Source organism: Hibiscus syriacus, unplaced genomic scaffold (assembly GCF_006381635.1).
Source record: "Hibiscus syriacus cultivar Baekdansim isolate YM2019G1 unplaced genomic scaffold, ASM638163v2 tig00116970_pilon, whole genome shotgun sequence".
NCBI classification, from domain to species: domain Eukaryota; kingdom Viridiplantae; phylum Streptophyta; class Magnoliopsida; order Malvales; family Malvaceae; genus Hibiscus; species Hibiscus syriacus.
Window position 1 is genome coordinate 1622984 of NW_024063494.1, and position 72089 is coordinate 1695072.

The window sequence follows — 72089 nt, forward strand, 5'->3', positions numbered from 1 at the left end:
TAAAAGGATAAATGGATAAAGATCAAGGAATGGATTAAGTGTTTTGCTAGAAATTAAATAATGTGAAGGATAAGAAGTATTTTAAATGTATCAAGTGAGGTAAATACTATTTTTGTATTTAAGATGGAAAGAGTTAGCGTGGGCTAACAAGATTATGGGACGGAATGTATTGAAATTACAAGATTTCAAGATATGGTAGGTAATGATAGCCAAATATGAAGTGAATCTGGATACAGTTGTATATTGTGATTATAGTAAAGTGATAAAGTGAAGGAAGTGAGAATTCAAATGTTTGAGTAAAACTAAGGATTGATAAGAAGAGTTTAAGTATGGGTACATCAATGATCAGTTTATAAATAAAGGAAGTTAGAATGTTAAGCTTGAATAATGGAAGTGACATGGTATATGAGATTGAATGTTTATTTGATTAGTTGAGTAAACTATTGTTGAAATAATTCCGACTGCAAAGAATGTATATGAATGGTTCGATGAAGGTTTATGTTTTAGATTGGAAGAATCGATGTTGACTAACAGAGTTATAAGATAGTAGTGTATTAAAGTTAAAGGATTTGAAGATGAGTTCAGGGTGAGCTAATTATGTATGGTGTGGATTGAGATATGGTTATGTATTTTAATCATTGAAATGAAAGGTAATAAAGGAGACAAGGCATAATACCGTATATGAATGAGAGTATGGGTTCAATAAGTGAATTACACTGGGTTGATTTTAACTGAAATGATGTGTAAGATTAATTTGATCAGGGCTTACGCCCTAGATTGAAAAGTTGTTATTAATTAGCTGTAGTGGCATGGATGTTAGAATTATCAGATTTGAAGGAAACATAAAGTAAGTTAATTAAATGAGATATGAATCTGGATGTGGTTGTGTATTTTGATCGTATAGATATGATATAGGCAAGGAGATAAATATTTATGTGTTTTAAAGAAAATTTTGAAGGAAGAAAATACAAGCAAGATACGATAAGAATGAGGTTTTGTATAAGTGAAGTTGATTGGTAAAGTTGTAAAGATATAATAAAGACTGGTAATCAGAGATAAGTTTAAGTGATATGTGAACATGAAAGAAAGATATGATTGGTGTATAAGAAGATTTTGAGTTATGAAGAAAATGAAAGGATGAAGTTTAAAGAATTAGATGTGATAAAGGTTATGTTGAGATATAGGTTATAAGTTTAACCAGAAGTAAGAAAGGTATGTCAGGTAATATGAGAAATTGTTTAGTTATGCAAAGTGTATGTTTAATCAGTTATGATGAAGATTTAAGGTTATGTTTCTTGGTCAAGTGGATGTAGTCAGAGAAATGAATAAAGATTTATATGTATTAAGGAAGTTTTGGAGTCAGTCAAGTAAGGATGAAATAAAAGTTTGGTGATTCTTGAAAGACAATTGAAGATTGACAGGGAATTTGATTGATTTATGAGTTTGAGTAATAAGAATTAATGTTATTGTCTATCTGATAAGCGACATGATAGGAGATATAAAGTAAAAAAGTTAGTCGAATAATTGAAAAGATAAGAACCAAGTTATTAAAGATGATACAAAAGATTAAGTTCAGAAAGCAGCATGAGAACGTTAGAAGATATGTTCTTCTCAGGATGTGTAGTGAAAATTCGAGGACGAATTTTTTTAAAAGGAGGGGAGATTTGTAACATCCCAAATTATGGGTTAGTGACCAAATTGTAAAGTTTCAGAATTGATGACTAAAGTAGAAGAATTAAATAGTTCAATGATTATTGGATATATATGATGAAGGTTATTTAGTAATTATTAAAGGAAATAAAGGGTAAAATGGTCATTTGATCATTTAAGGAATTAAATAAATGTGATAGTGGGGATATATATTTTACACGTGGGAAATGAGGGAAACAATGTTTCCAGAATTCTCTTCTCCTCCTTTCTTCTTTGTGCGTGAAGCTCCAGCTCAAAGGTGAGTTTCTTAATTAGTTGGTTATTTGTTGAATTAAAAGTTGGGTTATGATTCTTAGGTGATACTTAAGCTTAAGTTATCTTAAAATCAAAAGATAAATGAGTTAGGGAAGATTTAAGATTTGGAGTTCTTGAGTGAATTTCCAGAATGGAGTTGATAAGTTGAATTTGAAGCTAAATTTGACTTCTCATCAGCTTAATTAAGAAGTATTAAGTGTTAGAATTGGATTTGAAACATGTGGAAAATAGGGTATGATTCTTGAAATTCCTGAAGAGGAGAGGATATTAAGGTTAAAGATGAGATAAATGAATATTAATGAGCTTAAGTATGTATATGAAAGTTAGGAATATGAAAGGGGTTGAAATATGAAGGATTTAATCCAAAAAGAATGAATTTTCGGGTTTAAAAGAGGTTCTGGGCAGAGTGCATCGATGCACATTCATTGTGCACCGATGCATCAATGATAAAAACCCAGAAATTGTTTGAAGGTGTATCGATGCATTGGTAGTGCATCGATGTACTCTTTTGAAATAAATACATCGAATGCAATTAGTGCATTGATGCATAAGGCATGCATCGATGCATCCCAGTAATAAACAAACATCGAATGCATTTTATGCACCGATGCATCAGTAGTGCATCGATGCATACCTTCATTAAAAGATGAAATTTCCTTTTCTCTTAGTCTAAAGAGTGAACCATTAGAGTATATTAGTTATAATACTAATATACATCTATGTATGATGATGTAGATATAGAACGTGATCCCGTTCCGGATCAATTGAAGGATTATAATCGAATCAAAGCAAAGTTAAGGTGAGTGCACATTCTCTAGTATATGAGGTTCAAGGGAAAATAAGACTTGTGATAAGTCTATTTCCAATAGTGAAAAACATGAATTCATAGAAGTATGTATTTGTTATGATTTATATGTGTGCATGAGTATATGTGTTATTGATATGAATATGGTAAGAAAAAGGGATTAATGGTAATGATAAGAATAATAATAAGGATAATGAAATGATAGGTATATGTGAATATAGGTATTGATATGTTTTGTATGTATTGTAAGATGATATGTTTATGTGATAACATGATAAGATGACAATGATTTACATGTCATACGAACACATGAGAAATGTTATGAGCCATATGAAAGAGAAAGTATATGTGATACATGAGGGTGAATCATATGTTTATATGAATATGAACTCATATGAGAATCGACATGAACTACATGATTACACGTATATGTGAATGAAACCATGAGCTTATATGAATATATGATATGGTTACATGAATATGTAAAAGGATATAAAAGATAATGCCCATGTTATGTGTCATGAGAGCTAGGGGTATAGTTGGCATGCCAAGAGTCGAGGGTCTATGTGGTCCTTCGGGACATATATGTATTCTTTGGAACATGTGTGAAGTCTGGTGAGACACATACTTGATCCTTGGCATATGTATATGATTCTTATGGAATGATATGTGGTCCTTCGGGACATATATGTATTCTTTGGAGCATGTGTGAATTCTGGTGAGACACATACTTGATCCTTGGCATATGTATATGATTCTTAAGGAATGATATGTGGTCTTTCGGGACATATATGTATTCTTTGGAGCATGTGTGAAGTCTGGTGAGACACATACTTGATCCCTGGCATATGTATATGATTCTTAAGGAATGATATGTGGTCCTTCGGGACATTATTATATGGCACTACGGTGCAATTCTACGCGGCACTCCGGTACAATTCTACGTGGCACTTCGGTGCAATTATATGAGCTGTGGTGACAGCATTAGTGCACAACCTCTATGTACTCACATATCTTTAGTTCTCACATGAGCATCATGGGCTATTAAATAGATAATATTAATAAAGTGATATGATAATATGTTTGTTTCCTTGTGGAATTTCATGTGTGATATTGATTGTACAAATGGTAACTTATAAGAGCATATGATGAAAGGAATCAATGATAGTGATAAAATAAGAAAGAAATGAAGATGATAATATAATTGCTTGGGTGTACGTGTTTTATGATAATATATATTTATGGACATAAGAGATCATAGGAACATGAGATAAGAGATATGAAGATAATGACATATATGTATGCATATATTTGTTACATGTAAAAGTATGAGTGGTATGAAATGATAGTAGTAATTGTGTAGGTATGATTATTAGTTACCGTTTACCTTATATATTTATATGCCTCACTAAGTCATTGACTTAGCGTGTAAGTGATTTACACGTAGGTTTCGAGAAGAGTAAAGAGCAATGTGGAGCAAGACAGGTCAGTTCTCCTTACCAAATGTCAGATCGGAAAATATATGTACTATATGTAGAGTGTAATTAGCATGTAGTCTAAAGATATAAATTGTATGAACTCTGATATAATTTTGTAAACGTTTTGAATAAGTTAAATGTTATAAAAGTTTTTAAATTACTCACTATTTTATACGAATAAATGTTTGAAAAGTCAATGTGACACCTCAAACTCGTATTCGGGTCGGATATGGGTTGAGGGTGTTACAGGTATACTCAAGAAGAAGGAATAGACTTTGATGAAACATATGCTTCCATAGCTAGGATGGAAGCAATTAGAATGTTGTTGGCATTTTCATGTTTCAATGAATTTAAATTATACCAAATAGATGTTAAAAGTGCATTTTTAAATGGTTTTATAAAAGAATAAGTGTATGTGGAACAACCTCCTGGTTTTGAAGATTCAAAATTTTCTAATCATGTTTTTAAATTGACAAAAGCATTATATGGTTTAAAACAAGCTCTTAGAGCTTGGTATGAAAGATTGTCAAAATTTTTAATTGAAAAAGGTTTTTCAAAAGAAGGTTGACACTACATTATTTTTAAAATGAAAAGTAAAGATTTATTACCAATTCAAATTTATGTTGATGATATAATTTTGGTTCTACTAATGATGCTCTTTGCCAAGAATTTTCAAAGCTAATGCAAGGTGAATTTGAGATGAGCACGATGGGGGAGCTTTCATTCTTCTTGGGGCTCCAAATCAAGCAAAGGAAAGATGAAATCTTCATCAATCAAGCAAAGTAAGTTCAAGATATGCTCAAAAATTTTGGATTGGAGAGTGTGAAATCCCAAGCCACTCATATGAGTGTTTCTACAAAGCTTGACAAATATGAATAAGGTAAATGTGTAGATGTTAAACTCTATAGGTCTATGATTGGCTTTTTGCTTTATCTAACCACAAGTAGACCCGACATTATGTTTAGTGTTTACTTATGTGCTAGATTTCAATCATGCCCTAAGGAATCACATCTACAAGCCATTAAGAAATTATTTAGATACCTTACGGACACTCCTAGTATAGGACTTTGACATCCTAGAGACTCTAGCTTTAGCTTGCATGCCTTCTCGGATGCGGATTATGTAGGATGTAAATTAGATAGGAAAAGCACCTCCAATACTTGTCAATTCCTAGGAAATATGATAATTTCTTGGTTTTCAAAGAAACAAAATAGTGTTGCAGTATCTACCACTGAAGCGGAATACATTTCAGCGATAGTTGTTGCGCACAAGTTTTATGGATGAAACAACAACTTTTAGACTATGGAATTGAAGTAGGTATCATTCCTATCAAGTGTGACAATACTAGTGCTATTTGTCTCATTAAAAATCCCATCCAATACTCTAGAACTAAGCACATTGAAATTAGACATCATTTCATTAGAGATCATGTCACTAATAAAGATGTTGTTCTAGAATATGTATATACTTTGCATCAATTAGCGGACATTTTTACAAAACCTTTGGATAAAGAAAGATTTTGGACACTTAGGAGAGAATTAGGTTTAACCAACCTACCTTGATTTAGTGTTTAAAATAATTTCAATACTTTTAATGATTAAGGAAAAATTCTTGTAAAAATTACATTTTTAAATGCCTTCTATGCTAATAGTTAGGGGGAGTTTATAAACTTCAGTGAAAATTAAAAATATGTTCAAATTAGGCGTAAGTGTGATTTGATTGATTGAACATAATTAATTTTCGTAATATGAGTTGCAATACCACTAGAGTTGATTAATTTTGCATGCAAAGTGTTTAAGAACAAATTTTTGACCATTTTGTGCATTTGGTATCGATATTGGTCATCCAGTACAGATACTACTCTTACTAGGTATCGTTACTACTAGCATAGTATTGATATTGTTCATATAGTACCGATACTACTTGAATGGGTATCGATACCCAGTTATCGATACTACACGAAAAAGCCTTGAAGTGTCGATACTCCTCGAGGAGTACCGATACTACCTGTCGGGTTTAGGCTATAAATCCCTAAAATCTTCATAATTTGCCAAAACCACAAAATAAAAACACTCGAATATTTATCCTCTTAAAACCCAAAATCTCCACTTTACACCATTTCAACGATTACAAGTCGGAATTCAACTATTTTTCATCTTCTAATCCTGTCAAGATCGTTAATCTCGTGCAAACAACAACTCATCCCTCTCAATTCCAAATTTTCAAAGTAATTTTTCTAAAACATTATTTTATTGATTTTTTGAATCTAGAACTAGTTTTAGTTAGTTTTAGATCAAATTATTGAATGAGCATTTAGTAGATTATAGTTTTACACTAGAATCTACAAATAATTTCATCAAAAACACAAATTTTATTTTTTTTTTAATTTCGAAATTAAAAAAATGTTTTTAATTTAATTGATGTTTTTTATTTAATTACATTGTTTTCATGAAAACTATACTTATTATCATTTTTCAAACTTCGTTTTCAAAATAGTTTTTGAAATTTGTCCATTAGACATTAGTTTTTAGAGAACCTTGAATTTGAGGACTCATATTGAGTTTTGGGAATAATTGTTGCATACATATGTTGTTTTTAAATTGCATGTATCACATCCTATTCCAATTTAAACCATGTCTTATACTCATAAACATTCTATATCCTCATCTAGTCGATCAAACCAACCATAAAACCCACCTCCAAATCCAAATCCAAACGAACTTGAAATGACTATTCTCAATTCATGCTTTAACGAACCTAACCGTTGGGGTCTCTACAATAGGTACATTAACCATTTTGAGTCATACAATATTGGAGAAGAGCATATCCCTTCTTTACAAGCTATGGTAGAGATGAACTTTAAAAACCTCCCTACCCTCAAAGAGTGGAAATTCGATAAACTTTTTAAAGTTAGACCAGTTGTATTTCAACAACTAGTACGCATTTTCTACTCTAATGTCGTTTGCATACAAAACGAGTCTCACACTGCCACTGAAAGTATTATGTCCTATCTCTTGGGCCAATACAACACCATAGACTCAGATTATATAGCTGAAACCTTTGGATTAGATAATCAAGAGGTAGATAATGAGAGAGATTTAGTGTCTTCTCCATATCAAGTCAATAAAAGCGCTAGTGTTTTAGACTATCAAGAGTGTTTCCTTCATCTAATGATCTCTTGGTGGTTTAGACCATCCGGAGGAAAATATTCCTCATTTAGAGCTATTGACATATAGTGGATCCATTGCATCCAAAACAAAAAGAAGGTAAATCTTCCTCAAATCATCTTTGGGGAACTAGTAGAAACCGTAAACAACATACCTTCCAAACGTGTTGAAACCTTAGTTTATGGTTGTCTACTTAGAAACATGTTCATCAAAGTCGGTCTTAAGGTAGACCTCGATATAGCCATCCCCTTAGACACCAAAATCAATCTCATATCTCTTCGTAAAATGGGATGGACAGGAGAAAAAGAAAATTGGGCTTGCTCAACGAAAAAACTCTCGGTGCTAGTTCATCACGAGCTGCTCTGGCTCCAGCTCCGGCTCCGACTCCGGTTCCGGTTCCAGAGTTTGAAGATCTCTTACGGGATATCGACGATCCCATAAACTAACCTGACGATGAGCCAACTAGGTAAGAGAGTGTGATGCATTCATATTTTCAGTCATTTATGGAGACATTCGACTTGAGGTTTGTATCCTTGGAATCCCAACTCATGGTTCAACATTTAAAGCAAAAAAGGAAAACTTGAGCTCGCTTCGACAAACTCAACGCTAGGGTTGATGCGCTTATATGAGATGTGGCTTCTATTCGAGCATATTTATCTCCTCCGATCCTCATATGGATGATTAACCACTATTGCTAGTTTTCTTTTAGTTGATCTATGTTTTGAACCTAGACATTGTCATAACATTTTGCTATATTCTGGATTTGGTTGTTTATGTTTGAATGTTTTTAATGTTTGATTTTGGATGATTGGTATTTTTGGACTTAATTAATTGATATGTTTAATTTAGTATTGCACTTATGCATATTTCATATTAGAAATCTTATGACCAATCCCTATTGCATATTGAATATGAATATTGAAAATGTTGACTAACAATTATCTTGGCTTGATCTTAGCAGCTATATATAAATACATATATCAATTTGGGGAGAAATCTTGTTTATAATTCTTAGAGTCTTTTTGATTTAACAAAAAGGGGGAGAAATCTTATAGTAAAGGGGAGGAAATTTTTCAAAGTGATTTTTCAAAAAGAAAATCTTAAAATTTCTAAAAGGTTTTGTTATATCAAAAAGGGGGAGATTGTTGAAAATATTTTGATATTTCGATATAACAAATAAATTGTTAATTAATTTTAAGATTTTATATTCGACGTAAATATTATATTCAATTAAATTATTCGAATATTACAAATATTACTCCAAGTTTTCAAATATCAATTTTTACTCCTTACTAAATGAAAATTTGAGATTTACATTTAAAATATATTTGAAACAATTTTTACAAAGTATTTCGAACCATAATTGAGTCAAAATTAATATTTCAACAGGGTAGTTAGATACTGCCTTAACAGTATCGATACCCCCAAACATCAAATGCAAAAGAGGTACGATACCCTACACGGTATCGATACCATTATATATAGTAGTACCGATATCATAGTCAATGGTACCGTTACTACCCCCTTTGGTTTTGACTTTGAATTTTAACAGAATGCAAAATGGGTACCGATATCATGTTAGGTATCGATACTACTTTGCATAGTAGTATCGATACTCACTAGACATAATCGATACTACTGCACGTAGTAGTATCGATACTCTAGGGACAATATCGATACTGTTGGTTTGCAATAGTCGAAATATTTGAATTTTATACAGGTAGTATCGATACCCCTATGAAGGAGTATCGATACCCATACGCTCCCAACAGACTTTTCAAGTGGATTTCACACTACAACGGCTCTATTGACTCCAATATGATTCCCAACGTTCAAAATTCATTCAAGGTGTATTTAAAAAGCTCTTGAAGCCCTTGGTGAGCAAGAGAAGCTAGAAAAACAAAAAAGAAGGCCTTAAACAACAAGTTTGAGCAATTCAAGCCAACATCCATTCAATATTCATTTTGTTTTCAAGAAAACAATTTGTGTTCAATTGTATTCATTTTTTAGTGTTCTTTTTTTTTTGTTCTAGAATTGTGCAAACATCTTACCTTGTGAGGTTTTTCTCCTAAGTTTGCAAGTTTGTAATTTTCTCTTTGAGAAGAGAGTGTCTCAAGAATTTGGGGTATAATTCTTGAGGGAGTTGTAAGGTTACCCTTTGTCCTCAAAAGAAAGAAAAATTAGTGAATTTGTGGAAAATCCTTAGTGTGGATAGCTAAGGTAGTGGACGTAGACTTTGGTTGAGAAAGTCGAACCACTCTAAATGTTTATGCATGTAATTTTAAATGCAAATGATATCTCTCTAACAATTGATATCAAATTTTTCAAATGCATAACATTTTTGGAAGGCTTTATGCACATTTATTTAATTTCAATAATTGGTATTGCATAAAATATTTTGAACTTGGACATATTGAATTTCATGTCCTACTAACATGTTTGCTATTCTTTGTTGAAATTCAATTTTGTTTAAGTGTCTAGCTTTTAAAGTCAAATGATTTTATGACAAAATTTAACACTTACTCTCCAAAGTCATTTTACAACTTTAAATTTGAATTATTTTTGATATAATAAAAAGGGGGAGAAGCATGGGTTGAACAATTCAATTTCTCAATGAAAAAGGGGGAGCTTCACATTTTCCAACAATCGACATCTTTTCATTAAATATTTTATTAAGGGGGAATTTTGCCAAAAACAAATTTTCAAATGTTTTGCTATATCAAAAAGGTGGAGATTGTTGAACTATATTTTGATATAACAAATTAAAGCAAAATGTTTTTGGACTTGAATTGAATTTATTCAAAGTTTTCAAAGTTTTCAAAGTTTTCAAAGTTTTAAAAAATAATTCAAACTCCATTTAACTTGGATTTGAGCACAAAACATTTTTCTGGATAAGAAGTACTGATATTGTTCTTACAGTATCGATATATCATGAACAGTATCGATAGTGTTCATATAGTATCGATACTAAAGGTAAGGGAAATATCGATACTCACTAGGTAGTATTAATACTACCAACATTGCTCAAATTCTAGAATGCAAAAATGGTACCGATACCCAATGGGGTACTGATACTACTATGATGCTACTTTACATAGTAGAATCCATACCATAGGCTTAGTATCTATACCGTTAGACCCAATGGTTAGCAACGACTAGTTTTATTTAAAAATAACAAAGGTAGTATCGATACTCCCTATAGGAGTACCGATACCCTCTGTACTGGGCAGTTTTATTTTGTAGAGAAAACATCCCCAACAGCTCTAAATCACTCCCAACGGCTAGAAATGACCACAAACTCATTCCAACATATATATACAAGTTCAAGACACTTGAAGAAGGGTCAACACACCTATCCAAGCAATCAAACACAAGAGAAGAGTTTTTCATTCCTATTTTACTTTCTCTTGTAAATATTTTGTTCTTGTGAGATTTAATTTATAAACACCCGACCTTTAAGAGGTTTTATTTTTTTTTTACTTTTTTTACCTTTTATAAAAGGGATTGGTTCTAGTTTACCCAAGTGAAAAACTAGGGAGTTTTTAAAGGTTACTCTTGATCCTTAAAAAAGAAAGAACAAATTAGTGGATTAGTTGGAAAATCCTTAGTGAGGAGCTAAGGTAGTGGAGGTAGACTTAGTTGAGAAGTTGAACTAGGGATGGCAACTCAACCCGAATCCGACGGGTTCCGACCCGACCCGATCGGGTCGGATTTTTTTAAAAAAAATCGGGTTTGGGTCGGGTTTTTTTTAAATGCACTGTTCGGGTCGGGTCGGGTCGGGTTTAGGGTAAAAAAAATCCGACCCGACCCGACCCGAAAAATATATATAATTTTATCTTATATATTTAGGGATAATTTCAATAATATCCCTCCATATATAATTTTTTTCAATTAAGTCACTGTTTTCATTGAATTAAATTTCTTTTTTATTATTTCGGGTCGGGTCGGGTTTCTAAGTCATATATTCGGGTCGGGTCGGGTCGGGTGAAACATTAATTTTGTCGGGTCGGGTCGGGTCACGGGTGGAGAACCCTTTCTTCTCGGGTCGGGTGGCCCAAAAACCCGACCCGACCCATTGCCATCCCTAAGTTGAACCACTATAAATCACTATGCAAAACTTTCTATCTTTTATTTCTCATTACTCCCTAAACAATTTTTGCCAATTCACCCCTCTTGCACATTTTTCGGTTGTTCAATTGAGCCTCTTCGATCCTAACAATTAAGTATGGGTTTGAAAAATTCAATTTCTCAATGAAAAAGGGGGAGCTGAATATTTTCCAACAATTGGAATCTTTTTCATTAAATATTTTATTAAGGTGGAGTTTTGCCAAAAATAATTTTTCAAATGTTTTGTTATATCAAAAAGGGGGAGATTGTTAAACTATATTTTGATATAACAAATTAAGGAAAAATGTTTTTGGACTTGAATTGAATTTATTCAAAGTTTTCTAAGTTTTCAAAAATAATTTAAAGTCCATTTAACTTGGAATTAAGCACAAAACATTTTTTAGACAAGAAGTATTGATATTGTTCTTACAATATCGATACGTCATGAACAATATCAATATTGTTCATATGGTATCGATACTAAAGGTAAGGGAAGTATCGATACTCTCTAGGTAGTATCGATACTACCAACATTGCTCAAATTCCATAATACAAAAATGGTACCGATACCCAATGGGGTATCGATATTACTTTACATAGTAGTATCGATACCATAGGCTTAATTTCGATACCGTCAGGCCCAATGTCTAGTAATGGCTATTTTTATTTAAACATAACAAAGGTAATACCAATACTCCATATAAGAGTATCGATACCCTCTGTACTGGACAGTTTTATTTTGCAGAGAAAACATCCTCAACGACTCAAAATCACTCTCGACCACAAACTCATTCCAACATATAAATACAAGTTCAAGACACTTGAAGAAGGGTTAGAAAACCTATCCAAGCAATTAAACACAAGAGAAGAGCTTTTCATTCCTATTTTCCTTTCTCATGTAAATATTTTGATCTTGTGAGCTTTATTTTGTAAACACCCTACCTTTAAGAGGTTTCTTTGTTTACCATCTCTTTCCTTTTGTAAAAAGATGTTTTGTTTTAGTTTAGCCAATTGAAACTAGGGAGTTGTAAAAGTTACTCTTGATCCTTGAAAAAGAAAGAACAAATTAGTGAATTTGTCGGAAAATCCATAGTGAGGAGCTAAGGCAGTGGAGGTAGACTTAGTTGAGAAGTTTAACCACTATAAATCACTGTGCAAAACTTTCTATCTTTTAATTCTCCTTACTCCCTAAACTATTTTTGCCAATTCACCCCTCTTGCTACTTTGTCGGTTGTTAAAATTGAGCCTCTTTTATCCTAACAATTGTTATAAGATCTTGACTCATTAGAAGGTTTAATCACCTTGAGACATTCCTTAAAGAAGCTTTACGGATTCCTAAAGTAACCGAGAAGATAACTTGCACCTTTGGCTCGTTCTACATTGAAGACTCTCAACCGAATAAAAGCCTCCACATTTCAGTGGAGCAAACTACCTTCATTGGAAGAAAGTAATGAAGTTATTCATCCAATCTAATGATCTTGATGAACGGGAGATGATCGACAATGGATACTCTTCTCTAACGAAGAAGACGAAGAAGTGGAGTGACCAAGAACGGAAGAAAGCTCAACAAAATGCCAAGGCCATGCACATGGTGTTTTGTGAATTTGGTCTTGATATCTATGAAAGAGTTTATTCTTGTTCGAATGCCAAGGAGTTTTGGAATAAGCTCGAGCAATCTATGGAGACGAGAAAGAAGAACCAACAAAGGTGGTGTCTCTAATGGCTCATGAAGAGCCCAATGTATCTTCTAACTCAAATGAATTAAATTATTCTTTTGATGAGTTACAAGTTGCTTATAATGAGTTGTTTTTGGAATTTGAGACCATTAATTCCAAATATAAGAAATTAATTTTAAAACTTAAAGTTGAAAATGATTTGGTTTTGAAAGCTAAAGTTGATTTTGAAACAGAAATGAATCTTTGAAAAATGATTTAGAGATTTAAAAGTCAAAATCAATTATTTAGAAAGAGAAATTTTGATTTGAAAGTTAAGCTTGAGAGCTTAACAAAAGAAAAAGAATTAGTTTCTAAAAACAACTCATTATGTTTAAAAATGGAAAAATGCTCACATTATCATTTTCGTGGTCATATGGAACATATTTGTCCCATAAAGAAAAGAAAATCTTTTAAAATTAGACAAGTATGTGTTCCTAAGGAAACAAGGGGCATTAAAACTAACGTTCAAGGATCCAAAGCAATTTGGATACCAAAATCTACTTAAATGCCTCTTGTAGGTGTGTGGGAGCAATGGTGATGAAAATGAAGAAATTGAGATGCTCTAACCACACTTGAAAAGGAATGGGTAACCTCTAAGCTTAATGCTTTTGTTTTTTATTATTTGGTTGCTCATTGAGTTTTTGCATGCATGAGTTTTGAACTTAAATGATTTTGGGTTAATTTTTAGCTCATGTATGTTAAAAGGAAGTTATGATGAACATTTTAAAGTTTTAAATGATTTTTCATAATTTTTAGTTCATCATAATGAATTTTGGTCAAAATTGGTTTTAAATGCAAATGATATCTCTCTAACAATTGATATCAATTTTTCAAATGTTTTGACTTTAAATTTTTTTAAAGTTTTTGACCTAAATTTAAATGTTTATGCATGTAATTTTAAATGCAAATGATATCTCTCTAACAATTGATATCAAATTTTTCAAATGAATAACATTTTTGGAAGGCTTTATGCACATGTATTTAATTTCAATAATTGGTATTGCATAAAGTATTTTGAACTTGGATATATTGAATTTCATGTTCTACTAACATGTTTGTTATTCTTTGTTGAAATTCAATTTTGTTTAAGTGTCAAGCTTTTAAAGTCAAATTTTTGTTTGGAATGAACCTTTTGAGGGAGAGCTTTTAATTTTTCAAATGATTTTATGATAAAATTTTACACTTACTCTCCAAAGTTATTTTACAACTTTAAATTTGAATTATTTTTATATAACAAAAAAGGGAAGAAGTATGTGTTTGAAAAATTCAATTTCTCAATGAAAAATGGGGAGCTGAACATTTTCCCAACAATTGACATATTTTTCATTAAATTTTTTATTAAGGGGGAGTTTTGCCTAAGGGTGTTAATTCGGTTAAAATGGTGGCCGACCGAACTGAATTACCATTAATCGAATTAACCGAACCTTTTTTTCTTTAACCGTTAACCGAATCGAACTTTTTTTTTGAAAATATTAACCGAGCCGAATAAATTTTGGTTAATTCGATTAATTTAAAATTAACTGATTTTTTTTAAAAAAAAATTATAATTTATATAAAAATTGAATATTTTTTAATTCAAAAAAATAGTTTAATTGATACTATAAAATTATAAAATAAAAAATTAATATGTATTTTTTAATTAATTAATATTGATTTAGGTTTAAAAGCTATTGGATATTAAATTATTAATTGGGTTTTAAATGGTTTGGGCTGAGCTCATATGTTATATATAATATATTTAATATTTAAAATTCAATTTCGGTTAATTTAGTTAATTCGGTTAATTAACGGATTTCAAACCAAATTAATCATTAACCGAATTCTAAAAAATTTATTAGCCGTTAACCGACCGAACTAATTCGGTGGTCGACCGAATTAACCGAACTAATTCGGTACGGTCGGTTAATTCGGTTAAAACAGAAAAATGAACACCCCTAGTTTTTCCAAAAATAATTTTTCAAATGTTTTGTTATATCAAAAAGGGAGAGATTGTTAAACTATATTTCGATATAATAAATTAATGCAAAATGTTTTTGGACTTGAATTGAATTTATTCATAGTTTTCAAAAATAATTCAAAAACCATTTAACTTGGAATTGAGCACAAAACGTTTTTCTGGACAAGAAGTATCGATACTGTTCTTACAATATCGATACCTCATGAACAATATCGATATTATTCATATGGTACTGATACTAAAGGTAAGGGAAGTATCGATACTCACTAGGTAGTATCAATACTACCAGCATTGTTTAATTTCGAGAATGCAAAAATGGTATCGATACCCAATGGGGTACCGATACTACTTTACATAGTAATATCGATACCATAGGCTTAATATCGATACCGTCAGGCTCAACGACTAGTTTTATTTAAAAATAACAAAGGTAGTACCGATACTCCCTATAGGAGTACCGATACCCTCTGTACTGGGCAATTTTATTTTGCAGAGAAAACATCCCCAACGGCTCTAAATCACTCCCAACAGCTAGAAACGGCCACAAACTCATTCCAACATATAAATACAAGTTCAAGACACTTAAAGAAGGGTTAGAACTATCCAAGCAATCAAACACAAGAGAAGAGTTTTTCATTCCTATTTTCCTTTCTCCTGTAAATAGTTTGATCTTGTGAGCTTTATTTTGTAAACACCCTACCTTTAAGATGTTTCTTTGTTTACATTCTCTTTCCTTTTGTAAAAGATGTTTTGTTATAGTTTAGCCAATTGAAAAACTAGGGAGTTGTAAAAGTTACTCTTGATCCTTGAAAAAGAAAGAACAAATTAGTGAATTTGTTGAAAAATCCATAGTGAGGAGCTAAGGTAGTGGATAAACTTAGTTGAGAGGTCAAACCACTATAAATCGTTGTACAAAACTTTCTATCTTTTAATTCTCCTTACTCCCTAAACTATTTTTGTCAATTCACCCCTTTTGCCACTTTTTCTGCTTTTCAAATTGAGCCTTTTTTATCCTAACAATATATTTTATCTATTTAGTCATATATTTAATAAATTAAAATAAATTAAGTCCTCGAATCAAATGGTGTCATATGTCACCATTTTATTGGATGATTAAATTAAATTACTTCATCTTAAATTAATATATTTTTTCACTAATTAGAGGGTGATATGTGTCACCCTCTACTTTAAGAAAAATAAATCACGAATGATGTAGGTCAATGGGAATCAATCCCAGGCTGATTAGGAAGGCAAGCAAGTGCTAAACTATTGAGCCAATTCCAAGATTTGGATAGAATAGACAATATGTTGTATATAATGTATATCATTCTGTATAAATAATTAACTTGATTTTATAATAATTTATGTATTTTTTAATAGAATAATTTATGTATCTTAACTTTAAAAAATATATTTCTATTTTTATCTTAATTTATTAAATATATTTTATTATCAAATTAATTAAAAATATATATATTATTCTTATTTTAGTTTAAAAATATATATTTTTATTAGTATCTAACTTAAAAATATATTTTATCTCATCTTAACTTTTAAAAATATACTTTTATTATCATTTTAACTTTTAAAAATGTATTGTATTCTTACTTTAAATTATTAAATATATTTTATTTATATATTTACTTAAAAGATATTTAATCTTATTTTAATTTAAACAATATACTTTATTATTATCTTAACTTAAAAATATATATTTTATTCTTATTTTAACTTAAACATGCATATTTTATTCTTAAATTAAAAAATATATTTTATTTTTATCTTAATTTAAAAATAACTTTAATATATATTTAATAAGTTAAAATAAGAACAAAATATATTTAATAAGTTAATGTAAGAATAAAATATATATTTGGAATAGATTTAAATTAAGACAAAATAAAATAGATTTTTAAAATTTAAGATAGAATAAAATATATTTTTAAGTTATAATAAAAATAAAATATATTTTTAAGTTAAGATAATAATAAAATAAGTATTTTTAAATTAAAATAATAATGAAATAATCAAGTATAGAATAAAATATATTTAATAATTTAAGATAAAAAATAATTTTAAAGTTTGAGAATATAAAATATTATGAAATTAAGTTAATTATTTATACAGTACAATATAAAATATAACATATTGTACATTTAAGCCAAAGGTTGGTTGGCTCAATGGTTCATCAATTGCTTGTCTTCCTTGACAGCTTTGGTTCGATTCTCATTGTCCACAATTATGCATGATTTTTTTCTTTCATCTATAAGGTGACATGTGTCGTCTCTGATTGATAAAAAATAAATATATTTAATTAAATTAAATTCTCTAATAAAATAGTGACATAACACCATTTAATTCAAATGTTAAATTTATTTTAATTTATTAAATATATAAATAATAGAGACAAAATATGTAATTATGTCAAAATATTTAACTACCACATCATCTTATCCTATCCATTAACTCTTAACGGCAAGTAGTTTGATTTATAACAATTAAATAATTAGATAATTCGATTGACAAAATTAAAAAATCGGTTGTAAAAGGAAAAGAGCTACAAGATTGAGTGGTCAATGCTATAATTTATCCAAAATAATATTATGCATGCAAAATTTCAAATAAATAAACTAAATGTTACTAATCATAAAAGATAACAACAAATAATTCATCTAAATCAAAATAAAAAATAAACACAGATTTATTAAAAAAAATCATTGACAGAAAAAAATTATGAACAAAAGAGAGGAGAAAAATATACTACGATCGATAATATTATTACAAGTGATGTGAAACACACACTTAATCCTAGATTATCCTAACGTAATAAAAACATTACACTTATTTTAATAAAAAAAAACTTTAAAGTTTTAAAGTCAACAAAAATCATGATTTAAACCCTTATTTTACTATTAAATCAAAATACTAATATAAAATTGATATTTTAAAATCTTATTTTGAAATTAAAAAATGGGTTATTTGGGTGTATTCCCCCCCCCCCCTTTTATACCAAGTCTCGACCCAGTTCATAGTATATGAACACATAATTTTCATTGATATTAGTTCTCGACCCGGTCCATGAATAAGGATAGATATGGGTCGGATTAGGTTAGTTTTTGGATAAACTTGACTTGACCCAAGAATTATACATCATCCATCTAGCCGACTCGAAAAATATACACATTCCATTCTACCCAATTTTTTGAGTTTAGATCCGAACCCAACCCGAAATAATATATTTATTAATTTTTTTTATTTTTTTTAATAAAAATAAGGATTTAATTAATAATAATAATATATAAAAAGATATTATTGTAATTATCTCTAAATATATAAGGTAAAATTATATTTTTTGGGCCAAGTCAGGTAGAGTATTTTCCATCCTAAACTCAAACCTGACCCAAACATAACCTCTAAAAAAACCCGACCCGAACCCAAAACCAAAACCAATTTTTTAGAACCCAACCTAATCAGATCGGGTCAGAACCCATCGGTTTGGATCTGTGCCCATCCCTATCCATGAAAATTTTGTTCTAAATCAATATTTTACCAGGTCAACAATAGTTAAGAGCAGATATTAGAAATCTGCATTCCAATGTTCACATAAACCAAATTCCACAAATAAAACCATTGAAGTTCCCCATTGACTTATGTGTGTGTGTATATTTATATAAACAAAGGAAAAACATCTGGCTGAGAGGCAGAAGCATATCGACAATGGGAAAACGTTGTTGCGTGGAAGAATCAGACGATGGCCTTAATCTCACCGGATTTCTCATTGTTCTGATCATCGCGATTTTGTTGATGGCCCTCTGCAACCCTCGGCCACGATCAACTGTTTATGCTGTTTACCGATACCGATGAATGCTTCGATCCAGAAAAATGGAGATAAATAGATCATTTGTAAGAATCTATACAAGCTATTCGTTTAATTTTCTGGAGAAATTTTCTGTTTGGATTCAATCTACTGTTTGTGCATGTGTTTAATCTATCTGGTAATTTTCAGCTTTGCTTGAATATCACAAATTCTAGAAAATTTTATTGAAGTATTCGTAGAGAGATGACCCTCTAAAGATACTAGAAAATCATAGAAAACTTACAAATACTAAAGAAACCTGCGTCAACGGCATATCTGTATCGGATACTTATGCTTGAACTCGAGTCCCGTAAGATAGAATTATAACGTTATGAAATGAACACTATATGTACATCACCTGAAAAACGTCTGGCTGCCTACAATCACAGTCACGGTGAGCTTTGGCTAGCCTGGAGATTGCTCGTGGAATTAACAACGGATATCTGAACTGTTGTCAAAAGCTCATGAGTAGTTTCTGGTTCGAGGACCGCCAGAACCTCCTCGTCTTTTTCCACCGCAAGATCTTCAAGAGAGACACAACGGAAAGAATCATTTCGGATGCGGAAGCCATAGAACCATCTCCCAGGCTTCCACCATTGGACAAAAACTTGACGGTCGGCTATCTTACTGTTCCGAAGTGCTTCCACGATATGAACAGCCTGTAAACTCAGGTGCTAAAATCAGAAGTGAGTAAAATGGATACGAGTGTACTAAATTTTCTGAGTTATTCTATATATACACGTTCCCAGCAGCAGAAGCATAATAAGCAAGGCCGAACACATTGATTGCAAAACACATCAAAAAATATGGAGTTAAAATCTATACAGAAGATCACTACCTAAGAAATAGCAGATCGGTTCAGCTGTTCGATTCATACCAACTTACATTCAATCATTTAATCTCGTGTTATCGTCATCGAATAAAAGAAGTTTCTGATCCACTAGTTATTGACGAATTGAATTCTTCAAAGCTCATTAGAACCAGTCTTCAATATACTTAAACCAAAGATTCTGATAAACTATCACTTAATACTTAAACCAAATATTTCACTAGAACACAATGTTCTCGGTTTTAACAGTTAAAGGATACGGCAAAAACACTATCTCAAAGAAACAAAATAAACGGGAAAAGTTACCGGCACTTGAAGGATGTTAAGGCAGTAATTTAGTCCGATTAAGTTAAGCAGAACATTCAGCCTTGGTCTCAAGAGCAGCATTTGAACATCTTTGAATCCAAAATGCATTGTTTTCAGGCATTCAATCGCTTGCAGATAGTCGAGAATCTCAAGTGACTCGGATTGTGAGCAATGTTCCACCACGTTAACAACAGATGCAGCCTGAGCCTTCTTCTCTTCGTGCTGCTTTACATAGAATCCCCGCCAATCCTATCATCAAATTTTCACAAATTTCAAACCAATACTAAGGAATTGAGTTACCTATTAATCAACAGCACTAACATGTTCAGTATGAGGGAAAAAAAACTTTCTTTCCCTCAACAATTTAGGATTGTAAACCGATCCTAAACTTTAAAACATTTTAATCAAATCCTCAACGTATCAATATTTTATCAATAAGGTCCTTCAATCAGCCTAGTCACCACCTTGGACATTATATGCTACCTCGTATCTAACATAGATCATACTTCAAGTATATGATCAAAACTTAAACATGTATCAATTGGATGGACAAATTGATGTCATGCGTGTTAAATATATTTTATGTCAGATCCGAGCTTGCATTTAATGCCAAGCTAATGGTTAGACTGACAAAAGACCTAATTGATACAATAGAAGTACTTTGAAGACTCAATTAGATGATTTGAAGTTACGTATACCACTTCAAAGCAACGAAACAAAAGCAATTAAGCATAATTAATCGACATACGAGAAACCAAAGAAAATTGGCTATAACCAACAATTCCAAGATCAATACGCCAGATATTTCACTCGGATTTATATTTGATGCATAGATTTCTATACACTATCGTTGAACCAAACAATTACGTATCACTAAATCTATTCTAATAACACGAGTGATCATCTTGTTCACTGATAGTACATAAAATAATATATCGTCAGTCCATATCGGTATTTCACTCATAAACAATTACATATCACTAAATCAGTTCTAATAACACGAGTGATCATCTTGCTCACTGATAGTGCATAAAGTTATATACAGTCATTCGATATCGATATTTCATTCGTAAAAAATTAAACCAACCAAACAAAAAGTAGAACCTTGAAGTTAGGGTCTTTCACAGTTTCATACAAAAGACTCCATCTTTCTTTGACAAGTGATTCCCATAAACAATCCGACCCGCATATCTCTCGCCAAACCCGAGAGCAGCAACTCAAGGAGGAAAGATCCGGCACCTAAAAATCCGAATAACCGACAATAAAACAATATCCAGAAAGAAAGAACAGAAAACAAAAGAGAACAGTGAAATGAGAGGAAGCAAGCAAACCTCAAGCGAATAAGCGATTTTGAGAGCTATATCGTTTGGGAGCGAACCGTATGAGTAATCTGATTGATTCATGGTTTCTATTTTTTGCTAATTACTGGGTTTTGGGGATTTGTTTTGGATTTTTAAAGTGGAAATTTGGGGGTTTGTCTGAAAATTTTGGAGATGGGAAGCTTGTATTGATGTTCGTTTATTGCAACGTGGGGAGTTTGGCGTCTGTTTTGGGATGGCTTGTGAGCTTACTTGAGATTTAAAGTCAGAAACTGCGTCGATTTAGCTGCTTGACCTTTCCCTCGACCCAATGGGCTTTTTCGGGACAGAATTAAGGATGATCAAAATATCCAAACCCGACAAATCTTGGCCCGATCGACCTTACAGGAACGATTTTTTGAAATTTTGGGGTTCGGGATAAGATAGGATGGGATGGAGTCGAATTTAAGTGAAAAATCTATGATTTTACCAATTTGATATAAAATATATAGTATATTTAATATTTTTATTTTTATAGTGTTAGAATATATTATTTAATTATTAAAAATATAGTAAATTATTATAAAATATAATAAATGATTATAAATATATCATTATAAAATATATTATTTTAATTATTTAAAATATTGATATATTTAGGTAGGACGGATTGAGAAAGAAAAAAAAACTAAAATTTATCGAAGTAGAACAGAGTCAAATATTAATAAAATATTTTCGGATAGGAGTTAAGTGGCCAAAATATCGGCCCGTCTCGCCCCATGCCCATCTCTGCCCACTAATAATCATGGGGATAGCAACGAACAAACTAAATATCTATTTTGGTACCTAGACTTGGTTTTAAAGTTTAATTTTTGCACTTGAAGAATTAAAAAGTTCAATTTGATACCTAAAATATATTTTTAGTCCAATTAGATAGTTTAATTTGACTTTCTAGTCCAAATTGATTCAAAGTAATCATTTATTATAGGTATTGATATGTACTAAATAGTTAATTCCGATTTGTATTAAACACCAAGTTCAAGTATCTAACTAGACATAAAAACTTAAATGACAAATTAAATCTTAAAATTAAATTTTAGACAAAATAATATTTAATTATGGGATTGAAATTTATAACTAAGTTTAATATCAAAAAGTACATTTACCCATCAAAATATGACAAATATATCCCAAATTTAAGCAGTGACAATATAATTGAAATATATATTTAGTTGGACCCCAATTTTAATTTATTTTGCTTTTATTCTTTTTTTTTTCTTCTATTGCTAATTAAAATTTGTCCTTTTATGTTGGTATTCTAACTGTCTCTTAATTTTTTTTATATAAATTTAGTGTAAATACATGATAGTATATGTTCAAAGATTCTTTTTAAAAATGAATGTTCACACTCCTACATATGATGTGCTCGAAATCGAGGCCTCCAATGATAACAGCAAATTCCTTAACTACTAAGGTCGTTTGGTTCGTGTTTATACCTACATATCTTTGACAATGAATGCTCATACTCTTATATATCATTTGTCTTTGACTTTAAACGTAAAAGGAAAGACTAAAACTCTATATGAAGCTGATTAAAGTACTCAATTTGAGCTCAATTTGTATTTTTATTAACTTTATTCATCTCAACGTCGTAAATAGAGATGATCATTTTATTCAGATTCGACGGGTTTTAATCTTATTCGGTTAAATTGAATTAATTTTTTTTATAAAAAAGTTGGATTCAAATGAAAATTTTAAAATATTAAATTTGGAATAGGTCGAATTTAGATTTAGGTTATACGTTGTTGTATAACTCATCAAATCATCTTTTTTGATCTCATCTTGTTGTATATTTCATGTCAATAAAATTGACTTGAAATTTCTAGTCCATCTTGAATTCTAACAAATTTTATGTAAGAATTTGTAAACTTTATTAGAACTAATGAAAATTAATAATTTGACCAGAGGCTCATATTCAAGATTTGTACATATTCATCGATCATTTGTTCAATAAGTATAAATTAAGGGTAATAATTTAAATAAAATAGCTGGAAATTTTTTAAACTAAAAGAAATCATACTATAAACAAAAAGAAAAAGAAAAATTACCAAAAAAAACATAAATTAAGACATTCATTTACCATCAAAACATTTCCTAAGTAGTTCCCAAAGATGAACACACACACACAGTGAACCGACATTATCAAACGTTGTTACTAAAATCCAGACACAAGATTGTAAGAACGGTATGTCTAACAATATCAACGGATCTTTTTGTAAAGTGTGAAGATGGTGATCATGCTGAGCAACACCAGATAGATGGCGGCGAACAACGAGAAAACAACCGCACTCCCGATGCGCCGACAAAACGTGTCGAAAGTGTTGCAGATTTTGTTCCACCGGACGTGGTTGTTACCTCTTAATCCGATGTAAGCGACACCTCCAGCTGCACCGGTGGCCGAGGCAACAATCCCCACAAACATCTGCGTCATGTGATCAGAATTGGAAACAAACCTGTTAGGGTATCGACTCTATTTTTCTTTAATCGAAGTGGTTCAAATCTAGAATTTTAATAACTCAAAATGTTCTGAATTCGTAATGTTTGATTAAAAAAATACAAACCTCATATATAAATTTAAAATAATTCAACTCGAATAAATCAAAAATTTTAAATTGAGCTTACCGCATCCAATAATGCAAAGAGGAGAAAGATGGTTTTGATCTTGCGGGAGACCAAAATCGATGCCAGAGTCGTAATAATGCTGTATAATCCCGTTACCGATAATGCTGCTACAAAGTATCTGCACAAATCATATATTATTTATTAAATAATTTTAATAGAAATTAAATACACTCGTATCAAACACAAAAAATAAACTTCAAATGAATTTATAAATAATCAAGCGACTTTAATGATTAATAAATTTGTTGTTATCTTTTAAAGTTTTAAATTTAAGCATTGCGTATGTAGATATATGAACGTTTATTGTCAAAAGGTTTAGTGCATTTGAATATATATTATCTTGCATTCACCCTAATTTTTTTTCATAAAAGCCTTTCTATTGATAAACACAAACCAAGTGACCTTAATAGTTAATAGATAATTGTTATCCCTTAAAATCAAAGGCGGAACAGAATGAAAACTAGTAGGGCTACCTCTAAAATTGAAAAAATTATAATTTAAACACTTAAAGTTTTCAAAAAAATTTAATTTATCTCCAATTTTTTTAAAAAAATTCAGATTAAACTTTAAACTTTTTGAATATTCTTAATTAAATTCCTCCAGTAATTTCTAAAAATCCTCATTAAGCCTCTCAAATTTTTAAAAATTTTAGCTCAACATCAATTTCTTTTTTTTTACAAAAAATTAAACTAAACTTTTCAAAATAAAATTTTAATTTTAATTTAAATCTCTAAACTTTTTAAAATTTTAAGTTAGTCCTTCCAAACTTTATCACCAAATTCCCACTACTTAAAGTCCCGGGTTAAAACACCAGATATGAAAGACTCCAAATTTTTTAAATAAAAAAATTAAATCAAAATTAAGTTATTAAATATAACTCATCAATCCGATCAATTTTAATTTTTTTTACTTAACTTATTCGATCGAATGTTGACTCGTATATAAATTAGACTTACATGAAGGCAGGAGAATGGTTGAACTTGGCTGAAACAGGCACCCTAATATTAGGCGGCAAGCCCGGCACCGGAATCATCTCGGATTGCTTGCTAGAACCATCACCACCACAGCATGTACGGATGCAGCAAACAACAACACCCTAAGAACAACATCCAGAGCAGAATACTTGGCGGCGGCGGCCGCTTCGGATGCCGGTGTGGAGGCGGTGGTATGTTTATCGGTGGATTCCATTGCTCAACTTCCGAGAGAAATGGCAAATGGAGGGAGGGGATACGAAAACAGCTGAAGATATGATATTTATATATGAAATTTGAAGAAAAGAAAAGGGTTGGAATTGCCTGTGGTGAATTTTCCTTCGTTTTGTCACTGCAAATGTTTTGTGGATGATTAATTTATTCAGCATTCTTTTGTCACTCTATTTGTATGCATTTCCTAACTTTAATAACTTTTAGTTTTTATTTTAATTATATCATTAGATCATTAAAATTCAAAATATGTGTTGAACTATATTTTGATATAACAATTTGTGGCAAAATGTTTTTGGACTTGAATTAAATTTATTCATAGTTTTCAAAAATAATTCGAAGTCTATTTAAGTTGGAATTGAGCACAAATTTTTTTTATGAATAGTACCATACTGAATGAACAATACTGATACTGTATGAATAATACCGATACTGTGTGAACAATAATGAACAGTATCAATGCTCAAAAACATCGAATGCAAAATTAGTACCGATACTGCTATAGTAGTATCGATACTGCTAAAGTAATATCAAGTCAAACGGTCAAAAAGTCAAATATTACAAAGGTAGTATCGATACTCATTGAAGGAGTACCGATACTACTTGTTCTGGGAAGTTTTATTTTACAGAAAATGAATACCCAACGGCTCCAAAACATCCCCAACGGCTAGATACGACTTCAAACTCATTTCAAGCTATAAAACAAGCTGAGAACACTTGAAGAATATAGAGAACAACTATCCAGGCAATCAAACACAAGAGAAGAGTTTTTCAATCTTATTTCATCTTTCTCTTGTAAATATTTTGTTCTAGTGAGCTTAATTCTTGTAAACACCTACATTAAAGAGGTTTTCTTGTTTACACTTCCTTTCATTGTAATGAGGTTTTTGGTTCTAGTAAGCTGCTAAAAGCTAGGGAAAATGTTCTAGTTTAGCCCGTTAAAAACTAGGGAGTTGTAAAGGTTATCTCTTTGTCTTGTAAAAAGAAAGAACAAATTAGTGAATTTGTTGGAAAATCCTTGGTGAGAAGCTAAGGTAGTGGATGTAGATTTGGTTGAGAAGTCGAACCACTATAAATCGCTATGCAATTTTCCTATCTTTTAATCTCCTTACTCCTTAAACACAATAACCGACTCGACCCCTCTTGGTGAACCCTTTCGGTTATCGATTCGAACTTCTGCAAATCCCAACAATTGGCATCAGAGCTTGACTCGTTAGAAGGTTTAACATCCTTGAGACGATCCTCAAAGAATCTCTACCGATTCCCGACGCAACCAACAAAGAAATGGTTTCAACCTTCGGTGCCTATTACATTGATGATTCACATATTGTAGATTCACAACCGGTCAACAAGCCACCCTTCTTCAATGGAGCAAATTATGCCTATTGGAAGAATAAGATGAAGTTTTTTATTTAAGCCTACGATCTAGGAGCTTAGAACTCAATCATGAAGGGTTACTCAACTCCTATCGGTGAGTACGATTATTGGAGTAATAAAGAAAAGAAAAAGTTTCAGCTTAATGCTAAGGCTATGCACATTCTCTTTTGTGCTTTAGGCCCAGAAGAATATGGAATAATCTCATCTTGTTCCAATGCCAAAGAGATTTGTGATAAGCTCCAAGTCACTCATGAAGGAACCGACGAAGTGATGGAAACAAAGATAAGTCTTCTCAACCATAGCTACGAGAATTTCAATATGAAACCCGATGAAGACATCAAAGATATGGCAGATAGATCTTTCGTGATTGTCAACGGTCTCAAGGGATTTGGAAAGTAATCCCTAATGAGAAACTTGTAAGGAAGATGATTTACTCTCTTCCAAAGCCTTGGCAATCGAAGAAGACGACCATTATCGAAGCTAGAGACCTAAAGTCTCTCACTCTCGATGAGCTAATTGGTTTTCTTCTCACTCATGTGTTGATGGTGAAGGAAGAAGATAAAAAGAAGAAAAACAAGAAGAAGAATGAGGTAGGCATTGCCTTCAAATCTACCAATAAAAGCTATCAAGATTCAAGTGATGAGGTGGATGAAGATGATGATGAACAAGAAGATGAGATGGTCAAGCTCTTCAAAGAGTTAAAAATATTTATGACTTCCAAGGAAGTGAAGCATGAATCAACCAAAAATAAGAGTCCCCCGGTGTGCTTCAATTGTCAAAGAACGGGGCATGTCAAGTATGATTGTCCCTTCTAAGAAAGAAGTGACCATCTCATAAGAAGACATTTGTTGCAGCTTGGAGTGATGAATATGACTCCAATGATGATGATGAAGTTTTCAACCTATGCCTCATGGCCAACGAAGAAGAATTCAAGGTATCTTCTAACTCAAATGAATTAAATTAATGTTCTTTTGATGAGTTACAAGATGCTTATAATGTGTTGTATTTGGGATTTGAAACCATGAGTTCCAAATATAAGAAATTAATTTCAAAACTTAAAAATGAAAATAATTTGGTTTTGAAAGCAAAAGTTGATTTCGAAAATCAAAATGAAAATTTGCAAAATAATTTAGAGCTTTCAAAAGTCAAAATCAATGTTTTAGAAAAGGAAAATTTTGATTTAAAAGTTAAGCTTGAAAGCTTAACAAAAGAAAAAGAATTAATTTCTAAAAATAACACATTATGTTTAAAAATGACAAAATGCTCACATTCCTATTTTCATGGTAATTTGGAACATACTTGTCCTATAAAGAAAAGAAAATTTTAAAATTAGACAAGTATGGGTTCCCAAGAGAACAAGGGGCATTGAAACTAACGTCCAAGGATCCAAAGCAATTTGGATACCAAAATCGAAATAAATGTCTCTTGTAGGTGTGTGGGAGCAATGATAATGAAAGTGAATATATTCAAATGCTCTAGCCACACATGAAAAAGGAATAGGTAACCACTAAGCTTAATGCTTTTGATTTTGGTTATTTGGTTGCTCATTTGGATTTATGCATGCATGAGTTTTGATATTAAATGATTATGTTTTTGTTTTTCATCTCATGTATGTTAAAAAGATGTTATGATGAACATTTTAATGTTTTAATGATTTTTCATAATTTTTAGTTCATCATAAGGAATTTTGGTCAAAATTGGTTTTAAATGCAAATGATATCTCTCTAACAATTTATATCAATTTTTCAAATGTTTTAATTTTATAAATTTTAATTTTTGACCTAAATTTGAATGTTTATGCATGTGGTTTAAATGAAAATGACATCTCTCTAACAATTTATATCAAAATTTTCAAATGCATAACATTTTTAGAAAACTTTGTGCATATGCACTTAATTTCAATAATTGGTATTGCATAAAGTATTTTAGACTTGGATATATTTCATGTGCTACTAATATTTTTGTTATGCTTTGTTGAAATTTAATTTTGTTTTAAGTGTCAAGATTTTAAAGCAAAATTTTGTTTGGAATGCACTTTTTGAAGGGGAGCTTTGATTTTTCAAGTGATTTTTTAAATGTCAAATTTACCACTTACTCTTCAATGTTATTTTAGAACTTTATAGATTGAATTATTTTTTATATAACAAAAAGGGGGAGAAGTATGGTTTGAAAATTCAATTTCTTAATGAAAAATGGGAGCTGAACATTTTCATATATTTTCCAACAATTGGTAATAATTGGTATCTTTTTCATTAAACATTTTATTAAGGGGGAGTTTTGCCAAAAATAATTTTTTAAATATTTTGTTATATCAAAAAGGGGAGATTGTTAAACTATATTTTGATATTACAATTTATGGAAAAATATTTTTGGACTTGAATTGAATTTATTCAAAGTCCATTTAAGTTGGAATAAAGCACAAATTTTTTTATGAATAGTATTGTATTGTATGAACAGTACCGATACTATATGAATAGTACCAATACTGTGTGAACAGTAATGAACAGTATCGATGCTAAAAAAACAACGAATGCAAAATGAGTACCAATACTGCTATAGTAGTATCGATATTGCTACAGTAATATCAAGCCCAACGGTCAAAAATTCAAATATTACAAAGGTAGTACTGATACTCATTAAAGGAGTATCGATACTACTTGTTATGGGCAGTTTTATTTTGCAGAAAATAAATCCCCAACGGCTAGATACGACTTCAAACTCATTTCAAGCTATAAAACAAGCTGAGGACACTTGAAGAATATAGAGAACAATTATCCACGCAATCAAACAAAAGAGAATGGTTTTTCAATCTTATTTCATCTTTCTCTTATAAATATTTTGTTATTGTGAGCTTAATTCTTGTAAACGCATACCTTAGAGAGGTTTTCTTGTTTACATTTCCTTTCATTGTAAAGAGGTTTTTGGTTCTAGTTAAACCTGCTAAAAGCTAGGGAAAATGTTCTAGTTTAGCCCGTGAAAAACTAGGGAGTTGTAAAGGTTACTATTAATCCTTGAAAAAGAAAGAACAAATTAGTTAATTTGTTGGAAAATCCTTGGTGAGGAGCTAAGGTAGTAGATGTAGACTTGGTTGAGAAGTCGAACCACTATAAATCACTGTGCAAATTTCCTATCTTTTAATCTCCTTGCTCCCAAAACACAAGAACCGACTCGACCCCTCTTGGCAAACCTTTTCGGTTATCGATTCGAGCTTCCGCAAATCCCAACAATATGGAACGAATTTTAATGACCTCAGTGGTAAAAGAATTATTGTTATTTCTTAAAGGTCTATGATTCAAGCAATCAATATCAAACTGTGTACTTACCCCAGATTGATAAAAAAATCAAACTGTGAAATTACATTTGATAAAATGATATGATGTTGATTTAGCTATTGATGCCTAAAACGACGCATGGTTTTAAGCACTGAACGATAAGATAATTTAAGAGATTTGGAATATTTGCTAGAAAATTTGAAAGGTGAAAAACACTATTTCAAGAAGACGAACAACATACATAAAAACTAGCATCATCGGATGGTTATTGGAGAAGATTAAATTATTTGCACATTGAACATTTAATGGATTTTCAACAATTTTGAGTGGGCTTCGTGGAAAATTAATCTTATCAGAAGGAAAAATAGTCAAATGTGAATGTTTTGATACTGATCTTGCTCTGAAAGACGACGTATGACGGGCAACAATTGAATGTTAACAACAACCGAAAAATTTCAAAAAAACTAAACTTTTTAAAGTTTAATGTCAAATTTCATACACCCTAAAGTACAATGTCGATAACTTTATTTTAGACATAGATAGTCATCCCAAAATTGAAGAAATTAAAAATTCAGTAATATAAACAATAAGTCATCTAAAGACTAAGTTCAATAATATTTGGTGTAGTTTACTATAACTTTTTTTATAGAAGTCTATAATTTTAATAAAAATAGAAAATATTCAAATTACAATAAATTTTACAACAACGGTAAACTAAACATCTAATAAAAACATTTTCCTAAACACAAGAAAACTAGTCACTTAAGATCACACAAAGACTATACAAAGAAAAAGTTTAAAATCCTAACCAAATAGATTCAAACAAGAGATAAATACGAATAATTACCCTGCATCGACAAACGGACCAAAAAAGAGAATAAATCTATTGAAAGACCACCAATATACCACAAATCATAATCAAACGATGTAAAAATACTATCCATGAACTCAAATCGTATATCCAAATTCGATCTGAGGGTCCAAAGCAGGAAGATAATCATGATAACAAATAAGTGATATTAATTGTTCGTGGTGATGTCAAATTTAATCATGAAAAAAATAAAAGAAAAACAACAGTCAAACAAACGAAAATGTATCATAGAGACAAAGAAAAAAACGTCATAAATGCATAATTATTAAGAATAAAAAACAAGAAAAAACAAAAATACACTATAATAAAACAAAGGAAAAATAATGAACACCGACAGTCAACAACCAGTACAAGATTGATGTCGCTGTCGATTACAAAGATAAAAAAGAAAATAAACTAATGACCATTACTGTAATTTTTATTTTAAATTCAATTATAAAAGTAATTTTTAATTAACAAAATTTATTAAAGATGATTTTTAAATGACACATTATTATTCATAAAAATAAATTATTATAATTATTAATTTATAAATTAATATTTTAAGATTTCCCCATCAAGTGGGAAGATTGTTTCCATACGTTCAAAAGATGAAAAGGAAATAAAACCCAGAATTTTGTGAATATTATATTTGTCAAATTTCTCTGCCAAACTGTCTGCTGCAGATCATCAAGCCTTTGACTTTGAAAAGGAAAACAAAATAGATATTATTTTGTACAAACAATACATTCTTTGTTAGTTAAGGGATATTTCCATAGACTCTCTATACAACATAATATCGCCTTAATTTTAAAAAAAAAACTCGAATAATAAAATATGTGTTATTTTGTATGAACAGTCATCGGGAACGTGATCCTCACATTTCCATAGATTTCCTATACAAAGTAATATTGTCTTAGCTTATAAATAAAATACATATATTAAAAAATCATTTGAATATAAAAGATATTATTTTGTTCGAACAATTATTGGAAACACACTCCTTGTCAGTTAAGGCGCGTTTCTATAAATTATTCGCACAAAATAATATTTAATATATATTTTCTGAAAAGGAAAATACTAATATGCATATGTTGATCGAACTCATACATGTTTAATAGCTTCCTAATAGCATGTAACAAATAAGAAAATATTAAAATGCAACACAACCTAAATCGATTGGATTTTTCTAAAATGTGACAAAAAAAATAGAAACTTTAAAGACCAAACTGCAAAATCAGCAAAGCATAGGGTCACCATTGTGAATATTGTACAAGTTACGCACCAGAATCGTAAATATGCCAACATTATTATTCATAACTAAAATAATAAAAAATATTAAAACTTGAGGACAAAACTGTAAACCAAGCAAAAGTAATGGCCATAAACAGAACATCATGCAAACTAGGTACTGGAATTGTAATTTAACCATCATCAATATCTAGGATTAAAATAAAAATTATTAAAATATAAGGATTAAATCAAATATATACCCAAAACACGTGAAAATAAGGCAGTGACTAAAATAAAACAAAGCAAAACTTAAAATCCAATTTAAAATACGTGAACCTTATTTCAATGACAAAATCGAGATTTTATGAAATCAGGGGGACCCGGGGAAAGGTTTACCCATGCGCTGAAACGCATAAACCCCCTCTCTAAAATGGCATCGCATCAAGCAAGGTATAAATACCCAAAATTCAGCCTAAATGGCCCAAACCTCCTCATTCGGCTTAAATGGCCCAAACCTCCTCATTCTCCCTTTGTTCTCTCTCTCTAAAAAATGGAGAGAGAAAATTCTCTCCAGTTTCTCTACTTTCCGTCGTCGGAGGGAAGCGGTGGTCTCTGACCACCGCTTTTCGGAGCACTATACCGCCGTCCACGGCGGCTGTAGTTCAGAAAACACCCCAAACAACCCCCTTTCTAACCTAAACCTAAAACCAAGCACCCCTAACCCTAAAACTTCCCCACCATCTTAGATCAAAATGAAAACGAAGGGTTTACCTTCGAAAAGTGAGAGGTTTTCAGTGACGTTCAGGTTCTCGTGAGCGACAGGGCGTGGTAAGCCTCTCTCATCTTCTCATTCTTTTTTGTTCGGTATTTTAAAGGTTTTTTTGTTCTTTTCTTTGTTTTTTTCCTTTTTTACTTCAAAGATTTTTTGATAAAATGTGTCCCCCTTTTTTTTGGTTGTGTCCTCCATGTTGATATAAGGGATCTCCTTATTTGACTTTAAGTTGGTTGCATGTTTTGGGATTGATTTTCCCCTTTGTTCTCATTTGATTTTTTTCTTCTTTTGGCTTCAGATGGTTTGTCCAAGGAGAGAGGCTCGGTGGTGATGGCAGCAACACAAGGGGTAAATATTTTTTTACCTCGAGACTATCTTCATACGTCCCGAGGCAGGCGGTGAAGAATCCGGTGGTGGTAATCCTTGGGCAGAGAAGAAACACAAGGTGTGTTCATCTCAAGTGGGAGCACGTGGCGACGGTGGCTTGGTGCGTGGTGGCTACTGATTAAGTCAAAACCCTAATGGTCTTTTGATCTGAATCGTTAGATAAATGGCAGATTTAACAGCCAAGGGGAATGATGACTGGGCAATAAGATGAAGGCCAGGGTTTCTTCAAACCCTAGCAACTTGGGCTGGCGTTGGGCTTGATGGGTTGGCCCGTTTGATGCTTTATAATTGGGCATGTTCTTTTTTGGGCCTTTAGGTCTTGGGTGTAATGTGATTGGGTTGTAATTTTAGGCTCGGTTAGGCATGTTGTAATTCGGGGTCCAATTTTGGGTTTGTTGAAATGTTCTACAAAAATAATAATAAAAAATAGTTAATAATAATAATAATAACGGGTCCTGGCGAAAATGGGTGTCGACATCTGCCCCTCTTTTCTCATTCTTGTGTTAATAATGATAGGGAAAAGACAAAGAGACAATGACTTTTCGTCCATTCGACTTCATGCTTTGATGGGAAATGAGCTCCACTCTTATTTCAGGGGAGATCAGCCTTGATCTGTTTCTTTTTTGGGTAGTCAAATCAATTTTGAAAGACGAGTATGTTTCACTCTTCTTTCAGGGAGATAAGACTCGAGAAATCTTTGGAAGACGGGTCCTCTCCACTCTTCTTTCAGGGAGATAAGACGATATATTCCTCTTTTTTGGGTACTCAGGTCAATTTTGGAAAACGAGTCTGCTCCACTCTTCTTTCAAAGAGATAAGACTCGAAAAATCTTTTGAAGACGGGTCTGCTCCATTATTCTTTTAAGGAGATAAGACTCGAGAAATCTTTGGAAAATGGGTCTACTTCACTATCTTTCAGAGAGATAAAACTCGAGAAATCTTTGAAAAACAGGTCTGCTCCACTCTTCTTTCAGGGAGATATAACTCAAGAAATCAGAAAGATTGACTTCTCTTCACAAGGAAATCAATGATAACAAAAGTTGACTTTTCTTCATAAAGAAGTCAATGATTTGACTCTATTGGGGAGTCAGGGATAACAAAGATTGACTTCTTTTCACGAGAAAGTCAAGGATTGACTCTGCTGGGGAGTCAGGAATAACAAAGGTTGACTTCTCTTCATGAGGAAGCCAAGGATTGACTATAGGAAATAAGATTGAGTTTCTTAGAAAACATGTTCCCAAAATGCCACGATTGAAGTTCTAGGGAAACCATCTTAAGATAGACAAAAATTTCTCAAAACATATTTTGCAGACATCCTCATGAGGGATATCAAAATTTATTATGTATGTATGAAATGATGTATGGTGCAATGACACAAATTCATGTATCATGTATAAATGTTTTCTTGGTCTGTGGTGGGAACGGCTGCAAGAGCGATCTTCATTTTCTTCCTGATTAAGTTGTCTTTTGTTTGAACCAGTGTGCTCTCTAGCAATTCTTGAGTTGTGTCAATTTCTTCTTACCCCCAACAAATCTTTGCCTCTGATAAGATTTGCTTTCTTCGCCTGAACTTGTATAGAAATCCAATAGTGTTTTTATCTTTGAAAGAAGAATCTATCATCTTTGGAGACTGTGTATGTGTTGTTGCCCTATAGCGGGAAATCAAAGGTCATTGCTTGGAGCTGACCATCGAAACAATTGGTGGAGTATGAGACTGCCTAGGAGAGCCCTCGAACTTAGCCCTCTAAGTTTTGCATTGATTTTTAGAATCAAATTCATTGTTTCACCATTCTCATTCTTCACACCTTTATGTTTTATAAATGTTTGTTCAATTCAATGATATTGTATTACTGGATGATATGAGTCTTCAAAAATACCCCAACATTTATCATTTTCTTGCTCCAGCACTGATTCTAATCATGAACTTTGTGTCCGAGAGACATGTGTCAACTACCAAGACTTACTCCAAAGAGATTGTCTTGTTTGAAAATGTTCCTCTTCTTCTTTTTATTTCAAAAAAAAATGAAAAATATCAATTGAAAGAATTTTGAAAAAAGTTTAATCAAAAATTTGAAAAATATTTCCTCTTTCTAGCTTTCACAATTGAGACAAATCATAAGACAAGAGTTTAATGAATATCAAACAAATCAATTACTCTTTAATCTTTCAAAAAAATCATAGCCCATTGGCAAGTGTCAAAATTACTGACAAATTTAAGGTGTAGGTTGATTTTGAAAAAGGTAAGGTCTTCAGGTTGACCTTTTTATTACAACATATATGTTTCTTTGGGCGTCCACTGACTTGAAGAAGTGGTTATTATGCTCATCTTCTAGAGATACTTATTGGTTCCAAACTCTCAGGAACACCTTTGGGATGTGCGATACTTCATCAAGAGCTTTGTAAGACCGTCTCTTATGTCGTCGTTGCACAATTTAATATTCGAGTCACTCTTTCAAGTTTTCAATTCGAATCCTCCTTTGGCTTCAAGACGTTATTCAAAATTTTACATCTTAAACCCCCTTTATTATTTTTTCTATCATGCATTAAAGATTTTAGAAAATAATTTTTACAAATAAAAATTAATCCTGAGAAGCGGAATGAAATTTGAAGATAGTCTCTTTCACTTAGAAATCCATGTATGATTAAAATGGACTTTTCAGGGACGTACATAGGTTAGGGCTCACAGTTATGAAAGAAAGGGATAAATAGGCCCAAACAAGTGTTTAAGGGTAATTAAACCAATGATCAATTCGTTCTGATGCCTTCAATCTTGCCTTGCTTGCCTTGGATCTGCTTGCCACATGTCTTTTATTTTCTTTTGCTTTTTCTGGATCCCTCTAGACTGCCCATTTTTGGGTTTTCACCCTAGAGTTCATCTTCATTTTCTTATATCTTCAGTATTTCTCGCTTTTCTTGTTGAATATGAATCTTTGAAGCGATTACACTTTATCAACCTCGGCTTGAAGCTCAATGAGTCACTCATTTTGAAATATTTAATTTATTTTTTCTCATTTTTCTTTTTTCTTTTTCTCTCATTTTTCTTTCTTCTTCTTTTTATCTCTATATTTTTTTTTATGAATTTATTGAATGAGTATAGGACGTTAATTGCTTTGAGCAACTTCTTTTCCTCTTTGTTTCTTGTATTTGGAATTTATTTCGTTGTTCTCGACTGGATTTGATCTCTGAGCACTTTGCATTTGATCTACCTTGCGGTTCCTTGTTATTCCTCTTTATTTCATAGAGACTTGCCCCTGTAAAAAAACTGGATTGACGATCTTTACTCATGCGAGCAGATATCCTTACCTTGCCCCCAATGTGGAGGGTGATCCTTGGTTAGGGTTGAATATGAAGAAAAATAATCCAAGTCAAATGGGGATAACAAGGGATATATTTCTCTCATTTTTGTGAAGGGATAAATGAAACAATGTCGTTCATCATTTCATACACAAAAATCCTTGTAAAAAGGGATGAATATTCATGATTAACTTTTATTTACATGAAAACAATGTAATTAATGCATGATATAATTATTTAAATCATTCTCTTTATTTTTTCTTCTTCTTGCTTCGAGCATTCCCCAATTACTCGAGCTTCTCTTCAACAAGTTGATCCATGATGCCCCATATCGTCTCTTCTTGCAGGAAGATTCACAGACAAATGAAAGTTTTGCACTTTGAGGCCTTTTGGTTTCATTGGTATAAAAAAATGATGGTTTTGTACTTGAAAAGACATAAAATGTGACTTTGAAGTCATGTATATAGATAAAGGTAGTGTTATAAACATATCAACTATACTCGAGAAGGTAAGAGTATGAATTTGGTGTCTCGAAAAAGGTAAAAGTATGACTTTGGAATCTCAAATAAATGTAGTGTCAAAATTTGGTTTTGGTAATGACTAAGAATTATTTAAGGTACAAAAGATAGAGTAATTGTATTTTTGGCTTTAAACGGGATACGAAAGGTCTAATTTTACCACTTGCCTGATTTATTGCTCATGACCTTAAGAAGTTGCATAAGTTCAATCACCAAACATTTTTACTAAATATTCAGGTAAATAAATAAAGAAAGAAATAACAAAAACAAACTCAAACAAGACAATGCAAGTGAAACAGGGCTTCATGACGAATGAAATGATCTTTTCCTAATTAGGATGCCCCATTACTCATCAGACATGTGGATGGTCGATTGGATCTTTAGGGTTGTTACAATCTGATGCCCCACTTGCTCATTAAAAAAACCACGTCTCCGAATTGATCAGATTCTACAACTTGCTCTTCAACGCCCAACGGTCCTTAGTGGCATGCCCTAAACTTCATATCGATGCCCCATTAATTTCATGTACCGATTTGTATTAAACACCAAGTTCAAGTATCTAATTAGACATAAAAGCTTAAATGGCAAATTAAATCTTAAAATTAAATTTTAGAAAAAATAAAATTTAAATATCGAATTGAAATTTATAACTAAGTTTAATATCAAAAAGTATATTTACCCATCAAAATATGACAAATATATCCCAAATTTAAGCAGTGATAATATAATTGAAATATATATTTAGTTGGACCACAATTTTAATTTATTTTGCTTTTATTCTTTTTTTCTATTGCTAATTAAAGTTTGTCCTTTTTTGTTGGTATTCTAACTTTGTCTATTAACTTATTATATATATATATCTAGCGTGAATACAAGATAATATATGTTCAAAGATTCTCTTTAAAAATGAATGTTTATACTCTTATATACGATGTGCTCGAACTCGGGACCTCCAATGATAACAACAAATTCCTTAACTACTAAAGTCGTTTGGTTCGTATTTATACCCCTACATATCTTTTGACAATGAACGCTCATACTATCAATATCATTGTCTGTGAATACAAGATAATATGTTCAAAGATTCTCTTTAAAAATGAATGTTCATACTCTTATATACGATGTGCTCGAACTCGGGACCTCCAATGATAACAACAAATTCCTTAACTACTAAAGTCGTTTGGTTCGTATTTATACCCCTACATATCTTTTGACAATGAACGCTCATACTATCATATATCATTTGTCTCTGACTTTAAACGTAAAAGGAAAGACAAACTCTATATGAAGCTGATTAAAGTACAAAATTTGAGCTCAATTTGCATTTTTATTAACTTTATTCATCTCATCGTCGTAAATAGAGATGGTCATTTTATTCAGATTCAACGGGTTTCAATCTGATTTGGTTCAATTGAATTAAATTTTTATAAAAAAGGTTGGATTCAAACGAAAATTTTAAAATATTAAATTTGGAATAGGTAAAATTTAGATTTAGGTTATACGTTGTTGCATAACTCATCAAATCATCTTATTTGATCTTATCTTGTATATTTTATGTCAATAAAATTGCCTTGAAATTTCTAGTCCATCTTGAATTCTAACAAATTTTATGTAAGAATTTGTAAACTTTATTAGAACTAATGAAAATTAATAATTTGACCAGAGACTCATATTCAAGATTTGTACATATTCATCGACCATTTGTTCAATAAATATAAATTAAGGGTAACAGTTTAAATAAAATAGCTGGAAATTTTTTAAACTAAATGAAATCATACTATAAACAAAAAGAAAAAGAAAAATTACAAAAAAAACATAAATTAAGACATTCATTTACCAACAAAACATTTCCTAAGTAGTTCCAAAGATGAACACACACAGTGAAAACCGACATTATCAAACGTTGTTACTAAAACCCAGACACAAGATTGTAAGAACGGTATGTCTAATAATATCAACGGATCTTTTTGTAAAGTGTGAAGGTGGAGATCATGCTGAGCAACACCAGCAAGATGGCGGCAAACAACGAGAGTGCAACCGCGCTCCCGATGTGCCGACAGAACGAGTCGAAAGTATTGCAGATTTTGTTCCACCGGACGTGGTTGTTACCTCTTAATCCGATGTAAGCGACACCTCCAGCTGCACCGGTGGCCGAGGCAACAATCCCCACAAACACCTGCATCATGTGATCAGATTGGAAACAAACCTGCTAGGGTATCGACTCTATTTTTCTTTAATCGAAGTGGTTCAAATCTAAAATTTTAATAACTCAAAATGATCTGAATTCGCAATGTTTGATTAAAAAAATACGAACCTCATATATAAATTTAAAATAATTCAACTCAAATAAATCGAAAATTTTAAATTGAGCTTACCACATCCAATAATGCAAGGAGGAGAAAGATGGTTTTGGTCTTGCGGGGGACCAAAATCGATGCCAGAGTTGTAATAATGCTGTATAATCCCGTTACCGATAATGCTGCTACAAAGTATCTGCACAAATCAGATATTATTTATTAAATAATTTTAATAGAAATTAAATATACTCGTATCAAACACAAAAAATAAACTTTAAATGAATTTATATTATTTAACTTTTCGTGTATGAACCAAGCGACTTTAATGATTAAGAAATTTGTTGTTAACTTTTAAAGTTTCAGATTTGAGCATTGTGTATGTAAAAATATAAACGTCTATTATCAAAGATTTAGTGCATTTAAACATATATTATCTTACATTCACCCTAGTTTTTTTTTTTTAAATTCTATTGATAAATACAAATCAATACCTTAGTGATTAAGAGATTATTGTTATCGCTTAAAGTCAAGGCGGAACACAATGAGAGTGGGGGCTACAACCTCTAAAATTTGAAAATTTATAATTTATACACTTAAAGTTTCAAAAAAAATTAATTTATATGCCACAAAATTTTTAAAAATTCAGATTAAACTTTAAACTTTTCTAATGTTCTTAATTAAGTTCCTCCATAATTTCTAAAAATTCTCGTTAAGCCTCTTAATTTTTCAAAAAATTTAGCTTCACACAAATTTTTTTACAAAAAAATGTAAACTAAACTTTTCAAAAAAAAATTCAAAATTTCAATTTAAATGGATTAGAACACTACATATGAAAGACTCGAAATTTTTTTAAATAAAAAAATTAAATCAAAATTTAAGTTATTAAATAACACTCATCAATCTTATAAATTAGACTTACATGAAGGCAGGAGAATGGTTGAACTTGGCTGAAAAAGGCACCCTAATATTAGGCGGCAAGCCCGGCACCGGAACCATCTCGGATTGCTTGCTAGTAACCATTACCACCACAGCACTTACGGATGCAGCAAACAACAAAACCCTAAGCACAACATCCAGAGCAGAATACTTGGCGGCGGCCGCCGCTGGCCGCAGAGGCGCCGCTTCGGATGCCGGTGTGGAGGCGGTGGTATGTTTATCGGTGGATTCCATTGCTCAACTTCCGAGAAAAATGGCAAATGGAGGGAGGGGATACGAAAACAGCTGAAGATATGATATTTATAAATGAAATTTGAAGAAAAGAAAATGGTTGGAATTACCTGCACGCAAATCAAAATTGATTTATGATTTGGAGGGTTGAATATTTGAACAGCACGTTAGCTGTTTCGGTGGATTTTCCTTCGTTTTCTCACTGCAAATGCTTTGTGGATGATTAATTTATTCAACATTCTTTTGTCAATCTATTTGTCTGCATTCCCCTAACTTTAATAACTTTTAGTTTTCTCCCATTATGACATTAAATTTTAGTTTTGATTTTAATTATATCATTACATCATAAAATTCAAAATATGACACGAACTTTAATGACTTGGTAAAAGAATTATCATTATTTCTTAAAAATCTAGGATTCGAGCACTAGAAATGTCAGGATATAAACGTTCAATATCAAAGAGTTAAAAGTTATATTTGAACAGATATTACCGTGAACTTACTCTAAATTAATAAAAAAAATCAAAATGTGAAATTGCATTTGATAAAATGATATCATGTTGGTTTAGCTATTGATGCCTAAAACGATGCATGGTTTTAAGCACTGAACTATGAGATAATTTGAGAGATTTAGAATATTTGTTAGAAAATTTGAACGGTGAAAAACACTATTTCTAGAAGACGAATAACATACATCAAAATTAGCATCATCGGATGATCATTGGAGAAGATTAAATTATTAGCACATTGAACATTTAAATGATTTTCGTCAATTTTGAGTGGATTTCGTGAAAAATTAATCTTATAAGAAAGAAAAATAGTCAAATTTGAATGTTTTGATACCGATCTTGCTGTGAAAGACGACGGATGATGAGCAACAATTGAATGTTAACAGCAACCGAAAAAATTTCAAAAAACTAACTTTTTAAAGTTTAATGACAAATTTCATAAAGCTCAATGTCGATAACTTTGTTTTGGACATAGATAGTCATCCCAAAATTGAAGAAATTAAAAATTAAGTAATATAAACAATAAGTCATCTAAAGACCAAGCCCCTAAGTTCAATAACATCTGGTGTAGTTTACTATAATTTTTTTTTATAGAAGTCTCTAATTTTAATAAAAATAGAAAATATTCAAATTACAATAAATTTTACAACCACAATTGTAACTAAACATCTAATAAGAATATTTTCCTAAATACAAGAAATTAGTCACTTAAGATCACACAAGGACCATACAAGGAAAAAGTTTAAAATCCTAACCAAATAGATTCGAGCAAGAGATAAATACGAATAGATCTACTGCATCGACAAACAGACCATAAAAGAGAATAAATCTATTGAAAGACCACCAATATACCACAAATCAGGATCGAGCGATGTAAAAATACTATCTATGAACTCAAATCGCGTATCCAAATTCAATCTGAGGGTCCAAAGCAAGAAGATCATCATGATAATAGATAAACGTCATTTTGATCATTCTTATTGATGTCAAATCTAACCTTGAAAAAAATAAAAGAAAACAATAGTCAAACAAACGAAAATATGTCATTGAGACATAGAAAAACGTGTTATAAATGTAGAATTATTAAGAATAAAAAATAAGAAAAAAAAAGATACACTATAATAAAACAAATGAAAAATAATGAATACCACAGTCGACAATCAATACAAGACTAATGTCACCGTCGATCACAAAGATAAAAAAGAAAAGAGACTAACGTCGACTATTACTGTAACTTTTATTTTAAAATTCAATTATAAAGTAATTTTAATTAACAAAATTTATTAAAGATGATTTTTAAATGACACATAATTATTCATAAAAAATAAATTATTATAATTAGTAATTTATAAATTAATATTTTAAGATTTCTAACAATGGTTTTGTTTGCACGACTGAGATTGCGTTCCAATGATGAAACCTTTTTTTATAAACCAATTTAATCTTTCTCTTTTTTTCAGTTCTAAAGATTTCGTCTTGATTAATTTGGATAGACCCGAATTGTACATCTAACTTCGATAGATAGTCTCCCAACAAGGATTTTTTGCATACACAAAGATTCGAACTTGAGACCAACTTAAGTGATATTAAACTACTTACCACATGAAATAATCTCCGTTAATAATCTCATTTCTTTATTGATTTAATGTTATTTAAGTTTGACCCATCAATAAATTACTCTTAATCTATTTAAATTCGTAATTAAAAGAAATTATATATTTAAACATATTTATGTTTTTAAAAGTATTACGATAAGATGACAATTAAGAATAGTCATAGGTTAGATTGGATTTAGTTTCCGACCAATTAGATATGATCTTAAGAAGTATATCCTATCTATCTAAAACACAACCTGATTTATGTCCCACTTGAAACACATATCGTCCATCTAAAACTTGATTCAACTCCTATTTAAAGAGTCTCACCTGACTCGATCTCTAGAGTGAAAATGTAAACCAACATAAATATAAAAATCATTATTTGGTAAAATATGAAACTAGTTGAAAAAAAAATAGAGTGAGACATTATAATAAAGGATAATTGTATTATTATGCATGGTCAGGAATTTCTTATCTTGAATATGATATTAATCGAACTTGGACCTTTTTTTAAATTAATTTTATAAAATCAAATCAAAATTTTAATAAAATGACTTTTGAATATCAATTAAACTAAGGTTCAATCAACTATAAATTATCCAAAATTTAGATAATTCTAGACATTAAAAGAAAATCAAAAGCCAATTGAAAGTCCAAGCCTTTTACACTACGGATGAAATCAAGAGGTCATACACGTAGGCAGAAGAAAATGAAACCTATCAAATTCCCTCTTTCACACACAAACTTGTACGTACACACATACGCACAATATGTTACTTATTTAGAGATGATTATTAGTTTTTAGGATCAACATAAGATAATATTTGGATTTTTTTAACTATTTAATAATAAATATTCATAAATCCATGCATACACTCGAAATGTGATATTGTCGGAGATCAAACTATAGTCTAAAAAATATAATATCAAATTATTATTAGAAATTTCAATCAATCACATAATCGAACAATTCCCCTAACCACCTTAAATTTTAATTTGCATGAAAAATTAAGCTCTTAATAGTAAACATATGGAAAACTCATTAATAGTTTGAACAACTTACATAAAATTTACATGTCAAAACGAAAGGGACACCCTATTAATTTTCTTAATTTATATAATTTGTGTGAAAAATATTTTGGGTCATAATAATTTGAATTAAAAATCATATGCTTTTCAAATGCAACCATATTTTCAATCTTTTGATAATACCAACTGACCAAGTCACATGTAAGTTGTTGAAATTAAGAAAGTCAATGGGTTTATTTTATTGATAATAAATTAGGAGTTTAATTTAAGGGAGTTACAAATTTGATAACTAAACTTTACTCTCTCTCATATTTGACTCATTGTACTTTAAATCTTTTAAATTTTCCCACTGAATTTAATAAACTTAGTTTCTTTGGTCACTCGGCTGTTAAATAGTCAACAACATTAAAATGTGTTGTTATATAGATGTAAAACGACGTCGTTTTGGTGAAAATTTTGTTTCTTCAAAATGACTTCGCTTTTTAACATCGTTGACTATTTAACGACAGAGTGACCAAAATAGGAGCGAGTAAATTTCAATGACAAAAAAACCTAATGTGTTAAGTTTAGTGAGAAAATTGAAGATTTTCAAAGTTCAGTGAGCAAAATAAGAGAGAGAGTAAAATTTAGTGATGAAATTTGTAATTTACCCTTAATTTTTCTTACTTGTTTTTTTTTTTGGTTGATGATTGTAGTGCAAGAGAAAGCTTGAAATTGCAATCCAATTATTTAATCCTCTGAAAGTGATATTATAAATATCTTATCCTTTCTTAATTTGAAACTAATAGGGTTCATTTTCTTTTCATTTTTTAAATATGAATAATATATATTTTATTAACGTGACAGTAGGATATTATGTTAAAATAAATCATACATATCAAACTTTAGTTTATAAAATAATTCTCCTATGATAATAAAACTTCAACTAATAATGTTTATTCAAAAATCTATTATTCTTATCATAATATAAAAAAAATATTGTTTAGACTTTTATTATTTTTATTATAATGTTATTATTTTACCCTCGTACTAATTCTCTTTTATTAAAAGCAACTAACAATCATTATAGAAATTTATAATAAAATTAATATATTAGTGTGTCAATATCGCAATATACGTTTTTATATTTAAATTTTAGTGTTTATTTTTTCATCAATAATCGATACTCATATTTATTTGTATTTATTATGTTTGAATTATTTGATGGAAATTTTAACTCTTTCCTGTATGATATTTTATTAGCTTTTCAATTGTTAATTTGTACATTTTGACGATTTTAGAAGAAAATAATGACCGATCCATATGGTTTAATCTACTCCAATTTTAAAAACTCTTCTAATAATTATAACATTTTCTTTTTATTTAATAAAATTAAGAGTTGTTGATTTAAGAAACAAATATAAAACTAAATCTCAAAATTAAGCATAGTTGAGGGTTAAAAATCATTATTTGACCTACTAGTGGTAATAATAAGGGTAAATTAAAAATTTGGTAACTGAATTTTACTCTCCTCTATTCCACTCACTATACTTTAAATATTTTCAATTTCCTTTCTGAACTTAATATATTAGGTTTTTTAGGTCACTCAATTGTTTTCTCACTAATGGCGTTATAAATGGACTGTTATATAGAGATGCAAAACGACGTCATTGTAGTGAATTTTTTTAAACGACGTCGTTTTAACACCGTTAACTATTTAACAGCGGAATGACAGAAAAAAAAAAAAACCAATGCACTAAGTTCAATGAGAAAATCAAAAAGTATTAAAGTTTAATGAGAAAAATAGGAAAAAGAGTAAAGTTCAGTTATGAAACTTGTAATTTACCTTAATAAAAGGGAATGACGGAGACAATAAAAAATAATTCCTAACCAAAACATAATTCATCAATCTTAAAGGTTTAAAACACTTGCTTCGCAATGTAAAAAAGAGAGAGAAAAAAGGGATTTAATTAACCTTTAAATTGATTAAAAAAAGTGCTTACTTTGTGACGACAATTCTCATAAATGTCCACCATTGTTGAAGCACGCTCTGTGAAACAAGGTGCCGGAATTCGGATTTTCAAGTCCAATCTCCCATCCTATGATAGAATTTCTTTCTTCTTTAAGTCTTCCAAATTTACGCTCCTCGCCAAGCCAATGTTTAGTAGACTAGCAACCATGGATTGAATATCGGATTTCAAAGCAGCTGTCAATGCCTGGCCGATTGATTCAATGACGGACTACGATTAGGCTTTAGATCTTTTATGCACGGTGCCAAAAGAAACAACATAGTTCACGTATTTAGAGAGGACAAACGAACATGTAAACAGTATACCTTCCTATCTTCCTCTTTTTGATGCTTGAGAACTTCCAATGGCCATTCATTTATCAACTTTTCAACTTCAACCGTGATACTCGGCTTCTTTGCATCAGATAGAGTCTGGAATGGATAGAGTTAAAGTTTAATCTTGTGGACATTGTAGACTAGAATGCGTCAACACACACACTCGAGATCGAAAAACAAGTTATCAATGGGAGGATAACATAGATTACAAAATATAAAAAGGCATAAATTTATATGATATCGGATTTACCTCATTAAGGGCCAGAATAAGGGCTGCAGCATCCTCGGGTTTGCATTCTAGTAGTAAACCCTGAAAATGCAGAAATATTGAAGATAAATAAAATGATTATCAGATGGTCGTGTGTACTGAAATAAAATTTCATATTCAGCAATAGAATGAAATTTACCTTCACGCATGCAAAACCAGTGGTGAGAGAGTGCTGCTTCATTGTCTCGGATCTCAATTTCTCGATATTCCATAGTGAGTCAGTGTCTCCTATAACAAGAAACGATACATCAATTCCAAGTATTAGGGAAAGTCTAGAAGTAACTCATTTATCCAGTGTGCGCTTTCTCTCCCTCTCGGTGCTCCTAATTCCCCGGCCCCCAGAGCAGTAATTCAAGGATGAAAACTATCAAATAAGTATATCTTGAAAACTGAGTAGCTTTGTAGGTCACACAAACAGGCAAGAGAGAGTTAAAAGATGTAAATCACACGGAAAATCCAAAGATATACAAAAGAAAGGAACTAAAAACGAGGAGATTAGAGACCTCTTCGAACAACAAATTCCATCCATGTGTCAAAGGTAGTCTGTCGTAGTTTAACACCAGCCTTGATAAACCTCTTCGAGTACTTAGAGATCAACTCCCAATCATTTGTATTGGAACAAATGCTGCAATGTTTAACACAAATTATTTTAAGTCAACTTAGAGGAAGCAAGAAGAGAACAACATTCCCATATCCCTTCTACCAAAATGAAAAACTACATAGACCAATCTGTTGAGTTGCGGCAGATAGTTGAATAAAAATAGAACATTTTAGAAAGTGAGTCGGGCAAAGCATAACTGGTCATCTACACGTATCACATTCAAATATCTCGGATTTATTGTGTTGAGTGTCCTAGCCAAGGAGAAAAAGTTGAACAAGAATCAAATGTGAATTGAATTACACATTTCATAGAAAATAATCCTTTCAATTTCGTCAATTTTTTATATTAACTTCAAAAATTTATTCTGAAAAGGAAAAATATTTTCTTAAGACTGGAACTCTTTGGGCATTTAGCAAAGCGAAAGTGAAGAGTGTGCCATAAATAAAAATTGATTCACCTGAAAACGATATCTGCAGTCCCAGCTTGTAAAGGTAAGTTATTCCTTTTCAAGAGCCGCATCACCTCCACCATGAGTTTAGCATCAATATGAGCCTTAGCATAAGACTGCACTCCAAGAATTAATTATATGTTCAGAAAAGAAGAAAAGAAACACAAATCAGACTTGAACAACTTGATTGATGACACAGTTATACCAATAAATGATGTGCAGATGCAATACTGGGAGTCAGTCCGTACACATTGTGCAGACACAAAGCTTTCTTTCCTGCAAAAGTGATCAAGCTAATTCATATTCATATAATTACATTACATATATCAGATGGTACTTGCAAATCTTTTAAATAACAAATAAATTTCTGCAAACCAGTAATAAAGAACTAGCTGTCAAACCACATAATATTGTTCGGGGTCTATAAAAAAAGAAAACCAAATAGCAGGAAAAACCAACTGCTTAACACTATTGCTCTGACTCATACCCGTGTCCGAATCATATTCAACATGGATATGCATATGCAACCATCCAAGAACCTTCCAAACTCATAGAAAAACTTTGAAAAAATTTGAACATGCCAGAGTTTCACACATATTAGTATGCAAAACTCATAACTGAACTGAAGTAAATGGGCCAAGGATATGTGTAACAATAGGCATACCAAAATCAATGGCTCCCACACGAGCACAAGCCCTGGCAACTTCTTGACAGAGATTGCAATTAAAATTGGAATGAATCCGTAGGTTCGATAATCGCTGAAAGCAAAAACCAGAGGGTACATCCATAAATGACAAATGCATCAAGCTAAGGATACAAGATGGTATAGATAAGGAACATACAAATCTTCGGAGATTATGGAGAACATCGAAAAGAAGCTTAATATCTTCATGATTTTTGCAGTTACCAATCATTGACCATAGAGAGGCATTTGGAGGCATCGTTCTTTTAACATTTACAGATTGAAGCATGTTCTCATAGAGTTCGTTAACTGCCTCTGTATTCAACAACACAAACCAAACATTGAAAATAAAACAAAAGGCTTCGAACTTAATCTCAAACTAAACTAAAGAGAAAACCAGGTACCAGTCGGATTGCTATCTGTGGTTCCAGCTTCTGTCGAAAAACTTGTCCTTGAAATCATCGGATAAAGCGAATGCAGTGTCATCGGATAATTACAGCTTCCACAAATTCCTGTAAAATTAGCTAAACTAATACACAAACACAATAGATTCGATTTTCTTCTTTCTCTGAAATAACTAGAGGTTTTTTATTTCTACTTCTTGGCTAATAATCTAAACAATTAGTATTGAAATAAACAGAAAAAAATATGGTAAACTATATCATTTCCTAATTTCTTTCAGTAACCGAACAAAGTGGCTAAAAAAATGAAAAATTGACGGAACCTGCGGAAGCGTCACCGTGAAATTGGCATTGAAGAGAAGAGCTGTGAGATTGAATCAAAGACGAGGAGAAACGTTGATTTGAATTGAAAAGAACTGTTCGAGCTCCTAAAAACCTAGCGAGATTGCGAGCGTTCGAAATCACTTGCATCTTCTCCTCTCTCTTTTTTCCTTCGAGTTGGGGATTGAGTGGTAGATGAGTCAGGGAACGGAGCGGGGTTAACTCGGCGGGTTTAGATACGAAAACTCGCTGGAATTTTCCTTTTCCTCTGAGCGGCTGATCAGGGTTTTAGGAGGGGGAAGGGGGAAGGATTTACTTACGTGAGGTGGCGGTCCATGGATCATTTAATTCAGATCTTCGTTTTTATTGTATTTTTAATATTTTTCTATTAATATGATACAATTAAACTTTTATATTTTATCTAAAGAGATTAGTAGTATCAATATGTTACGTATAATTTCAAGCTAAAAATGTTTTTTCATAAATATTTTTAATTATAATTTTAATCCCTTTATTATGTTTATAATTTTAGTACATGTGTGTAAATTAACAGATCGTTCAGTGAACTATTCGTGAAATGTTCGTTTATGTTTATTTGTTAAGCTAAATAAATAAGTATGAACAAATTTTTTATGTTCATTTAATAAACGAACGAACACGAACAAATGTGTATTTGGTTCGCTTATGTTCATGAACAAGCTTGTTTATGAGCTCATTTATAAGCTCGTTTATCAACTCGTTCATTGATGTTCATTAACAAGCTTGTTTGCTCAGTTCTCCTTTGCTTTTTATTTTTTACATTTTAAATAATATTGGTGAAGGTATGGACTAAGGTGAACACATGGCAAAAGTTAAAATTTAAATTATAAATATTAAGGAATTTAAGCATTGTTAGCATAATTTTACCATTTTTGTTTATCTTGCAAATAAACTGGTAAACGTGAACGTTAAATGAACACGTTCGTGAACGTTAAATGAACACGTTCGTGAACATATTAACGAATATGTTCGCGAACATTAAATGAACACATTCACGAACAATAAATAAACGAACATGAACACCTTCAAAAATAAATAAACGAACACGAATACGGTATTAAAAATTTAAACGAACATGAACGCCTTTAAAAATGATGAACAAACAAACATAAAATTAACATTATTCGTTCAAGCTAGGTTCATTTACACCCCTATTTAGTAGTTAATTTAATTTATTTTTAGTATTTTTTATATAAAAATTTATTTTTAGTATTCATCTTTAAGTAATTTAATTATTTTTGGCCATTCAATTAAGATATGCGAAATTTAATTAATTATGTTGAATTAACAAATCAAATACTTAAAATATTTTTAAATAGTATTTAGCCCTTAAAGTTGTCTTCCATTGTCACTTTCATAGAATATTTTAGATTGATTTAGTCTCTAAATTTTTCGATCTTAATAAATCACATTTTTTCAAATTTATTTGTTAATCAAACGAATCGTATCGTAAATATTTTAAATTAACCGATAACGAATTCGGGTTCCAAACTGTTACAAACAACCTATTGATTCCATTGTTGATTTTGCTAAATAGGCTAAGCTCAGCCTTAAAATAAGTGTTGTTATAAAACCAAAATAAACAAATTGTCAAGCACCAACTTGCTGCGGTGTCTTGAACAGAAAGTTAAGTAAGAATCCATGTCCGTGTTGTTATAAAACCAAAATAAACAAATTGTCAAGCACCAACTTGCTGCGGTGTCTTGAACAGAAAGTTAAGTAAGAATCTCATGTCCTTTTCCAGATTAAAAAGGGAGGAATGCTACCCTCTTGTCTGCACTTCAGGATAATAAGCAGAAATGGGTTGCGGTAAATCGAAACACGCCACGGTCGAGAACTCGATCAGCCGTAAAAGTTCGAGGGTTGGATCGAAGAGGGGCACAACCCCAGTAACCACCATGGAAAAAGCTAGAAAGCTTGATAGAAACGCAACCTCATTGATGGCAGAGGAAGGTGGGAGTGCTTTGTGCAGGAAGAAATCAAGAGCTGTGGCCGATGAAAGCGGCGTAGCCGAAAGGACAGGATCGAAGAAACGAGGAAAATTAGAGAACGATAATGATATTAAAGAGAAGAAAAATGGAGGTGAAGAACAGATACTCAATACGACGGACTCGAGGGTAGGATACGAGACGGGTGAAATCCCAGAAATTAAGATTGAAGACACAAGTGAACTTGAGACGGACATCTTCTCATCAATGAAAGAGGAAGGGAAGAGTGTTGATCAGAGGTTTGGTGGAGACAATTCCGAGGTTTTTAGGCGATGGAGATAGCATCATACCTGAAAGCAAAGAACCGGAGAAGAGGGGAAATACACTTGAAACCATTGAAAAAACGAGTGAGCTCGATAGCGGCTCAAGCTTGTTAATGAAAGAGGAAGACAAAAGTATCGATCAAGATTCTAGTTCAGCCAATTCCCAGGCTGTTGTTGATACAAATGGTATAGTTGAAAGCACGGAGTTGAAGGAACTTATTCAAGACGTGAGTGAAATCGATGAAGATACAAGCTCGTCAATGAAAGGAGGAGGCGGAAATGTCGATCAGGATTCTAGTGTTGCTAGAAATGACATGGTCGAAAGCATAGAATCAAAGATACCTATTGAAGAAACGAGCAAAATCGATGAAGACACAACCTTGTTAACGAAAGGAGGAGGCAAAAATGTCGATCAAGCTTCTAGTGTTTATGAAAATGACATAGTTGAAAGCATAGAATCGAAGAGACCCATTAAAGAAACGAGCGAAACCAATAAAAATACAAGCTCGTTAACAAAAGGAGACAAAAATATCGATAAAGATTCTAGTATTGATGGAAATGACGTGGTTCAAAACATAGAATCAAAGAGATCTATTGAAGATACAAGTGAAACCAATGAAAACACAAACTTGATAACAAAAGGAGAAAGCGAAAATGTCGATCAAGATTTTAGTTTTGATGGAAATTATGTGGTTGAAAGCATAGAATCGAATAGACCCATTCAAGAAACGAGCGAAACCAATGAAAATACGAGCCCATTAACGAAAGGAGGCGGAAAAAATGTTGATCAAGATTCTAGTGTTGATGGAAAGGACATGGTTGAAAGTATAGAATCGAAGAAACCTATTGAAGAAACAAGCGAAACCGATGAGAATACAAGCTCGTTAACGAAAGAAGAAGACAAAAATGTTGATGAAGATTCTAGTGTTGATGGAAGTGACATAGTTGAAAGCATAGAATCAAAGAAATCTATTGAAGTAACGAGCGATACCTACAAAAACACAAGCTCATTAACGAAAGGAAGAGGGAAAAATATTGACCAAGATTCTAGTGTTGATGGGAATGGCATGGTTGAAAGCGTAGAATTGGAGAAACCCATTGAAGAAAAAACTGATGAAAACACAAACTCGTCAATGAAAGGAGGAGACAATCAAGATTCTAGTGTTGATGGAACTTACAAGGTTGAAATCGTAGAATCGAAGATACCTATTGAAGATACGAGAAAAATCGATGAATACACAAGCTTGATAATGAAAGGAGGCGAAAATATTGATCAAGGTTCTAGGGTTGAGGGAAATGACATTATTGAAAGCGTAGAATCAAAGTGATCTACAGAAGAAATGAGCAAAATTGACGAAAACATAAGCTTGATAATGAAAGGAGGAGATAAACATATCGATCGAGATTCTAGTGTTGATGAAAATGACATGATTGAAAGCATATAATCAAAGAGACCTATTGAAGAAACGATAAAAAACGATGAAAATATAAACTTGTTAATGGAAGAAGAAAGCAAAAGTGTTGATCACGATTCCATTATTGCAGACAATTCTGAGGCTATAGATGACGAAAATGGCATAGAACTAAAGAACCAAGAAAATGTAGAGAATGATAACAATGATTAAGAGGGACAAAATGAGGGTAAAGAAGATGTAGACGAAAATACCTTGGGGGACAAGAAACAAGTAGAAAATGCAAAAGAAGATACCTTGGTGGACAAGAAACAAGAGAAAATGCAAAAGAAGAAACTTCAAATGGTATGTGAGATTTTGGATCCTAACATGTATGATAATATTGTATATTAAATGTTTCATTATTTTGAATAAATTGAAAATATGTAACCATTTATTTGGTGTAAAAAAGTAATATGAAGTTACAATAACAAAATATGAAGTTTAAATTTTAAATTTGAAATAGTATAAGGACCACCGATGCATTTAAGTTAAGCTGTGATGTCTTTTGGAGGCGGTCATCCCTTTGCTCAAGGCATAAGCCGCCGCAAAAAGAATGATAACAATCGCACCGACAATCGGAAATATAAACATCAGTCGTTTAATATGACCCAAAATCTGTTTACTTTCGGCGAAGCCCTTTTTGCACTGCACGACGAAGTCCTCACAGTTATTAAATAAGAGGTTGTAACTGCCAAACCCACCGTGTTCGAGTAAATGGGCGGCAGCAGCAAGGATTTCCTGGGGTTGCTTGGCGGTGCATATGCAGCACGTACCATTCTTTTTGAATTTGTGTTGGAAATAGGAAATGCCATATTCATAGACCTTAAGCTTTTTTCCAGCAAGGAAGCAATAGATGCAGATTTTGGCTATTTCTCCATTGATGACCCCCTTGTTTATGCATTCCCGGCATGAATATGGTTGAATCTTCTTTTCCTTTCCAGCTAGATGAATCACCATATTGTCACCCACATAGATTCCTAAGAGATTGTTGAATAGTCGGGTAAAGAAAACAGAAAGAACACAAGAATTTTAACGAGGTTCAGCAACGTGCTTACGTCTTCGGTGCCTTAGGTGGCGCTAGTTTTTCATTCAATATCTCATAGGTTTAGGTTACATCTCCTTTTATAATAAATAAACCCTGGTACATATTTATAAAAATAACCCTGTACCATACCACGGGGCTACGCTCCCGCATCCCCAACCCATATAATCATAACCCCCACTACGAGACTTTCTTTGTAAGGACAGATGATGTTTGCTTTGCTCACTCCGCTCCATCCTCTGTCCTCTTTACTGGTATATTTATGAGCCATACCTAACAAATCTCCACCTTGGCAAATATCCTGCCCCTTAGGAAACATTCAATATGGGTTGGGTTACCTTACTTCTTTAACAACTTGAAACATTCAACAAGTTCAAGCAATGCATGAACTTGTCTGTCGTAACAGGCTTGGTGAACATATCAACGACATTCTCATCAGTATGTACCTTCTGAAACAAATTCTCTCCAGATGCAACCAACTCTCTGATCTTGTGAAACCTTACATCAATATGCTTAGTTCTAGCACGATATATCTGATTCTTAACCAAGTGAATAGTACTTTGATTATCACAAAACAACTGAACTCCACATTTCTGAATACCCAACTCCTTCACTAAACCAGCAAGCCATAAAGCTTCTTTTGCAGCTTCAGCCGCTACCATGTATTCAGCTTCAGTTGTAGATAATGACACAATAGATTAAACAGTAGATTTCCAACAAATAGACCCTCTACCTAGAGTAAAGACATACCCTGTCGTAGATCTTCTATTATCCAAGTCACCTGCATAGTCTGAATCCACATATCCTACAACCAAAGGATTATCCCGCTGACTACCAAAAACAATTCTATGTCCCACAATCCCCTTTAAGTACCTAAAGATCCCCTTGACTGCTTCCCAATGTTGCTTACCAAGTTTAGACATATACTTACAAACTTGACTAATAGCATAAATTAGGACGGTTACATACCATTGCATACATCAAGCAGCTAACAATATTAGAGTACGGAACCTTTGCCATATCTTTAGCTTCCTTATCTGTCTTAGGGCACTGTTCTGATGAGAGCTTAAAGTGATTCGCCAATGGAGTGCTCACTAGTTTTGCACTGCTCATTGCAAACCTTGCTAGCATTTTCTCAACATAACCCCATTGAGATAGCCACAGTTTCCTTGAGTCTCTGTCCCTGTAAATTTCTATTCCAAGGATTTTCTTTGCAGCACCTAAATCTTTCATATCAAATTCCTGACACAATAAAGTTTTCAAACTGATAACATCATCCATGTTCTTCGCAACAATTAACATATCATCAACGTACAGTAACAAAAAAATAAAAGAACCATCATTAAGGCTCTTAACATAGACACAACAATCATACTCACATCACTTATAGACAATCTTGATCATATAGGAGTCAAACCGTTTGTACCATTGTCTCGGAGACTGTTTCAACTCGTACAAATATTTCTTCAATCTGCAAACTAAATGTTTGTTTCCAGGTTGAATGAAACCTTCAGGCTGTTGCATGTAGATATTCTCCTCTAAATCACCATGCAAAAAAGTAGTTTTCACATCCATCTGCTCTAAATGCAAATCCCAACTAGCCACCAATGCAAGTACTGCTCGGATTGAAGTGCGTATGACCACATGAGAAAAAATTTCATCATAATCAACTCCTTTCTGCTGTGAAAACCCCTTTTCTACCAAACAAGCCTTGAACTTCTCCCCCTCTTTTTCTGTTATTGCTGGTTTCTTTTTATACACCCATTTGCAACCAATCGACTTCTTACCCTCAGGAAGGCGAACTAACTCCCATGTAAGATTTTGATGCAAAGACTCCATTTCCTCAACCATGGTAGCCATCCACTTTTTGTTTTCCTTACTAGTAATAGCATCATAAAAAGTAAATGGATCATCACTGCTAACAGTAAGTGCAAAAGAGACCAAGTCTTCAAAACCCAATCTGTTCGGAGGCTTTATATTCGTCCATCTCACCCTTTCTCTGGCGAGAATATAATCCTACAAATCAATCGTATCGGAACCACTAGAAGTCGGTTGAGAAGTTTCTGTTTTCTCAACTGGAAACTGCTCGAAATCCACCACTGTCGTGTCTTTCTTCTGCTGCAACATAGATTGTTCATAAAAAAACAACATCTCTACTGATCACAATTTTCTTCGCAACTGGATCCAAAAACTTGAATCCTTTGACACCTTTCTTGTAACCCAAAAAAATGCACTATTTCGATTTTACATCAAGTTTGATCTCTCATCAGTAGGTACATGCACATAAGCAGGACAACCAAAAGTCCGTAAGTGATCAAAAGTAACATCATGACCAGTCCATACCTCTTCAGCAACTTTCCTAGCCAATGATGCCCTTGGCGATCTATTGATAAGATAACACGCCATGTTAACAACCTCAGCCCAGAAGTGTTTGGGAAGCCACACATTCAACCGCAAACATCTGGCTCTTTCATTCAACGACATGTTCATCCGTTCCATAACACAATTCTGTTGTGGTGTCTTGCGCACTGTAAAATGCCTCTTAATCCTATAATCCTTACAGAAGTTTAGAAACTGTGAATCTGTGTACTCCGTACCATTGTCAGACCGCAAACACTTGATTTTTTGTCCTGTTTGGTTTTCTACCTCAGCTTGAACTTCTAAAAAACATTAGACTTCTGTTTCAAAAAATACACCCAAACTTTCCGTGAAAAATCATCAATAAAAGTAACATAATACCTAGATCCACCCAAAGACGATGTCGTGGAAGGCCCTCATACATCAGAATGCACATAATTAAGAATCCCTTCAGGTGTGTGCTTCCCAGTCTTGAAACGAAATTTAGTCTGTTTACCAATAACACAATACTTGCAAAAATCGAGCTTACAGCTTTTAACACCGTGCAACATATTTCTTTTATGTAATTCAGCAATACCACATTCACTAAGATGAGCAAGATGTATATGCCACAGTTTGGTAGTATCATCACATGACTCAACAGAATGAACTCCACCTACAACGGTACTCCCTAACAGTCTGTAAATATTCCCTGTAGTCATCTTTCCTTTCATCATAGTCAAAGCTCATTTAACAATCCAAATGGTTTCCCTATCCTCATCAACCATAGGGATAAAACCATTTTTGTGCAAAGTGCCCAGAGAAATCAAATTCTTCTTTAAATCTGGGATATGCCGAACACCACACAACGTTCGAACAAAACCATCATATATCTTAATCCAAACATCCATTAATTGAGTCATTGAAATAGAGAGAATATCACCCTCACTACAATCAGAATTGTCATCCTCGATCACATTCACATACTTGGATGAGTCATCACGTTTCTCATCAGTATGCTTTTTCAACTTCAGACAGTCTCGCTTCATATGTCCCGCCTCCTTGCACTTGTAACAGTGAATTGTGTTCTTATCCCTAGATTTGGATCTGAAATTTCGCTTCACATACCATGCCTTCTCTGGCTTCCGTCCACGGTCTTGATTACCCTTGACATATAAGCTATCAGCTCGAGAGCTTTCCCCTGCAATCTGCTTCCGCTGGTTGTAAGCCAACAAGGCTGCAATAATCTCCTCAACTTTGATAGCCACTTTCCCATACGTAAGAGTAATCACCATGTGTTCGTAAGAAGAAGGCAACGAACACAACATAATAATCATCGCTTTGTCTTCATTCTCAATTTTCACATCAAGTCGAGCCAAATCAGAAATGATTTGATTGAAGACATTCATGTGTTGCGCCAAATCATGATCATCCTGCATCTTCAGCCCATATAGTCGTTGCTTTAGATACAATTTAGTCGTTAAGGATTTCGACATAAACTGACTTTCCAACTTCTTCCAAATTTCATCTGGAGACGATAGATGCATGACGTGATACATGACCTCGTCCGCCAAACATAATCGTATGGTTCCTGCCGCTCGCTGCTGCAATTCTTCCCAATCTTCCACCTCCATCGACACCGGCTTTGTAGGTCGCAAAGCCTTCAGGATCCCTTGTTGCATCAACAGATCCTTCACCTTTGTTTTCCATAATCCGAAGTTACACTGACCATCAAATTTCACAACTTTGAATTTGGCTCCTGACATCTAATACTAATTGTTGAATAGTCGGGTAAAGAAAACAGAAAGAACACAAGAGTTTTAACAAGTTTTAGCAATGTTCTTACGTCCTCGGTGCCTTAGGTGGCGCTAGAATTTTATTCAATTCAATGTCTCATAGGTTTAGGTTACATCTCATTTTATAATAAATAAACCATGGTACATATTTACAAATATTTATGAGCCATACCTAATAGGGCTCAATTGAAAACACCCAAATTGTGTATGTTTAGAATTTAGTCCTACACTTTTATTTTAAAAAAATATTAGGGTAAACTATAAGTTTAGGACCTCAACCATCATTTTTTGTTCCATTTTGGTCACCCAGCTATTTTTTCCCCAAAATCATACCTAATGTTACATTTTGGTCACCCATCGTTAAAAAAATTAAAAGTGATGTTGACATGTCACCGTAAGGTAATATCACGTCATCATTAAAAAAAATTTAAAAATATCACGTCAACAATTCCATTAATTTTTTAACAACGAGTGACTAAGATAAAATGAAAACATAACATTAGATATGATTTTCAAAAAATAATAGTTAAATGACCAAAACATAATAAAAGTGATAGTTGGGTACTAAACTTCTAGTTTCCCCTAATTTTTATTCAAATTTATTAATTGTTGACTTCCATGGAATGGAACAATACTTATTTTCCAATTCTGACCCGAAAATTAAAAGTTTTCATTTCACCTATCTCGAATTTTGAGTAAGACTCAATATGATCCGATATAAATAATTTAATATCATCTTAATTCTAACAATACAGGGATATAATTAAAATATGTATATAGTGACATTATAATAATTATCTTTATATATATAACTAATAAAATACACTAATTAAATTTTAAAATACTATAAAATCTCTTATATATATATATTATAGGAATATTCATAATATATGAATAAGAAAAGGAAGACAAGCAAACCATGGTGATCATAGAGACCTCCCATTCTCTTTGTGTAGATGTGATCGCCTGGTTGAAGCCCACAAATCAGCTTTGTTCCCATTTAGTATTTCTTTTGATTTTAGCTCTACAATGAATCTATATTTATACAACTTGTGATTACAAAATGGAATTTACCAAGAAATTAAGTTGTGGAAAGAAAAGTTTAGCCTCCGTTCAATTTGAAACTTCTAATTTGCCCCCCGGGGTTTTTGCAAGGAAATTACATCCACCTTTTTCAATTACCATTATTATTTGAGTTAATTACATTGTATATCCCCAAACTATAACCCTCACTTTAAATTAGTCCTTAAACTTTTAAATATTCTAATTTCATCCTTAAACTTTAAGACGAGAGGGAGAGGGAGGGAGCTTAGGGTAGGGTTGTTCATGGACGGTTAACTGTGTTGTTTAGCCTAAACAGATGGTTAACTGTTATACAGTTACAAGATTTTTCTAACCATAACCTAACCATTAAGAAATGGTTAATTTTTATTAACTGTTCAGTTACATGTTAATCTTAGGTTAACCTATTACAATTTTTTTTTTCAAAAATAACACAACATGAATGTTTTAAAAGTTTCATAATTCATACTGAAAAAATGTAGTACTTAACACATACTTACACTAGTGTAATTATGTACATATCCCAATATAATTATAAATTTAATTGTAACACCCACAACCCATATATGTATTGTAATATGACCTACAGATGTCACATCATTTTCAACTGACATTTGCTGAACTTAAATGCTTAAAAAATTGTTTCATTTAATAATTTTCCTTTTTACTTTAAAAACGTTTTCCTTAATCATATAAATTTATAAAATATTATTTGATCATTGAAAACTAATCTAATTTTAGTTAGTAATTAAGCAGTTCAGTGTTGTTCATATCCAAATACAATTGCCTAATACTGCTTGATTTTAAACCATTTAATACATAACATTTATATTATTCACTCATAAATACGATTAATATTAAAATTAGACAAAACTAAAGCAAATAATCATAATTACTATTACATACCCTTTTAAAATAAATATGATAAAGCAACCCAATAGATATAATGTACATGCCACTAATAAGTCAAAGTTAGGATGTCTTACTAATATTGTCGGTAGATTTGATTTTGCATAAGATGCTGGCAAACTCCTCTCTTCACGACCTGTAACACCCATAGCCTGTAAACATCTAAGAATACGAGCCATAGATGTCACATCAAATTAACTAACGATCACTATTTACAGTTGCTTAAATTTTTTTCCCTTTAAAACATTCCTAATTTCAACTTTTAAAATTATATTTTGTACTTAAAATTTTGTACCATTTAAAAACATAATATTTTAACTACTATATATTCAGGCATACCAAAATACTAATAAACTAAACTAGTCAAATTAAACAGTTCTAATTTATTATTATAACTCATTTAGTCATAACTGATAAAACATGTTAATAACATAAATATACATGTCACTACTAATCAAAGAAACATCGGTGATGTCTTACTGATATTGATATTACAGATGATCTGCCCACGATGCTTAAGAGGCTCCTTACAAAACGTATGTGTCTCAATCAGAACCTACGCATGAAAACATCACGCGCTAAGTATAACTTACTGAGGTAGTAATATTAAAGGTGGGAACAAATAAATAAAGTATCAAAGTATATAAAATCATTTAAAATAAAATAGACAAAACTTTCAGAATGTTCAAACCTGTTGAGTTAATCGATCGACGGAATCAGCCAAGAGGGGGTTGAATTGGCAATTAAAATTTTGGTGGAAGCTTTTGCAGAAAATTGAAAGTAATTGCACAATGATTTAGAGTGGTTCGACTTTCTCAATCAAAGTCTACGTCCACTACCTTAGCTATCCACACTGAGGATTTTCCAACAAATTCACTAATTTGTTCTTTCTTTTGAGGCCAAAGAGATAACCTTACAACTCCCTCAAGAATATACCCCAATTATTGAGAAAACTCTTTCTCAAAGAGAAGATTACAAATTTGCAAACTTACAAGGAAATCCTCACAAGGAAAGATGTTTGCACAATTCTAGAATAAAGAAAAGAACACTAAAAGATGAATACAATTGAATACAAGTAGTGTTCTTGAAAGCAAAGATGAATATTGAATGAAAAATGGATTGAATTGCTCAAACTTGAGGTTTGATGCTTTCTCTTTGATTCTCTCTTGATTCTTGATAAAAATGTTGTTGATCAAAGGCTTCTAAACTTGTTTAAATACTCCTTGAATCACTTCTGAACGTTGGGGATCATTAATGAAGTTATTGGAGCCGTTTAAGTGTGAAAACAATTAATATTTCTACTTGGAGCGTGGGGGAATCGGTACCCCCTCATAGGGAATCGATTCCCTAAGTGTAAAATTCAAATATTTTAACCGTTGAACAAGGGGGGAATCGATACCCCTTAGGGGAATCAGTTCCCTCCGAGCATTCTGTTTTTCTCGGAGCCAAACCATTCAGGGGGAATCGGTACCCCCTTGGGGGGGAATCGATTCCCCCTTGGGGGGGAATGATTCCCTCTAAGCAATCTGGAATTTTTGGCTTTGAAATGGTTCGAAATATTTTGTAAAATTGTTTTGAAATTATTTTAGGTTTAAAACTTAATTTTACACTTGAGTAAGGATTAAAAATGACATTTGAAAGATTTGGAGTAATATTTTGACATTCGAATAATTATATCGAATATACTTAGAAAATCTTTTTGGAAAATCTTAAAATTCATTTATCTTAATTTGTTATATCGAAATATCAAAATGTTTTCAACAATCTCCCCCTTTTTGATATAACAAAACATTTTAGTAATTTTAAGATTTTGAAATCAAGTTTTGAAATTATCCCCCCTTACTCTAACACTTCTCCCCTTTAAAACACTTTAACATTTCTCCCCCTTTTTGTTAAATCAAAAAGACTTTTAAAAGTTTTTAAATAAGGTTTTGAAATCATTTAGCCAATTGATGATAAATATATATAGCTTAAGCTGCTAAGATCACAATCAAGAGAAACATTAGCCGTTTGTTCCATAATCAATATTTATAAATAAATATGCAATGGAGATTGGTCATATATATATAATGATTTAAAAATTGATAAACATTAAACTGAAACATAAAATTCAAATCAAGTATAGGTTCAAACATTCATAAACAACCAAAGTAAAAACAATCCAAAAACATTCAAAATGTTTTAACAATAATGCAAATATCTAAGTTCAATCCAAAACAAGCAAAGCAAAGATCAAAGTTCAAGCATCCGTAGGAGGATCGGGAGGAGGGAAATGAGCTCGCATAGCTGCCATTTCATGAGTAAGTGCATTAATACGAGCGTTGGTTGCTTCATTATTTGCACGCATCTCCTGGAGAATTTTCAATTCTTGAGCTTCCATAGTCGAGAAATGAGATTCTATGGAAGTGAAGCGAGAATCCAAGGATGCATAACGGAAATCAAATGTCTCCAGAAATGATTGAAAATATAGAGGCACTTGATCTTCTTGCTGAGCTTGTTCCTCGTGCTGCTCCGACTCATCGTCGGCTTCGTCAATAGCTTGCATTAATTGTTCAAGCTCGGGATCGTCATTAGCATCTGGTGGAGCTTGTGAAGAACTAGCTCCCAGAGTATCTTCAGAGGATCAAACCCATTCACCGGTTTTTTTATTCTTTATCCATCCCACTCTCGTTAAGGAAAGAAGATTAATTTTATTTTTGAGAGGAAAGACGACATCTAGACCAACTCTAAGCCCGGCTTTAGAAAATAGATTACTCAGAATGCAACCATAAACTAGAGATGAACAGAGTTTATTAGGAACAAGATTTACGGTTTCAACAATTTCAGCAAAAAAAATCTGAGGTAGGTTTATTTTAATATTGTTTTGGAAACAATGTAACCACCAAAGATCCAAGGCTCTAAGAGTTGAGTAACGACCTCCGGATGGTCGAAACCACCAAGAAATCATTAGATGAAGAAAATGTTCATGAAGATCTAAGACACTCGCACTATCCCTTCTTTTATAACGAGAACCTAAAATCTGTTTTTCATTAGATATATCATCATTATCTAATCCTAATTTATTGGCTATGTAAGCCGAGTCAAGATGGAAGAATTTTCCTAGGAGATAGGAATGAACTCCTATGGTTTTGGTTTGAGCTCGGTTATTAATACAAACGGCATTAGAATAGAAGATACGAACAAGTTGATGGTAAACTATAGGTTCAAGGTCACAAAGTTTATCAAATTTCCACTCTTGTAAAAGAGGAAGATATCTAAAATTGATATCTATCATATCTTGAAGAGATGGGATATGTTCTTCTCTAATTTTGTTAGAGTCAAAATATTGATAATACCAAAAACGATGATTTCTAGGACCAGGTTGATTGAAGCACGAGTTTTGGATAGTCATATTAGGATCAACGGGATTAGGAATAGGAATTTCAGGAATAGGAGGAGGATTTGGAGGTTGATTTGGTTGTTGGTTTGAACGACTAGATGAAGACCTAGCACGTTTAGGATTTGACATGGTTTAAGAAAATCAGAATAGAATGAATAACCTGCAATTATAAAACACATGTATGCAATGTAATCAATCCCAAAACTCAATTGATTCCTCAATATTTCAAGGTTCTCTAAACCAATCCTAATGGGCAAAGTTTTGAAAAACTATTGAAAAATAAGATTTTGAAAGTTAATATACGTATAGTTTTTTTATAATAACAACATAATTACATCAAAACAAAACAATTTGAAAGAATATTTTTTTAAAAAAAATTCGAAAATAAATGAAACGTTGTGAGATTTTGATGAAATTAGTTGTAAAATCTAGTTTCTAAATACTAAACAATCAATGCTCTATCACTATTTCAATCTAGAACTAATTAAAACTAGTCCTATGTTCAAAATTTGATAAAATAGAAGTTTTAGAAAAATACCTTGAAGATTTTTGGATTTTGTGAGAATGTGATGATTTTGCACTAATTTGATGATTCCAACAGGTTTAGGAGATGATATTTGAAGTAATTCCGATAAGAAACGTTGTTTTTGAATCAAAGTGATGATTTGGGGAGAGAGAAGAGGAGAACGATGAAGAGGAGAAGAGAGGTTTTAAAGAAAAAGAGGAGAAAAAAGGGTTGTTTCTGGGGTGTTTAAAACCAGAACCGTGGGGGGTATCGATTCCCCTTCAAGGGGTGTATCGATTCCCTCTGCACCAAAACTGATAAAATCTGATTTTAAACACTCAAAATGCTAAATTAATTTTCTCTAGTGGTATTGGCAACTCATATATTGAAAATTAATCATGTTCAATCAATCAAATTTATCATTAAAATTATTTGAACATAAAGTTAATTTTCACCAAGAATCATAAACTCCCCCTAACTAAAAGTAATGAATGCAATAAAAAATACTATTATATGCATTTTTCATTTATTCTTAAAAGTGCTAAAATTATTTAAACACTAAGTGAAGATAGGTCAGTTAAACCTAATTTCTCCTAAGTGTCCAACAACGTTCCTTGTCTAAAGGTTTTGTAAAGATATCTGCTAATTGATGCAAAGTATCAAAAAATTCTAGAACTACATCTTCCTTAGTGACATGGTCTCTAATGAAGTGATGTCTTCAATGTGCTTTCTAGAGTGTTGGATGAGATTTTTAGTGAGAAATAGCACTAGTGTCACACTTGATAGGAATGGTACCTACTTCAATTCCATAATCAAAAAGTGTTGTTTTATCCATAAAACTTGTGCACAATACTACCAGCTGAAATGTATTCGGCTTCAGTGGTAGATAAACACACATTTTGTTTATTTGGAAACCAAGAAATCAGCATTTTTCCAAGGAATTGGCAAGTACCGGAGGTGCTTTCCTATTACCGGAGGTGCTTTCCTATCTAATTTGCATCCTCCATAATCCGCATCAGAAAAGGCATACAAGCTAAAGCTAGAGTCTCTAGGATACCAAAGTCCTAAACTAGGAGTGTCCTTAAGGTATCTAAAGATTCTCTTAACAGCTAGTAAATGTGATTCCTTCCAAGTCAAGCTTTATAGAAGAGCTCATTGGAGTGTCATGAGGTTTCCCATTTTCCAGTCCAAACTTTTTGAGCATATCTTTGACGTATTTAGCTTGATTGGTGAAGATGCCATCTTTTCTTTGCTTGATTTGGAGTCCCAAGAAAAATGAGAGCACCCCCATCATGCTCATTTTGAATTCGCTTTGTATTAGCTTAGAAAATTCTTGGCAAAGAACATCATTAGTAGAACCAAATATTATATCATTAACATAAATTTTAACTACTAATAAATCTTTACCTTTATGCTTTAAAAACAATGTAGTGTCAACCTTCCCTTTTGAAAAACCTTTTTCAATTAAAAAGTTTGACAATCTTTCATACCAAGCTCTAGGAGCTTGTTTTAAACCATAAAATGCTTTTGTCAATTTAAGAACATGATCCGAAAATTTTGAATCTTCAAAACCTGGAGGTTGTTCCACATACACTTCTTCTTTAATAAAACCATTTAAAAATGCACTTTTAACATACATTTGATATAATTTAAATTCATGAAAACATACAAATGCTAATAACATTCTAATTGCTTCCATCCTAGCTACGGGAGCGTATGTTTCATTATAGTCTATGCCCTCTTCTTGAGTATACCCTTGAGCAACAAGTCTAGCCTTGTTGCTCACTATATTACCACTCTCATCAAGCTTATTCTTAAAATCCCATCTAGTACCTACAGTAGATTTATTACTAGGCCTTTCAACTAGTGTCCAAACTTTACTTCTCTCAAATTGATTTAACTCTTCTTGTATAGCCATAATCCAATGTTCATCATTTAATGCTTCTTTAATATTCTTAGGCTCTATGCATGAGATAAATGCAACATAATTACAAATATTTCTAAGAGAAGATTGAGTTGTTACCCCTTTGGATGGATCACCTATAATCTCACCATCCTTGACATAGTTGTATTCCCTTGGGTAAGATACTTCCCTTTCTTCAAATGGTTGGATTCTCGAGAGGATCATGAGTTTCCTCATTTTTCGTTTCTTCCTTTGATGATGGTTCTCCAATGTCATGTCTAACGTCATTTGTATTTATAACACCTACGTCATCATTCATACAAGAATCATTCCTCGGAAGGAGAGTATCATCGAAAACAACATGTATAGACTCTTCTACAACTAAAGTTCTTTTATTAATTACTCGATAAGCTTTAGAATTTAAGGAATAACCCAGAAAAATTCCTTCATTACTTTTAGCATCAAATTTGCCAAGATTGTCTTTATCGTTGTTTAAAACAAAACACTTACATCCAAAAGGATAAAAATAACTAATGTTAGGCTTTTTATTTTTGAAAAGTTCATATGGAGTTTTCTTTAAAATAGACCTAATCATTACTCGATTTATAACATAACAAGCGGTATTTGTGGCTTCCGCCCAAAAATATTTTGGCAAATTGTTTTCACAAAGCATGGTTCTAGCCATTTCTTCTAAAGTTCAATTTTTCCTTTCAACAACTCCATTTTGTTGAGGGGTTCTAGGTGCTAAAAATTATGACTAATACCATTAGAATTACAAAATTTAGTAAATCCAAGATTTTCAAATTCAGTTCCATGATCACTCTTAACACTAGTTATAGAGTAAACCTTTTTCGTTTTGGATTGATTTTGAAAACGTGATGAATTTTTCTAATGCTTCATCTTTAGTACTTAAGAATAGAACCCAAGTATATCTAGAATAGTCATCTACCAAGACAAATGCATATTGTTTTCCACCCAAGCTAGTAGTTCTAGATGGCCCAAAAAGATCTAAATGGATCAATTTCAATACTCTACTAGTTGATACATCATTAATGGATTTAAAAGAAACTCGCTTTTGTTTTCCTTTAGCACAAGCATCACATATTTTATCATTATCAAATTTTAGTTTAGGCAGTCCTTGAACTAAATCTCCTTGAATTAACCGTTGCAAAACACTCATACTAGCATGACCTAGTCTCCTATGCCATAACCAACTATCATGCTCATCCTTAGCAACTATGCATAAATTAGTCATATCTATAGAGTCTAAATGCACCATGTATATGTTTCCTATTCTATGACCAACAAGCATAATCCGATTATATACAATTTCAATTACTTTACAACCATTAGTTTCAAACATGACATTGAATCCCTTATCACAAAATTGACTAATGCTCAAAAGATTATACTTTAATCCATTCACATATAAAACATTTCTAATTTGTATGGAAGAGGTATTACCTATTGTACCTATACATTCGATGTAACCTTTTGAATTATCACCAAAAGTCACTTCTCCTCTATTTTTGGTGTTAAGCTCTATGAACCGGCTTTTGTCTCCAGTCATGTGTCTCGAGCATCCACTATCAAGGTACCATGAATTTGAATTTGTTTCCCGTGCCTTGTAGCAATGCTCCTTTTCCTACAAACATAGATTAATTTCTAATTTTTGGTACCCAAATTCTTTTGGGTCCATATTCATTAGTTTCCAAAATTCTAGTCCCCTTAGGTATCCATTTGTGTAGGATATCTTTATCTTTAGTAGAAATGAGTCCTTTAGGAACCCATATACTTCTAACGATTTTTCCATTAGAGGTTCTTTGGGGACCTCTATGATTGTAGTTTTTAAAACTTTTTCTAACAAAGTTGGATTTTGAATTTTCTCCTTTTTCAAAATATTTTGTTCTAACTTTATCAAAAGAGGTTTTAATATCATCAATTTTTTTGTGATCATCATTGACCTTGAAAGTAAATTTTGCAAATCCAAATTTTTCTTTTCAAACTTCTAGTTGATTTGCAAATCTTGATTTACTTTCAGATCGTATAAGTTTGTTTTCATTTTTCAATTTTGAAACATCATTTTTATATTTTAAAAACAATTTTTCATAATCCGAAGCCAACCCATTATATTCCTCTAATAGTTCATCATAAGATAAATCATCAAATTCAGATGAGTTAGAGGTTACCTTAGAATCTTCCCCGAATACCATTAAGCACAAGTTTGCTACTTCTTGTTCCTCTTCATTGGAACCTTCTTCATCGCTCCATGTAGCCACATCTCTTCAATTGTGGGCAATCATATTTGACATGCCCCGGCTTTTTGCATTCATAGCAAATGATCGGGTCCTTATCTTTTGGTTCATTTTTGAGGCATTCATTTCGTTTGAATTTTTCTTCCTCGGTAAGGTCTCATCATTTTTCTGAACCGTTTGGCAAACAATGCCATTTCCTCGTCATCGTCATCTTCATCCGAATCACTCTCATCTTTTGTGGATTTGAGATCAACTCCAATGTTTTTCTTCTTCTCCTTCTCCTTTGTTGTCTCTTCAATCTTATCGAGGTCCACCTCATCTTCAAGCATCATTTCATGAGTGAGGAGAGAACCGATTAGCTCTTCAAGAGTTAAGGACTTTTGGTTCTTAGCCTCGATGATTGTCGTCTTCTTGGATTGCCATGATTTTGGAAGTGAGTAAACTAACTTTCTCACAAGCTTCTCGTTAGGAATGATCTCTCCATATGATTTGAGACCATTGACAATAGTTGAGAATCTATCCTTCATAGCTTTGATATCTTCATTTGGTTTCATCCTGAAATTTTCATAGCTATGTGGTAGAAGACTAATTTTAGATTCTTTTACCTCGTCGGTGCATTCATGAGTGACTTGTAGTTTATCCCATATTTCTTTGGCGATTGTACAAGATGAAACTCTTCCATATTCATCTGGTCCAAGAGCACAAAATATGATATGGATAGCTTTGGAGTTGAGGTGGGACATTATTGTCTCTCCTTCACTCCACAATCTTGGATGAGTGAGAGGTTTGATATATCCGTCTTCTACAACATTCCATGCTCCTATGTCACTGGCTTGAATGAAATACAACATCTTATACTTCCAATAGGCATAGTTAGCTCCATTGAATAAAGGAGGCTTGTTGACGGGCATCGAATCGAGACCGGAGTCGACGTTTGAAGTGGAGGCCATTGATGACTTTGATTATCGATATAACTCTTCCCGGATCTACTCAAGAGGCGGTTAAACCTTCAAATGAGTCAAGCTCTGATACCAAGAGGGGGGTGAATTGGCAATTAAAATTTTGGTGGAAGCTTTTGCAGAAAATTAAAAGTAATTGCACATCGATTTAGAGTGGTTCGACTTTCTCAATCAAAGTCTACGTCCACTACCTTAGCTATCCACACTAAGGATTTTCCAACAAATTCACTAATTTGTTCTTTCTTTTGAGGCCAAAGAGATAACCTTACAACTCCCTCAAGAATATACCCCAATTCTTGAGAACACTCTTTCTCAAAGAGAATATTATAAATTTGCAAACTTACAAGGAAATCCTCACAAGGAAAGATGTTTGCATAATTCTAGAACAAAGAAAAGAACATTCAAAGATGAATACAATTGAGTACAAGTAGTGTTCTTGAAAGCAAAGATGACTATTGAATGAAAAATGGATTGAATTGCTCAAACTTGAGGCTTGATACTTTCTCTTTGATTCTCTCTTGATTCTTGATAAAAATGTTGTTGATCAAAGGCTTCTAAGCTTGTTTAAATACTCCTTGAATCACTTCTGAACGTTGGGGATCATTAATGAAGTTATTGGAGCGGTTTAAGTATGAAAACAATTAATATTTCTGCTTGGAGCATGGGGGAATTAGTACCCCCTCATAGGGAATCGATTCCCTAAGTGTAAAATTCAAATATTTCGACCGTTGAACAAGGGTGGGAATCGATACCCCTTAGGGGAATTGGTTCCCTCCGAGCATTCTGTTTTTCTCGGAGCCAAACCATTCAGGGGGAATCAGTACCCCCTTGGGGGGGAATCGGTTCCCTCTGAGCAATCTGGAATTTTTGGCTTTGAAATGGTTCAAAATATTTTGTAAAATTGTTGAAATTAAGTAAGGATTAAAAATGACATTTGAAAGATTTGGAGTAATATTTTGATATTCGAATAATTATATCAAATATACTTAGAAAATCTTTTTGGAAAATCTTAAAATTCATTTATCTTAATTTGTTATATCGAAATATCAAAATGTTTTCAACAAAACCATATATCTCATGTTGTTTTCTTAATAGGAAACCTGAAAAGAATCATCTGATAATTTTCATAAGATCATAATAAATCAAATCAGACATAATAATCAGTCAACATTCCTTTATAGCCAGACACTTTTCAGAACTTTCATATTTCATTTTTATAGCCCAGAGTATATTTAAGAGAATATAAGGTACGTGAGTCAGACGAGTGTGCATAATACAGATCTCAGTGCCATTATCAGAATCGGAACAGATAAGAACATGCAGTGCTATCACATCAAAAATAACAATATACACACAAAGTGCATTCAGATCGGAATATATATACTAGTGTACACTCCGGTACACCACAGTTTATCATAATCAGAAGAGATAATCACTCCATCTCAAGGGATGCCAATTGTACCTTTGACTCTCAATATAGCATACAGTGGACTTCAGTTCATTTCGAAATTATTTAATAAAAATCATATCAGAATCAGAAATGTATTTAATTCACATTCATAAAACATGACATGGGCAGTTCATACCCAAAATCATTCATTAAACTTATTAAAATATTACGAATATATTTCCAAAATCAAAACATAATTCATATCTTTGAAAATAAACAAGGTGATGTTGACTTATCACAAGTCGTCCTCAATCATAGTAATTAAATAAATAAACTGCACTCACATTTGTCTCACTATAGAACTTGTATTCATTGAACTACATATTAGTACCGTACTAACATAAGCTGATTTTAACATTAAAAAATCTATAAAATAAAAAATCAAGATTAAATCAATATCATACTGAATCACATTTCCATTATAATTTCCAACTTCTCAAATCCAAATCCATGAATATTTATTTTCATCCTTAGCCATTCATCTTTTGCTAATTTACACAAATAAGCCATATATTATGAATTCTTTTTAGAATTCACCTCCATATTTCCATTTAATTCATAATGGTCATTCACCATTATGATCATAGCACATAAATTACAAAAATTCCAGCACTTAAATAAAATACCCAAATCAATACTTCAACAATCAAAACATTACAAATTTTTACCCAAACTTTCCTAAACTTTTGATTTTCATCACCTAACTTTATAAATTTGTAATTCAACCCCAACTCAAAATTTAATTCAAAATTCAACATACTAATAAATTTTCTAGCATTCAACAATTTACCCAAATAATACCTCTACATTTAATAACTTGAAAACAAGTCCCCATGGATTTGCGACCTTTCGAATTCCACTACTAATTTTACCAAATTTGCAAATTTGGTTCCAAACAACTTTCCAACTTAATTTCCAGCATAAAAATATAAAATTAGTATTGAATCCTTCAAATATTACATTATTACAATAATATCCCAAAATTTCAAGAACTTGTAAACTATCCCTTTTTCACTTTCAAGGTTCCAAATTGATTCAAATCAATCTTCAAATCACATATAATACTTCTAATATCGTTTCTAATCTATAGGAAAATTTTCAACATTTTCCCTCAATTTCTTCCCTTTGGTCGAATGCTTTATATCACCTAGGGGGAACTTTTAGTTCAATTTCAAGCATGAATTCAACCTCCAATGATTAAATTCATGCATTTTCCAATCATCACAACATCAAATTAAATCAAAATCCTAACACTTCCATAAACTCTAATTAAGCCAAACCGTATATATGCATATACAATTAATTTTAATCATTGTACATGCTTTAGAAATAATCACTAACATCAAAAACATAAAAATCCTTCATCAATTCTTTAAGATCACTAAACCCTCCTTAAACCCTAATCATGAGATCTCATCACATAATCATCTTCACCATGCAATATTAATATCAATTGATAGAGAATTTCATGTAGATTACTTCTCTATCTAATAGCTTAATCCAAAAACTAATCATATAACATGAAAAAAAAATCTTACCTATTTTTGCAAGGGAGGTTCGGCCTTGGAGAAGAAAGAAACTGAAAGTGGCTTAATTATCTTGAGTATTCCAGCTTTTAAAATATAAAACACGACATTTTCTAATTAATTAAATTTAATATTCAATTAATGAGAAATCTAAAAAATACCCTTAATTACATTTTAGTCACTAAAATTTCACTGTTCGGTCAAATCTGAAAAATTACACTGTTCTAAGTCAAATTTATCTAATCTAAAACATAAAAATAATATTTCCAACCATTTCTAACATCCTTCAAATTTTTGTAAAATTCTTATTCGATTCGATTATCCGATTCCAATACTGAACTTTGTCGTTTTATAGCTTTTAAACAATTCTCACAAATCCCGAACCGAAAATTTGATTCTCGCAAAAATCATTGTTTTAAGCCAAACTATTAATTTGTGGTCTAAAATATATAACTTTTAAACAATTACAATTTCAATCCCTAAACTTTTCATAGTTTATACTTTAGCAA

General features: G+C 31.9%; 3 protein-coding genes across 5 annotated transcripts; all 3 read right to left on the bottom strand.

Moving 5' to 3' along the window:
* Nucleotides 1-18995: 18995 nt before the first annotated feature.
* LOC120191543 lies at nucleotides 18996-21729 on the bottom strand. Of its 2 annotated transcripts, none has more exons than XM_039194486.1 (4): nucleotides 21517-21729; nucleotides 21290-21424; nucleotides 20186-20434; nucleotides 18996-19709 (listed from the first exon to the last, which is right to left on the bottom strand). In XM_039194486.1, the coding sequence occupies exons 1-4, from the start codon at nucleotides 21586-21588 to the stop codon at nucleotides 19440-19442; spliced, it is 726 nt and encodes a 241-aa protein (XP_039050417.1). In that variant the 5' UTR covers nucleotides 21589-21729; the 3' UTR covers nucleotides 18996-19439. The 2 variants fall into 2 exon arrangements, with proteins under 2 accessions (XP_039050417.1, XP_039050416.1); XM_039194485.1 differs by having other exon boundaries at nucleotides 18996-19724.
* Nucleotides 21730-23682: 1953 nt separating this feature from the next.
* Nucleotides 23683-40573, bottom strand: LOC120191555 (CASP-like protein 1D1). Of its 2 annotated transcripts, none has more exons than XM_039194497.1 (3): nucleotides 40286-40573; nucleotides 39445-39562; nucleotides 23683-23965 (listed from the first exon to the last, which is right to left on the bottom strand). In XM_039194497.1, exons 1-3 carry the CDS (start codon nucleotides 40534-40536, stop codon nucleotides 23744-23746), a joined length of 591 nt encoding a protein of 196 aa, XP_039050428.1. In that variant the 5' UTR covers nucleotides 40537-40573; the 3' UTR covers nucleotides 23683-23743. The 2 variants fall into 2 exon arrangements, with proteins under 2 accessions (XP_039050428.1, XP_039050427.1); XM_039194496.1 differs by lacking the exon at nucleotides 23683-23965 and adding an exon at nucleotides 38922-39245 and having other exon boundaries at nucleotides 40286-40569.
* A 5071-nt stretch (nucleotides 40574-45644) lies between these two features.
* Nucleotides 45645-48980, bottom strand: LOC120191510. The gene is made up of 11 exons (XM_039194450.1): nucleotides 48716-48980; nucleotides 48396-48503; nucleotides 48152-48306; nucleotides 47974-48067; nucleotides 47515-47585; nucleotides 47319-47425; nucleotides 46764-46885; nucleotides 46400-46488; nucleotides 46243-46302; nucleotides 45984-46088; nucleotides 45645-45864 (listed from the first exon to the last, which is right to left on the bottom strand). The coding sequence occupies exons 1-11, from the start codon at nucleotides 48861-48863 to the stop codon at nucleotides 45748-45750; spliced, it is 1176 nt and encodes a 391-aa protein (XP_039050381.1). The 5' UTR covers nucleotides 48864-48980; the 3' UTR covers nucleotides 45645-45747.
* Between the last annotated feature and the right edge of the window lie 23109 nt (nucleotides 48981-72089).

Coding starts and splice junctions, on each gene's coding strand:
- LOC120191543 (XM_039194485.1), bottom strand. CDS start 21,588: ATGAATCAATCAGATTACTCATACGGTTCGCTCCCAAACGATATAGCT. Junction 21,425..21,516: donor AAATCGCTTATTCGCTTGAG/GTTTGCTTGCTT, acceptor TCGGATTTTTAG/GTGCCGGATCTTTCCTCCTT. Junction 19,725..20,185: donor TTAACATCCTTCAAGTGCCG/GTAACTTTTCCC, acceptor TTCTGATTTTAG/CACCTGAGTTTACAGGCTGT.
- LOC120191555 (XM_039194497.1), bottom strand. CDS start 40,536: ATGGAATCCACCGATAAACATACCACCGCCTCCACACCGGCATCCGAA. Junction 39,563..40,285: donor AACCATTCTCCTGCCTTCAT/GTAAGTCTAATT, acceptor TGATTTGTGCAG/ATACTTTGTAGCAGCATTAT. Junction 23,966..39,444: donor TCCTTGCATTATTGGATGTG/GTAAGCTCAATT, acceptor CACATGACGCAG/ATGTTTGTGGGGATTGTTGC.
- LOC120191510 (XM_039194450.1), bottom strand. CDS start 48,863: ATGCAAGTGATTTCGAACGCTCGCAATCTCGCTAGGTTTTTAGGAGCT. Junction 48,307..48,395: donor CACAGATAGCAATCCGACTG/GTACCTGGTTTT, acceptor TGTTGAATACAG/AGGCAGTTAACGAACTCTAT. Junction 47,426..47,514: donor CATCTGCACATCATTTATTG/GTATAACTGTGT, acceptor CTTGGAGTGCAG/TCTTATGCTAAGGCTCATAT.